Raw genomic sequence first — 72,089 nt, 5'->3', positions numbered from 1 at the left:
TTTTAAAAAGTTAGGAGTCTGGCAAGTAGCAGAACAATTTCTGTTCTGATAGGAAACTGGCTCAGCTTACTCTAAATGAAGATGAATCCTTTGGAGGGCTCTGTCTATTTCACTGCCTTAGCAGCTAATAAATTAACTATACAAGGATTTTTAAGCACCTGTCAGGTGCCTAGCAGTGTCCTAGATACCACTGACAGTCTAACTAGGAATATAACATTAATGCATGCGAAATTATTAGAGAACACAATAATTAAAACAATAAAACACCAAAAAAATACAAGCCATCCTCATGCTTGAAACGTACTTCTCCTGCCTCTGTCATTCAAATGAATGCCCTCATTAAAGTAGCAGGTGGACCTGTTGAACCATCCTGGCCTGGATTATTTGCAAAGGTCTTGTCCAATGTAAACATTGGAAGTCTAATCTACAGTGGAGGAGTTGGTGGACCTGGCCCAACAGCTGGTGATGCTGCCCCTGCTTCTGCTAGCACATCTGCTCCAGATGAGCAGAAGGAGAAAGTAGAAACAAAAAAAGAATTTGACGAGCCCGATGATGGCATGGACTTTGGTCTGTTTGCTAAAATATTTTTTTGTAACATTGAATAAAAAGCTTAATTCAACTAAAAAAAAAAGAGTCAACTCAGATGCCACCTCCTCCCAGAAGCCTTTCCCAATCCCCCTTCCTCTGCCTCATTTGGAAGTATCCCTGCTCAGATTTTCCTAGTGCATTTTGTCCAGGTCTCTCCTTTGCCTTGTCACATTCTAACATGCACTAGATTTATGTGTGAACATGGTGTATGTCCCCAATAGAAGGTAAGTTCCTTGAGGGCAAGAATTATTTCTTTTTTTGTCTTTGTATTCCCACCACCTAGGATAGTGTCTTGAATATTATAGGTCTATAATAAATGTTCATTGGATTGATGACAATATACAACTGTATGATTTCGATGAAGTCACAGATCACAAGTTTTATCAACTTTGCAAATGAAACAAAACAAGGAAAGATAACTTAACACATCAGATGGGTCGACTTCCAACAATATATTGATAGACTAGAATGTTCAGAAAAATCTATTACAATGAATAGAGATAAATGGAAAATCCTACATTTGGCTTAAAAAAATCTTCACATATCCTAAAAGGGAGAGGCATGACAATTGTTCTTGTGAAAAAAGATTGAATGTAACATGGCAAAAAAGGCAACATGGTACAGTGGGGCTTTGAATGTAGGTTCTCTGACTTCACATTTAGTGCTCTGCTACTCCACTATTAAAATAATGAACAAGAGTAATGTTTTTTGTTGCTGTCGTTTAGTCATTTCCAGTTGTGTCCACCTCTTTGTGACCACATTTGGGTATTTCTTGGCAAAGATAGTAGAGTGGTTTGCCATTTCCTTCTCCAGATCATTTTACAAACAAGGAAACTGAGGCAAACAGGGTTAAGTGACTTGCCCAGGGTTACACACCTAGTGTCTGAGGTGGAATTTGAATTAAGGTCTTCCTGACTCCAGCTGCCCGAGACAAATGTTACTTGTTTATAAAAAACATTGTAACCACCTTTTGATGAATCAGAAGAATTTAAATTATTTAAGCAGAATGATAAAAATATCATGCCCTAGAAAATTGGGGAATATTATGTTGAAATATTGTTCCAAGCTTACTATACATTTCTCCCTTCATTTACTGTATGGTTCAGCCAAACCGGCCTTCTTTTCCCAATATTATACAACCTATATATAGGTTTGGCATCCTTGGGGATGGATGGGCCCTTTTCTACTTCAGAGCAGGGGCAGATGTTCTCATTGCTTTCTGTGGGCCATGACTCTTAATTGACTGCTGAGTCAGAACTCTGAAGACATATTAAAGGGATGATCTCTATTCCTTAGGCCTCTTCTCCCTGCTGGCTTCAAAATGTTAGGACAGTTCTCACAGCTCTAGAAGGTCATAGGGGTATCCCTTCTCCCCAGTGGGCCACAAGCCACGAGCTCATGGATTCCTAGATAAGCTTGTTTCTGGGATGGAGCTGCCCCTCTTTGTATCTTTCTCCCTTTGTTATAGGGCCTTGTGAGATTTCAAAAAGTAGCTGACATCCTCCCCTTTTCTGGCCCTCAAGCAACGGGGGGTATAAGCTACCAGGGCAGTTGCCACAGAAACAGTAGAGGAAGGCCAGTGGAAAGAGGAATCACCTACAGAGAAAGAGAGACAACAGAAAGAAATAGCCCACTTGGTAATAAGCAGACTACACTAATAGAGGTAAAATGTAAAACAGATTATTAGCAGCTCTCACAGTGAAGCTGCTTGCAAATATCCAGATTAGGCTTGAGTACTCTCTCAATTGATTGCAATCATGGTTACAATTGTGATTCTTTAATGCTTAGCCATTGCCTTTCAGTGTGGACATAAAATTTCCTCTTCCATACCTGATCCACGTTTATATGTTGTACACCTCCTTACTTCTTCTCCCCTCTGGCCCCTGTTAAGGAGTACCCCTTACATTGGAGCCAACAAGAGAATTGTTTCTCAGAAATCTGAGATGGAAATGGAATTAAGGCACTTGGAACCTAGTTTCCCCCATTGAAGAGACAGGCAACCCCGGAACAACAACCCCAGGACTTACCATAAGGGCAGGTGAAAGACAGAGATTAACAAAGGTCATGAGAGTCACCATTCCTTGTCTCCTTAGGTCAGTAGTACCTTGTTAGCTGCTATGCTGGAGACACACACATATATGTACCTAATACATATGTACACTGTTTGTATATAATGTATATATGTATGTGTAACAATGGGGCAGTGGATAAAGTGGATAAAGACCTGGAGTCAAGAAGACTCATCTCTATGAGTAGAAATTCAGCCTCAGACACTTACTAACTATGGGACTCTGGGCAAGTCACTTAACCCTGTTTGCCTCAGTTTCCTCACCTGTAAAAACAAGCCAGAGAAGGAAATGGCAAACCACTCCAATACCTTTGCCAAAAAAAAAAAATCCCAAATGTGGTCACAAAGAGTCGGACACAATTTCTCTAAACATTAAGTTTATAAGTTACAGAGAAGGTGTCAACATGCATTGGTAGAGGGAGTTTTCTGCACCAGTGAAATTATAGATAGATCCAGTGTATGTATGTGTGTCTGTGCCTGTTATCTCCCTCCGATAGAATATAAGATATAAGTTCTTTGAGGAAGAGACTGTCCATCTTTGTCTTTGTATCTCCCATAACGAATGCCTGGCACAGATTAAGTGCTAAAGAAATTCTTGCTAACTGATCAATTGCATTTCCATCATGTTTGGGTTTTTTGGTCCTTTTTTTTTTTTGTAGTAGACCTATGCTCCAAAAAGGAAGCTCTCTTCCTTTGTAAAGAAAGTGAGGTAAAGTGCTGAGAAGCACCTGTTTCACAGCTTACAATGTTCAAGAGTTGCCTAGTGAGCTTGGACATTTGCTGAGGAGTCCAGGGTCATTCAATCAGGATGTGTCCAGAGTTCAGACTTAAACCTAGGTCTTTCTAAGTCCAAGGCCAATTCTTCTTATCCACTATGCCCTGATCTTTCTCACAGATAACACGCTATAAAATTTTATTAATAAAAGAATGTCTGTAAGAAATGATGAATAAGGGGCTATAAAAATGTGCATACCCTTTGACCCAGCAATAGCACTTCTAGGGCTATATCCCAAAGAGATCATACAAATGGGAAAAGGACCCACACGTACAAAAATATTCATAGCAGGTCTTTTTGTGGTGGCAAAGAATTGGAAATTGAGAGGATGCCCATCAATTGAGGAATGGCTGAGCAAGTTGTGGTATATGAATGTAATGGAATACTACTGTGCTATAAGAAATGATGAACAGACTGACTTCAGAAAAACCTGGAAAGACTTGTATGGTCTGATGCTTAGTGAAGTGAGCAGAACCAAGAGGACTTTGTACACAATAACAGCCACACTGTACAATGAATAATATTGATAAGCTTTCTTTCCCAGCAATACTAGGATCTAAGACATCTCCAAAGTCCTCATGATGGAAAATCCATCCACGTCCAAAGAAAGAACTATGGAAGTTGAATTACTATTATTTTTTTTTCTTCTGTTGAGTTTTGTTTCCTCTTTCCAGTGGTTCCTCCTATTGGTTCTAATTTTTACTTACAACATCACTAATGTGAAAATATGTTTAATAGGAATGTATATGTATAGCCTATATGAGATTGTGCGCCATCTTGGGAAGGGTGGTGGGGAGGAAGGGGGAGAAAAATTTTAAACTCAAAAGCATATGGAAGTGATTGTTGATAAATCAAAATAAATTAATAAAAAAAATTTTTAAATGATGAATATGGTGAATACATTGTGCATATGGTGGATGACGTGAACTGATGCTAGTGCAGCAGAAAGAGGAAAAGAATATACACAAAACTGCAACAATGTAAATGGAAGAAGGACAACAACAAAACTAAACACTGAGAAATCCTAATGACCAAGTTCAGGTACCTCCCCCTGCTTCTTTGCAAAGATAGGGGGCAACAGATGTGGAATACCATATATAAAGTCAAGTTTTTCCCCCAGTATCTTCTATTAGTTTTGTTGAACTGCTTTTCTTCCTTTTTTTTAATTCTTTCTTATAAACAATGGCTCTTTAGGAAAGGAAAAGAGAACCCATTGGGAAATGCAGATGATTTAAAAATAAAAGATATTAATAAAATCTTATTTTCCTTTAAAAGAGTGTATCCTATCCACCTCCTGCTGGATAGATGATGGACTTAAAAATACAAAATGAGACATACATTTTTGGATGTGACCAATGTGTGAATTTGTTTTTGCTGTACTATGCATATTTGTTATGAGGCTTTTGTTTTTATTTTATTTTCCAATTGGGTGGGAGATTGGGAGGGAGAGATAATAAATTCGTGAAAATAAATAATACAAGTTTAAAAGTTAAAAAAGATAGTGTGTATTTTTGTAAAAAGAAAGGTCCTTTTATAAAAAGACTTCTTGTTTCATAATAATACATACACTCTAGGCAATTTATGCCTACTGATCTAGGAGGGAAAGACAAATCATTCAGTTCATAATATTAAAAGTGATTATAAAATTAATTCTTTGGAAACTGGAACTAATTGATACACTGATAGGCTTATTCAGAACATATCTACAGGGTAGAAGGGACCTTCACAAAAAGGGAAGTGATTGAGCTAGAATTTGAGTTCTCTTACAGATTCCAGTCCTCTCCACAGCCTGCTGGGTTATGTTGCTTAACATAATGAGAAAATGAGGATGGAAATTAAAGGGTAGAAGCCACAAGAATCTGTAAACTAGGAAGAAAATAAAGTAAGATTTCACAGAGTGGAACGAGCAGGCTAAGGCTAAGAATTTAAATCTCAGATTAAAGAGTCAGTTCAATTTTAAAGTACAACTGACCTTTCCAAGGACATCTAATCTCTTCTGCATCCTGGATGTGAGAGGCAGAAGGGTATAGTGGAAAGAATATAATTCTGGGAGTCAGAACACCTGAATTCTAGTTTCTACTTTGCTACTAATCACTGTGTGACTTTGGCCAAATCATTTCCCCTCTCTAACCCTTAGTTCCCTCATCTATAAATGAGAAGATTGGCTTGGCACAACTTTTTTGTGTGTGTCATGGACCTCTCTGGCATTCTGATGAAGCCCATTGGCCCCTGTCTCCAAATAATGTTTTTAAATGCATAAAACGAAACAAAAACAAAAAATCCTCAATTATGTTGAAATACAATCATCAAAATATTTGAAAACCAAGCTCACAGACTCCAGGTTCAGCCTAGATGACTGCTAAAGTACCTTTCTATTTTCAATCCTACACTAAGACTCCTTCTAGCTAAAATGGTCTTTGAAGAGATACTCCACAAAAGCAATGACTTTGGCCCCATCTGCTGGACAGACTTAAACATTAAACACGATAAAATATTTGTAAAAATTTTTTTGTTATCAATTACATGTAAAAAATAATTTAACAATCATTTTTTTAAAAACTTTTGAGTTCCCTTGCTTCTACTCCACCCCTGTCCTTGAGAAGTAAAGCACTTTGATTTTGATTATGCATATGAGGTGATGCAAAACAGATTTCCATATTAGCCATGTTGCAAAAGAAAACATGCACAAAAACCATAATAAAAATAAAGTTTTTCAAAGTGTGCTTCCATCTTCATTCAGAGTTTATCAATTGTCTCTCTGGAGATAGAAGGCGTCTTTCACGATGGTTCGTTTGGATCACTGTCTTGGTCAGAGTGGCTAAATCTTTTGCACTTGATCATTATACAATATCGCTGTTGCTGTGTACAATGCTCTTCCAGTTCTGCTCACTTCACTTTGCATGAGTTCATAGAAGTCTTTCCAGGTTCTTCTGAAATCATCCTGTTCGTTATTTCTTATAGCACAATAGTATTCTGTCACAATCAGATATCAGAGTTTGTTCAGCTATTCCCCAATTGATGAGCATCCCCTTCATTGCTAATTTCTTGCCAAAACAAAAAGAGTTGCCATACATTTTTTTGTACAAATAGGCTCTCCCCCCCTCCACTTTTAGGTCTTTAGGATACAGGGCCTAGTAATGGTACTGCTGAGTCAAAGGGTATGCATAGTTTTATAGCCATTTGGATACAGTTCCAAATTGTTCTCCAGGATGGTTGGATTAGTTCCAACAGCACATTATTGTCCCAATTTCTCCACGCCCCTTCCAGCATTTGTCATTTTCCTTTTCTGTCATTTGAGCCAATCTGATAGGTGTGTGGTGGTACCTCAGAGCTGTTTTAATTTGCATTTCTCTAATCAGTAGTGACTTCGTAGCATTGTTTTTTCCTGTGACTATAAATAGCTTTGATTTCTTCTTCTGAAAAATGCCTGTTCATATCCTTTAACCATTTATCAACTGGGGAATGGCTCTTATTTTATAAATTTGGCTCAGTTCCCTATATAGTTGAGAAATGAGGCCTTTATCAGAGAAACTTGTGGCAAAACATGTTTCCCAGTTTCCTGTTTTCTTTTGAATTCTGGCTACATGCATTTTGTTTTCGCGAAAGCTTTTTAATTTCATGTAGTCAAAATTATCTATTTTATTTCCCATAATGTCCTCTATCCGTTGTTTGGTCATAAGCGCTCCCCTTTTCCATAGATCTGACAGGTACATTTTTCCATGCTCCCCTAATTTACTTAAGATATCACCCTTTATGTCTAAATCATTTATCCATTTACCTTATCTTGGTATACAGTGTGAGATATAGTACTTTTCATTTTCAGAAAGACTTCATTGATTCTTCTGCTTTCATGTGTTTTTAATAGGAATGGGTGTTGTAGTTTATCAAAGGCTTTTTTCTGCATCTATTGATATGATCATATGATTTGGGTTTTTACTTACACTGATACAGTCAATTATGGTGAGAGTTTCCTAATATTGAACCAGCTCTGCATTCCTGGCATATATCCCACCTGGTCATAGTGTGTGATCTTTGTGCTATATTGCAGTAATCTCCTGACTAGTATTTTATTTAAAATTTTTGTATCAATATTCATTAAGGAAACTTCTTTCTCTGTTTTTGTGCTTCCTGGTTTAGAAAGTGTATTTGTGTCATAAAAGGAATTCAGTAGGATTCCTTCTTTTACCTACTTTTTCAAATAGTTTATATAGTACTGGGATTAATTGTTCCTTAAATGTTTGGTAGAATTCACTTGTGAAGCCATCTGCTCCTGGGGATTTTTTTTTAGGAAGCTTATTTATGGCTTGTTCAACTTCTTTTTTTAAGATACAGTTGTTTAAGTATTCTATTTTCTGTTAATTCAGGCAGTTTATTTTTTGTAAATACTTATCCATTTCACTTTGTCAGTTTTACTGACATATAATTGGGCAAATAACTCCTAATAATTGCTTTAATTTCATCTTCACTGGTGGTACATTCACCCTTTTCATTTTTGATATTTGTAATTTGGTTTTCTTCTTTTTAAAAAAATCAAATTAACAAATGGTTTATCTAGTTTACTGGGTTTTTTTCCCCATAAAACCAGCTCCTAATTTTGTCTATTAGTTCATTTTTTTAAACTTTCAATTTTATTAATCTCTCCTCTGATTTTCAGGGTTTTATTTTGGTGTTCAAGAATTTTTAATTTGTTCTTTTTCTAGTTTTTTTTTTTTAAGTTGCAGGTCCATTTAATTGATTTGCTCTTTCTTTTACTGATTATGTATTTAGCTATAAATTTTCCCACTGCTTTGGTTGCATCCTACAAATTCTGAGATGTTATCTCATTGTTGTCATTCTCTTTAATAAAATTATTGGGGGGTTTTTTTGGGGGGGTTGGCAATTAGGGTTAAGTGACTTGCCTAGGGTCACACAGCTAGTAAGTGTCAAGTGTTTGGTCTGAGGCTGGATTTGAACTCAGGTCCTCCTAACTTCAGGGCCAGTGCTCTATCCACTGCGCCACCTACCTGCCCCCAAAATTATTGTTTCTAAGATTTGTTTTTTGACCCACTCATTCTTTAGGATTATTTAGTTTCCAATTAGCTTTTAACCTGTACTTCCACAGCCTTTTATTAAATATAATTTTTATTGCATTCCAGTATGATCTGCAAAGGATGCATTAATATTTATACTTTTCCGCATTTGGATATGAGGTTTTTACGCCTTAATACAAAATTAATTTTAATGAAGGTGCCATGTACAATTGATAAAAAGGTATATTCCTTTCTATCCCCATTCAGTTTTTTACAGAGGTCTATGATAGCTAACTTTTCTAAGATTCTATTCATCTTGACTTCTTTCTTATCTATTTTATGGCTAGATTTATTTTGCTCTGAGAGGGGAAGGTTGAGGTCCCCCACTAATATTGTTTTTGACATTGTCTATTTCCTCATTCAACTCATTTAATTTCATTTAACTTTTCCTTTAAGAATTTGGATGCTATGCCTTTTGGTATGTTTAGTATTGATATTACTTCGTCTATGGTAATTTTAGCAAAATGTAACTTCTCTGCTTATCCCTTTTAATTAGGTCTATTTTTGTTTTGTTTTGCTTTTTTCATCTGAGATCATGACAGTAAGCCCTGCCTTTTTTTTAATTTTAGCTGAAGCAAAATAGATTCTGCACCAGCCCTTATTTCAATTCTGTGTCTCTCTGCTTAAAGTATGTTTCTTGTAAACAACATATTGTAGGATTCTAGTTTCTAATGCATTCTGCTATCTGCTTCTGTTTTATGGTTGAGTCCATCCAATTCACATTCACAGTTATGATTACTAATTGTGCATTTCCCTCCAACCTATTTTCTTCTGTTCATCCTTCTCTCTCTTTATCCAGTCCCTCCTCAAAAATCTATTTTGCTTCTATTGCCTTCTTTTATCTGCCCTCTCACTTTTGTTGTTCCCCTTTCCCTTATCCCCTTCCCCTCCTGCTTCCTTGTTGGGTAAGATAGATTTCTATTGCCAATAAAGTAAGCATATATATTTCCCTTTTTTGAAACAATTTATATGTGAAGTTCAAGTGTTGCCTGCCCCCAAACCATTTTCCCCTCCACTATAAGAGCTCTTCCTTATGCATCTCTTCTATGTGAGATAATTTTCCCCACTCTTCCTCTCTCTTCCCCTTTCTTAAAAGGCATCCCTTTTTCTTGCCCACCTTTTTTTTTTACATTTCAACATAATTGACTCACTCCTGCACCCTCTTTTTACGTATAATTATTCTAACTGCCCTAACAATGATAAAGTTTTAGAAGATCCATGTATCATCTTCCCATATAGAAAGGTAATCCAATTTTCTATTCAGGTCTGCTCTTTTTTTTTTTTTTAAATCAGGAATGCTTAAAAGTCTTCTATTTCATTAAATATCCATTTTTCCCTTGAGGTATTATACTCAGTTTTGCTGGCTAGGTTATTCTTGGTTGCAATGCCTTCTACAATATCATAGTCTAAGCCCTCTGCTGCTTTAATGTCATAGCTGCTAAATCTTGTGTGATCCTGATGGTGGCTCCAGTATTTGAATTGTTCTTGTTGCTTGAAGTATCTTCTCTTTGCCCTGGATGGTCAGAAATTTAAATATAATATTCCTGAGAGTTTTCAGTTTGGATTTCCCTCAGGAAATGATCAGTGGATTTTTTCAATTTCTATTTTACCTCCTGGTTCTAAGATATCAGGGAAGTTTTCCTTGATAATTTTGGGGGGGGGGGCTAGGCAATGGGGTTAAGTGACTTGCCCAGGGTCACACTGCTAGTAAGTGTTAAGTGTCTGAGGCTGGATTTGAACTCAGGTACTCCTGACTCCAGGGCCGGCGCTCTATCCAACTGTGCCACCTAGCTGCCCCCATAACTTCTTAAAATAAAATATTTAGGCTCTTTCTTTGATCATGGCTTTCAGGTATTCCAATAATTCTTAAATTATCTTCCCTTAATCTATTTTCCAGTCAGTTGTTTTTCCAATAAGATATTTCACATTTTCTCCTATTTTTTCATTCTTTTTGACTGTTTTATTGTTTCTTGATGTCTCATGGAGTCATTAGCTTTCACTTGCCCAATTCTAATTTTTAAGGATTCATTTTCATCAGTAAATTTTTGTACCTCTTTTTCCATTTGGTTGATTCTGTTTTTAAGGTGTTATTTTCTTCAGTATTATTTGTGCCTCTTTTACCAAGCTGTTAATTATCTTTTCATTATGTTCTTCCTTTGTTTTCATTTCTTTGCCTAATTTTTCCTCTCTCACTCTTGAGTTTAAAAATCATTTCTTAGCTCTTCCGGCAATTCTTATTGGGCTTGTGTCCCTTTGAGTCTTTGCTCGTAGCCGTTTTGACTTTATTGTCTTCTTCTAAGTTTGTGTCTTGATCTTCCCTGTCATCATAGTAGCTTTTCATAGTCAGGTTCTTTGTTGTTGTTTGCTCATTTTTTCCACTCTATTTCTTGATTTGGAACTTTATGTTAATGTTGAGCTTTGTCCCCAGGTTGGGGGTGGGGGTGAGGTGGGAAGAGGCTCTGTCTTAAGCTTCAGGCTTTTTTACACTGCTATTTTCAGAGCTAGTTCTGGGGGTTTGAGAGTTTTGGGTGTTTCCAAGGTGGTGTGATCTGTGAAGAGGTGTGGTCACTGCTCTCTTGGTCTGCATTCTGGTCCTTACCCAGGAAGGGCCTCTGATACCTTGGAATTGCAATTGATACTGCTCCTACAATCCCACAACCTTTGGGACTAGAAATGATACTGCCCCTCAGGGTTTCCACTCCCTCTGGACCGAAAGTGCTCCTTTCTGCCCTTGAACTATAACCCAGAAGTGGGTATAGGCAATGGAGATGCCAAACAGCATATGATCCTGCAGTCTGTGCTAGTACAGGGGTATCCTGTAATTTCTTTCTGACCAGTTGCCAGGTCCCATCTTAGCTTAACCCTCTTGTATATGTATATATATGTATATATATATATATATATATGTGTGTGTGTGTGTGTGTGTGTGTGTGTGTATATACACACATACGCATATATATAACTCATATATATGTATATATTTAAATATATATATGTATATATATATTTAAATCCTTTGACTTTGTCAGGAGATCATAGGATCACACATATAAAGATGGAAGAGGCCTTAAAAGTCATGTAATCCAATCTCTTAATTTTATAAATGAGGAAACTGAGGTCCAGAGAAGTTACATGATTTGCCCAAGGCTGCATAGGTAATAAGTAGCAGAGCTAGATTTCATACTCAAATTCTATGACTTCAAGGATAGTATTCTTTTTACTAGGTCCCAAATGATTGCTACAAACAATTTAAATGGAAGATTATTTTAAAAACACAAACTTGTAAACCAAGTACTACTTAAGTCTACAAGGGTAGGAACATTTACTTGTAAATAGAGCCGATGGGCACAGAAGTCCATCCTCATATAAAAATTATGTTCCTTTTTCAATTTTATACATAATTAGTAAATTTAGGAAACTTTGAATTTGTCAGGTTTAGAAGATCATTTCAACTACAAATATTTTTGGCAGCATTGATTATGATACTGGTCCACAAAGCAAAGTAAATATTTGTTCAATGAATGAATGAGCGAATAAACAAATTGGACCTCATTCCCAGGGACATCATCCTCCTGCTTCTTGTCCATCACTCCACCTCCTTCCTCTGCCCTTCAAGCCATTCTTCTGCCCACCCCGCTACAAATGGTGGCAGGATTCCTTCAAGGAGAGGAAAAAAAGAGGTAAAAAAATAAGACTAAAAAAAAAGTTAGGCACCATGGGAGCTAATGGTGACCTCAGAGCACATTTAATCTAACTTCCTCATTTTACAAGTGAGGAAACCAAAATTCACAGCAACACGGTTGGTGGTCACAAAGTCTCAGTTTAATTGTTACCTATGGTAAGTATCCATGGGCTGTGCTGATTGTTTCTCATAACAGTACTGCTGAGCATCTACTATATGCCTACTATTGAGGGAGAAAGAATGAAACATGGCCCTGCCCTTTAGCAGTTTACTGCTTAGTTAGGTAGACATACCTAATATACATAATGCAGAGACTAAGGTAAAAGAGCATAAAGGTGAATGCCAGGTGATATACCATAGAAAGACTGGGAATTCAACTCAGGGAAAGGTAAATGTGTCTTGGAGTAGCCAAGGAAGACTTCATGGAGCACATGAGTCTTGGGTTGGGCCTTGAAGAATAGGTAGGATTTAGATAGGTAGAGAGGAGATTAGACATTCTAGGCAAGTAGAAAAGGCACAGGTAGAAATGAACTTTAATCAGTTAATCAAATCATTACTCAATTAATGGTTCAAATTAATTAAATTTAAAATTATTTTAAAGCATTAATCAGTAAACAAGCATTTATTAAGTGGTTACCATGCACCTGGTACTGTGAGAAGCACTAGAGATATAAAGTCAAATGAGAAATGCTCCCTGTTGTCAAAGAGTTTGCATCCCAAAGAAGAAGACAATTCATAAATGTAGAGGTATAGACAGGGTAATAGGACTTGAGAACTGATGGGCATTCTGAGATTTTCAGTGTAGAGGGTACAAGAATTCCTTCTTTGCCGTAAGAATTACTTGGACAATCTCAGTCTGTGAACTGGAATGCAAATTTATGTTGCACCCTGGAATTTTTTTAGAAGAAAAACACAATCTGAAAGAAAGCAGATTAATGAAAAGGAACAGGGAGATGACATCATTAGTCTTCACCAGGGACTTAACCAGTTCAGCTAGAAAGTATGAGCAACACAGAGGGCAACAACCGACAGAAGAAATCTAACGGACCAACCAGAAAGAGAAACTGAAAGGGGAGCAGAGCTGCAGCAGAGAAGGCAAAGACATATAGGACCATAAGACCTCTGCATGCATCTTGGAGAAGGGAACACTGATTGATTCTACCAGTCTTACCTCTTCAGGGACTGGAATTCCCAAAAAAAGGACTTCTTTTCCCCAATTTTATCACTATATACCTGTACAGCAATAAATACTGTAATATGCTGTTTTTTTCCCTGTATTCTAATCTTGCCTCAAGTATAGAGAAGCTAGTTGTTAGCTGAAGATACCAAAAACTTAGAGTTACATTTATGGACACACATAATCTGGAAATTTACTTTGCTTCACTAGGTATATTTGTTACAAGGGCTTTTTTTTAAAATTGGGGCAGATGGGAGGGGAAGAAAAACGCTTCGTAGCTGAAAAAACAAAATTAAAAGTGTATTAGAGCAAAGGACTGTAATCATATATAAATAATTCAGAGAGCTGGATGTTGGTGTAACTCACAAGCCCATTGACACAGCCATCTCTCCTTATTGGTGGAGATCAATGCCCTGCAGCCACCTAAGCAGCAGGATAGAGTTGGTGAGAGGGAGAAAGGAGAGCTCCAGTCTCTTCAAATCTCTTGGAGTTCTCCTGGCTCTTTGGGTTTGGGTGCTTCAGGTTTCCAAATGAAGAGACTCTGGGAAGAAGCTGACAGGAGCGGAGCTGGTGGTCTCTGTCATGTCCCTGTCCCCAGTTTGCTACACTAGAAACTTCAGGAAACTTACCCTTGGGTGAGATCTAGGATTCCTCTCTTGGTTGGGCTTTGTATATTCTCCTATGTATACTTCCTCTGATTTGTTTGCTTTCAACTTCAATACAATGGGTTTCTTTGCTACTTCCTATATGTGTCATTGTGGAAGACATTTAGTGGGAAAATGGTCGAGTCTTGAATATAAAAGCTTAGGTCCTCCTCTTCCACCAATAATAGCAATGAGAAGTTAAGCTTAAACCTGAAAACCTCATCCCCTAGACTAACAATATTTAAAGGAGCAGACAGATCGAATTCTAGCCAATTTCTTCTCTTTGAGGAGAGAAGAGTGGCCAGGCTTCCGGTCCCAATCTCGGGCTTCCCCTCCTGGCAGGAAATGGTCTCCCTTGGAGAAGAGTAGGGAGAGAAGAGGCTAGAGATGTCTATTTCAATTCCCTTTGAGCTATACAATACCCCCAAGGTAGATGTGAGGGACAGCCTCCATTACATTAGGAATTTTCCTGATGGGGCGGGGGGGGGGGGGGGGGGGGGTCTGAATCAAAGACACAGTACCTACTGTGTATCAGGCACTGTGTTAAGCACTAGGTATACAGGAAGAGGCAAAAAACAGTCCTGCCCTCAAAGATCTCACAACCTAATACAGGGAAGGCAAGCAAACAAATATGCACAAAGTACATACAGGATAAATATGAAATAATTAAGAAAGGGAAGGCACTAGAATTAAGTAGGCTTGGGAAAGGCTTCATGTAGAAGATGGGATTTTAGTTAGGACTTAAAGGAAGACAGTAGGTGGACATGAAGAGTACATTCCAAATATAGGGGTCAGCAAGAAAAAATACCTGGGAGAAGAATGTCTTGGAGAGATGGAATGTCTTGTTCATATGACAGCAAAGAGGTCTGCGACACCAGATTGAAGAATATGAGGAAGGGAATAAAGCGTAAGATTAGCAAGATAGCAGGGGGCCAAGTTATGAAGGGTTTGAATGCCAGAGGATTTTGTATTCTATCCTGGAGGTAATAGGGAGCCCTGGAGTTTATTAAGTAGGGGGTATGTAAGTGCACATGATCATAGAACCTGTGCTTTAGGAAAATAACTTTGAAGGAGAGAACAGATGTCATCCAAATTATCAGACACGTATGTCCATCATCTACTGGTTAGGTGTCTCACTCTGAGTAAATAAACTGCAGATTTCCTGTGTCTGTAACCTGTGCTGTTTACTGGCAGTGAATAGTGAGGGCCGTAGGAGAATTTGCACAAGAAGTTGGACCCAGAAATTAAACAAGAGAGAGGGCTGGAATGCTTATGAAAAACAACAGAGCTCCTTTAATGAACCCAAATTTTTACCTCAAGGTCCTATTTTTTTTAAAATGAGGCAATTGGGGTTAAGTGACCTGCCCAGAGTCACACAGCTAGTGAGTGCTATGTGTCTGAGGCTGGATTTGAACTCAGGTCCTCCTGACTCCAGGGCCAGCACTCTATCCACTGCGCCACCTAGCTGCCCCCGAAAGTCCCATTTTTTTTACACCAATATTTTATAGGTGTTGTATTGTCTGTGAGACATGCACCATTAAAATCGACTATCATTTAGAAAACAGTTGAGAGGTACATGGTAGGTGTGAGCAATTCATTACAAATTGATTTAACTTCACTCCGGCAGCCTCTTGGTTCTTTGCAAACAGCAACTCCTGCATAGCCTAAAGCATTCTAAAAGAAGTGTGACCTTTGTCCCAAATCCATCTGGCCATATGACCCTATGTAACATACTGGTCTCTCTCTGACTTTTCTAGACCCCATAAACAAGGCCATTAAGGTTGGTCCTGGGACCAAGGGAATATCATACTTAATGGATTGTTCCCTTACCACCCTCTAGCATTTTCATCTGGCTAAAATGAGTATCAAGCAGCTCTTAGGTATATTTGGAGGAGTCATGGAGGTGCAAAAAAAACCCCATACAACTTGGTACAGAGCAGGCGAATACATGGGAAAGAGGAAGGTGGAGCTTCATAACAAGGCAACAACCCCAGCCCCTCTTACCTTGTTTCTAAACTGAGTTTTATATACAAAACTTGGTGGTGTTTGTGGTTGTCTTAGCACTAGACACTCCTGTTCCCCTGTGCCCCTCTCCAATCAGATCCTGCTGCACTGGGGCCAGTTATCTGAGATTCCTTACAAACTGTAAATTCCTTGATTACCAAGTGAGGCTTTCCAATGCTCAGTTTCTGGAGAAGTCATCCTAATCTGACTTTGACCCAGGAACAGCTCTGCCCCAAGACACCTTATATTAATAGACTTTTAATTAATTAATAGATTTGTTTGTTGAATTGTATGTGACAAATGAAATTATAAAGCAGGTACCATTATACCTTTTTATAGCATGAAAATCTGCTATATATTTTAGAACACAGTCCACTAGTGCCTTGAGGAACTCAAAGTACTTTTCTGTTTTGTTTTCATCCTCATTGTAAGGAATGATACTAACAAGAAAATTGAGGTACCGATAGGTTATGTATTTCTGATGGAACCTTGGTGTGACTAACACCTTAATACACTAATGGTTTACTGACTTCTTACAAGAGATGACAAACCTGTTCCTTACTCTACTCTTGATATGTTTGCAAGAAGCAGATAATTCAGAATTTCAGAAATTATTTTATTAAAAATCAGAACAAACATTAAGGCACAGTAATACATCAAATTTTCAAGTAATGAAAATTCTTTGTTCTCAAATCAAACTTTCAATGAAGACATCATTCACTCTTTAATTACAAAAATATCATATTATTAAATGTTATCCCCAGCTTAACTTCATTCTCAAATGCATTTCCCCTAATTTTAGAGGCAGTTTTGCCCTCACATGTTTAAAAACATTCCCTTAAAAAAAACCTCGTTTTACTATACATGTGCATTTAATATTTTTAGAACTTTAATTAAGTGGATAAATTAACTCTTTAATTTAAGGCTTACTGTGTTTTCTATTGCTACTTGGTTGGTCTTGATTACAGAAAGGAACCAGAAGCATTAATTTAATAATCTAGTATAACATTCTCCAACTATACAGTTAACTGTAATCTAGTACAACAGACCAAAATTCCTTCAAGATAAAAGGTATAAAATTATGAACCTCATATGCATATTTATATACAAGGTCTTGACATTACAGTGGTACAAAAATACAGCAAATACTATACATCAATCAGCAACAACTTTCTGTATTACAGAGGAAATATTCTGGGTCCCTATAAGGCTATATTCTTGAAAGCTATTTGCACTAACAGTTAAGTCTTAGCAGATTCTGTCCACCAATCTGTTTAATAATAACGTCATGTTTCTTAGAGTTTTTGATCAACTAAGTGAACATGCTGCCCTTTAGATAAAACATACATTACTCTAACTCAAAGCAACAGATTATCACTTTAAAGATAAAAGAAAAAGGTGTACATTTAATAAAATCCAAGATGGTTCTAAATGCTTTGTATGGAAAGAGGCAGTCAGATAGGACAGAATACAAGGTTCCATATTACTCTTCTTCATATTCTCTTCAACAGGCAGTTATATAAATCAACAGACTGGTTGAATAGTAAGTTATTCTCCTTTTACCTGATCAAAAAGTGCTATCTTGGGAGTTTAAAAGAAGGTTCTATCCTATCTCATAAGGCACAGACTGAAACAGCCATAGGCAACAGCAACTAAAACAGTTATCAACAGCCCTAACATTTATGACAACCCTACGCAGAGACTCTCCTTAAACTGCTTCATTATAAGCTATAACCTATAATCCTCACTCCAACTAACTTTCAGTGTGAGAGCTATGAAGCCCCCTAAGTATGAAGCTACTTGGGAGCCCCTAAAGAAATCCTCAGCCCCATTACACTGAGGATGATGAATGCAGGAGTCTATGTCACAAATCTTACAGCACACCAATGCCAATAATTATGTGTATTTGCTACTGCACCACTAACCAGCAACATCTCCTTAAAAATATAAACTCTTATATTACATATCTAAAATTACATCCCAATGGAGGGGAGGGGAAAGAGAGAGATATTGCTTTCTCTGAGGGTGGGGAAAAAAAGTTTTTGAGTCAGAAAATTTCTTAAATGATTTTGATTACAGAAGGAAACATATGTATTCTTACAAACTTTAAGGTAGGAAAGAGGTCAGGTTGATTCAGAGGTAGTTTTCCCTATTATTCACAATCACCATCATCATTACCACCACCTTGTAGCTATCACAGCCAGATAACCCAGAACACTACATTTCTAAATTCCACTAGGATACTACAACAGAGTTATTTCCATTCCACCCCCACCTCCCCCAGGGCTGAAAGGTGTTAAATGTAAAGTGCTAGGAACCAGAAAGTAGAAACTCATCTCAGTTCTTTGAATAAGGGTAATTTCTGCGACAAGCATTTTTGTCCTATGCACATCTAATTGTGCTTAATACAAACACTTGAATCTAACACATTTACATATGGATCATTTTTGTGCTGGACAATTTTGTCCTATGCATGGTGGAAAGTAAAGTAAGCAAAGTTTACATCCCTGTTTATTATTTTTCTAAGACCTATGTCCCAACATAATGGCATGCCTCCACCAATGCTTTTAAGGGTATTTAAAATATCTGGCCTATATTCATGTGAAGACCTTTCATTTTCAAAAGGCTTGTTTAAAAAAAAAAAAGATTTGTTGAATATAAGAGGTCAACATTTTTGAAATATGTTACTAAATAGACATAGATTACAAACATAACAGAATTAATTCTCCTTATAAACATGCTTGAAAGTAGTAAGTAAAAGGATTTAAGTGAATTAGTGAAAGGAAAGGTAAATTCTTCATCTTCCCACAAAATTCCAGAAATATTTGCTAGTTAAGATTCTTAAAGCTAATTTTACCTATATTTTCTTAAATAACTTCTAACCTCACCAGGTCAATGCAGCTCCTTCAAAAGATAAACAGATCAGGTCACAATACTTTCAATCTAAATGTCAATTAAAGCCTTCTCCTTCTTTGGTTATAAAAGCAGCATTAATAACATTTGCAGATGATTCACATTTTCATCACACTATAAACTCACTTCATCTTAATGTTTAGAACATTTGATATTTTATAAAGATATTAAAACAAAGTGTGAAGTTATGCATTAGAATGTAAAGTTATAAATATATGATATAAAAACTGACATATAAAAATGTTGAGGATGGAATAAGAAGGCTTTAACACTTAGAAAGTTAACAATGATAAATTCAGTAGAGTGTCACAAAACATGTCAAGGTTATGGACAAAATGAGGTTGCTCTTTCCTTGGAAACTCAAGCATATTCGACTAACTGGCTGTTAGAAAGTCACAGCAGTACGCTACATTCCTTCCTCACACACATAAGAAGGTATTTCAAGTGGCCAACGTGGCTAACTAGGGCTCTCCACATACTAATTTACATAATGACAACAACAGCTGAGTGATCTTCTAGGGATGGCATGACTAACTTTGGAAATCCAAATGTAAGCAGAGACAGAATTTTCACCTCTTCACACCAGAGAGATGGCATAATGCTTGTACCATCCCCAGACTTAAAAAACAAAACTGAGATAAGCATTTTTATGCTAGTAGAAATGCTTATAAAGATTATCTTTTGTTTTAAACAAAAGAGCAAAATCAAGAAATGTATAAACATACTTGCACTTCAAATTTACCCATTCTTAATATAGAATCATTTTTATACATAAAAAAAGAAAAATATCAAATAATAAAGCATAAACCCAAGAGAACAAAATATGGTTGTGCAATACCACAGAAGACTCGCATTCCTTCTCAAAGTATAGAGAATGAGTATTTGTATTAAAGTTAAAAAAAATAAATAGCTATCTTGAAATCCCAAACTTTTACTCCCAAGAAAAGAGTTTCAAAAGAGTGCATACGTAATATCCACTAGGCAAGGACCTATTTTATGCACTTTTTATATGTAATACTTTAAATTGCTCCCAGAACTAGAGCAAACTAATTGACACTTAAGACAACATTCAAGAGTCACCTTTAAAAAAATTACAAATTCCTTCCCAATACCAGAGAATTTCATATTAATATGTATTTCTTCCATGATAACATAACAAAAAAAAATAATCAGACAACAAGCATTTATTAAGCGCCTTATGTGTGCCAGGCACTTTGTTAGGCGCTATGGATTTAAGGACCAAAAAAGCTAACAGTCCCTGCCCTCAAAGAGTTTACATTCTATCAGAGGAAACATCCCCCCCAATATATATAAATACATACATATATATGTACATATATATATACATATATACACACACACACACATATAGACATGCACACACACACACATATACACATACACACACACACACACACACACACACACACACACACACACACACACACACACACACACACACACACAGAGAAGAGATACCCGGTTATTTAGGGGGAAGGCACTAGATGCTGGGTGGGACAGATGACCAGGAAAGGCCTTCTGTAGCAGGTGCTGCTTGAGCTCAGTCTTGAAGAAAACCAGGTACTGTACGAGGTGGAGATGACTGGAGGTAGACATGCATTCCAGATATGGGGGACAGATCAATGGTACAGCACAGAAGCAGGAGATGGGAGTATCATGTACTCAAGACAAAAAGACCAGACGGCTGGACACTAATAATACATATAAATATATATGCACAGCTGGTGAAGATTTCTTAGAGCTTGGGTAAGAATGATTAACCAGGCTTCATTTATGCAGGCTCTAATTACATTATCTTTTCTGAAGATAACATTCTTTCTGACATTTCATATTTGGTCATCATTATTTCCTGAATGAAAGAAGGAATATTTCAATATTTACTATTTCTAATAGAATCCTATCCAAATTGTAACTTAGTTTCAACCTCTGAAATTCCATTATAAAGCATCCAGGTGGCTAATATACATACTGCTTCGTGAGACCATACAGTTCTTGCACGCCAACAATTTATAACACATCATCAGAAAAATTCAGAGAACTTAAGGGATTTTTTTCCTCACTGAAGAGATGGAGTGGTATATTCACTAAGAAACTATAGTAACCATGCAACCATGATCAAATCCTTGAAATAAGTATATTAAACTCCTTTTATTTTTACCAGAATTTATCTTCTAGGGGTTTTGGCTGCCATTCCATCTGCAATCATTTTCAAACTTTCTCTAATTTTCCTTTCTACAGTTCAGATTGTGTGTGCACATGGCAGCTCTAGATATAGAAAAAATAGATCTAACTCTATGTAAAAATATAATTTACCTCATCTGAGTCCACTAACACTGGAAGAGCCCTGAAACAGAGAAAAAGATTAGAATCACAATGCGATCATAAATCAAGACTCTCCTAGAGTCCAACTACAGGAGGGAGATGAGATTCCTTCTGCTTCATCCCAGAGGCCTAAGAGGCTTATTTCAGTTAAACAAAAGGGTTAAAGTGGAATGTTCTATGTTTTGATGTAGTGGTTTCCTGGGTATGAGTGGTCTTCAAACAGAGGACATGGAGATATCATAGAGAGGATTCATGCTTCAGGTACGTGCTGGACTATCTGAAGCCTAAGGCTCAATTTGAGATCAATCTCTAAGATGTCTGAAGTAAAAATTAACCTACATGACCATTTAGTTAATGCTGAAATTATTATGTCACCACATCACTCTATTCTGATGTTTTTACTCTGGTAAGGGAGTAGAAAAGACTAATAATAGTAGCTCCCATATTTCTAATATGCTTCAAGTAATTTGATCATAATAAACCTAATAGTAAACAGGGTGTGCATGAAGTTGTGTTTAGGGAGACAGTAGGAGAATTGGATGGTGGTATATCACCACTCTTGACTTAAAATGAAAAAAGTTTTTTTCCAGGAAAAATCTGTACGTAGAAGTAGAAATGCTGGCATGACTATTTCTGTAAGTCAGAATGGAATGAGAACTAAGTGATGTGCAAAGTGATAAATTTAGAGGAAGAAAAAGACCAGGTACCTTCTTTTTGCCACAGCACCACCATACTCACTAGCACAATGTAAGGAGTGTTGTGCTAGTGTTATAAAGAGATATCATGAATTGCTTGGCCCTGGGATTAATGGAAAACTGTAAAGTCTGGAGAGTTCCCACAAACACTACCTCTGCTGCCCCACTCTTTTTTATCATCAGCACAAAATCCAGTAATGCCTACATCTCAACAGCTTCATTACAATTCTCCACCATTCATTCTCCTATGACTCTCTCTTACAACTGGCCAAAACAAGACCCCAGGCATCTCAAGAATCATTCTGGCTTTCGTGTTCCTTTCCTTCTGGCCTCATAAATAAATTCAGATAACCTAGAAACAGCAGAAATTGCTGAGATCCTACTCCACCTTTAAGTTTTCATAAAATCACTGAATGGCTAGGAAGGACTGGACCATAAAGACCTCGGCATTCCAGACTGCCTGGAATCAGTTTAATCCATGGATGGGGGCTCCTACCAAAAATTTAAGTGTTGTCATCAAGAAGGGACTATTATTATGTAAACAGGGCATATGAGAAAAGAATTACATAATGAAAATCTGAGGCCCAGCCCTTTAAGCCATCCTAAGTGAAGCAAGAGAGGATATTTACATGTCTGTGAATGAAGAAGGAATATTTTCTTCTACCCACTTCAAATCTTCATCCTGAAAAAAGGAGAAATATTACTAAATACTATTTATCAGTAGCAGGTCAAACACTTTATCTTCACAGAGTTTATCGTACACAATATCTTTACCTAAACCTTTTTGGTAAGGTATTCCTTTAAACTTCATGATTTAATCCTAGATCATATTTAGCAACTGTTTGGTTTAAAAAACCTTTAATATGATGCCCAAAATGCATGGCAAAGCCAGCACAGATGCAAGATTCATGATAATGAGAGGTTTTAACTGTGTGGCTATCTACTAGGTATGTCTCTGATAAATGTATAGGATCTGATAAATTCTTGACCTGCCTTCATGACAATTTCATCATTCAGAAAGTAGAGGAAAAAAACAAAGGGAGGAATTTATTGGAGAAATTAAGCAATGGGAACCTTAAGAGGAGCTGTCTATGCCGAAGATCAAAAGAGATTAGCAAAGGAATGCTGGCCATAGTCTGACAGATACTTATAAAATGATAGATTTCAAAGACAGATTCAATAGGATCCCATGGACCAAATCTCTAAAAGAGAAATGCTTTCAAAGGGAATGTGTCTTTTAGGAATTCATTTTGATTTCACATTCATAAATTTTTCTGTTGGGGAAGAAAGAACAAAGTATCTGAACTAAAAAGAGGCTAAGAGTTGCACAGGGACCACAATGACAGGCTCAGATTTAAAAACAACATGCAGAAGAGATGAAAGAAATAGCAGGTAATTGAAGACCAATCTAAGAGCGGCACAGTCTTGCAAGAGTAACATCAACAATATTAAAGCTTAGTATGAACTGTGGCTGATAATAAATAGCAAAACTACAAAAAAAGACATCTTAGATTTGTTTGGGCAACAAGTTAACCAAGAGCAGGATATTTCCATGGCTTCAGATAACTGTAATGGACAGTGAAGAATGAACTACTTAACTACTTTGCTTCTACTTTCTCTACTAAGAAAATGATTTTCAGATTTGGAAAGACAAGTGATTAACAGGGAACTGAACCCAAGTTAAGTAAAAGAACAAGGAGACAGAACCTAACTGCCCTAGATGAGTTCAAGCAACTAGCCAGGATGAATTCCATTGTAGGGTGCTGACAACTTATGGATCTGATTGATGACGAGCCACTGTCTTATCACTTCTGATCAATCACAGAAAACAACAGATGTGTCACAAGAGCAGCATGACACAGGAAGAACCCCACACTATGATTAGAATTAAGAGGGTGTAAAGATAAATCCTGGCTCTGCATTTACTACCTGTGTGACCCAGGTCAAGTCACTGAAGCTCACTGGAGCTGTTGCCCATCTGCATGAAAAGTGGTGGTTAGTCTAGATAATTTCCAAAGTCTAAAATGCTATAAGCAGAAATGTGATGATTATTGAGCCATAAGAATAAGCTGAACCAAACTGACCTTATTTCTTTATTTGACAGTTACTACACACTGGTCATAAGTGGCATGTCCTATATGGTATATAGGTCCTATACACCATTACCTGGATTTTAACAAAGCATTCAACAACATCTCTTAAGACAATATATCAAGAATAAGACTGAGAGTTGTGAATTAGATGACAGTAAAGTTAGGTAAAGTTGGGTCAACAGGCAGATCCAAAGAATGATAATTCTTTAGGATCAACATCAAGGGGGAGGGACAATTCTAGTGTAGTGCTATAGGTCACTTTATCTTTGACTCTGTTCCATTCAACATGTGCATCAATGACACAGTTAGAGATATAAATGGAATGCTCATCAAATTTGCTAAGACATGCAGCTGGGAGGGACCTTTAATATACTGGTTGAAAGAACTAGACCCCAAAAAATCTCAACAAGCTGGAATAATAAACTAAATCTAGGAATAGGAAATTAATATAAATAAGTATGAAGTCTTACACTTAAGTTTAAAAAACTGCACAAGTAGACACAGCTAGGTAGTTTGTCTGAAAAAAATATAGAGGTTCAAAGAGATCAAATAAAGCGGAAAATGACCCACAGATACAAAAATATTTAAAGCAGCACTTTTGGTGGTAGCAAAGAATTGGAAACTAAGGAAGTACCCATCAACTGGGGTACAGCTGAATAAGTTATGGTACATGAATGCTGGACCATGATTGTGTTTTAAGAAATGATGAAGGGGACATTTTCAGAGAAATCCGGGAAGACCTGTATGAACTGCTGCAAAGTAAGTTGAGCAAAACCAGGAGAACAATTTATACAACAATAACAATACTGTAATTAATTATAATACTGTAACAATATTATAGCTGGTTACAATATTGTAACAATATTGTATTTGAAAGACTTAGGAACTTTGATCAATGCAATGCCCAACAAACTTGAGAAGACTCAATGCTGAAACATGCTGCCTGCATCCTGATGGAGAGGTGATGGGCTCAGAGTACGGAGTAAGATGTGTTCTTCTGGACACGGCCAATTCAGCAATTTGTTTTCTTGATGATACATGTTTATAATAGTGGTTTTACTTGTCTTGCTTTCTCAATAGGAGAAGTAAGAGGGGAGGTGAAAAAAAGAGAAGGTAGATCATTTTTAAAAAATAAAACTTAATTTTTTAAAAATATGGAGGCTTAGTAGATTGCAGGTTAAATACGAGTTAAGATAACAAAAAATGCTAACGAATTTCGTGCTAGATTAAGAATATCTAAAATCCTGGACTAAGGAAGTGACAACACTCTGACCTGCCGGTCACACCATATATCAAGTACTGTGTTCAGTTCTAGATGCCACATTTTAGGAAGAAAACTGACCAACCAGAAAATAGCCAGAAGATGGTGAAGGAACTTGAGGTCATACCACACAAGGAAGAGAACAAGAGGTGCTTAGCCTCAAGAGAAGATTTAGGGGGAACTAGATAGCTATCAACAAGTACCATGTGAAAGAGAGATTAGACTTTTTGCTTGGCCCTAGAGGGTAGAACTGGGAGCAAGGGGTAGAAGTGACAATGAGGTAGATACAAGCCTGGTGCAAGGAAAAACTTCCTAATAATTAGATCTATTTAAAAGTAGTATGTGCTGTCTCAAGAGGTAATGGGCTCCATCCCACTAGACTGGTTAGACTAGCTACCCTCTGATACTCCTTTAAAGACATTTATATTGCAATAATGATATTGACACACAGCTGATAACATCTTGCCTAATATAAGAAATCATCTTAGCTGACTTCAAAAATCTTAGGTAATGACACATTTTTAAATGCTTAGAATTTTTCAATCTTTGCTTAAAAATCTCAAATGATTACATATTATATGAGATATCTTCCATATCCTAAACCAAAATATCCTGGCTACTTTCTCTTCTTTTTTCTGTAAACACACACCCACATACACCCATACTCCTACCCCCACCCCCACAAAACTTAAATAACTGCTATTGAATGAAAGGGACATACATTTGCATCCTAACAAATACTAGAATGCTCCCACCTATTTTTATTTTTAAAAATTATACTTACAACACTATTAGAAGAAGCAGGTACAGGTGTTCCGTTGGAAACAGTTTTTGAAGCTCTTAGCTTTATGCCTTCAGCTGTAAAAGAAGAAAAACTATATATAAATTTTTACAAAGAGATAGCCTTTTTTGAAGCCACATACCTAATAGCTCAAAAAGAAAATGTAAAGAATTTCACGTGTGTGTTACACACACACACACACACACACACACACACACACACACACACACACGCACACATGGCTGTTTCAAAGAACCATATTCTATCCCTAAACTATTACATTTAGCCTATGGTTACACTAAATAAATCCCTGAGGTCTTAGATCTCCATGACAGGGCTAAACACTACATAAGGTAGCAAAAGTGTTCAGTTGACCAATGTGAACTAGTTTTAGATGTTTTTCTAATACTGTGTCACTGGCAGAGGAAAATGGATTGGTTTCACTTAGTAATCTTCTTTGCATCTTTTAGTAAAATCAAGTTTCCCAAGTTGCTAGTTTGAATCATAGGCTGGAGAAAAAAGTTTAACTGCCTTTTTCATGATTCCTTCTCTCTAACCACCAATCTCCAATAATTTAAAATTTGGCTAGAACTATATACTTCTATTTTAAAAAACCAAAAAGAAACAATAATGCCCACAGCATTCTGAGCATGATATTCAAGAATCAAAACAAATTTCCATAGATGCATAACTTTTTCGTTAGATAAAATGTAGATACTTGGGCCTAGTGCATGTGGGAGGTAGAAAACCAGCATGAATTATTAAAACTTTCTTCAGAATATTATTGTTTTTGGTCTTCCTAGCACCAGAATCTAGCACAAGGCCTTGTACCTAATAGAGACACCAAGTTACACATAATAAATGTATGTTGACCTGAAATGACTTGTACAGGTATCTTATATTTATGAACAGGTACTGATCTACACAGTGATTATAAACTAATATGCTACAAATGGGATTGGCTTCACACATAGGTTAAGCTATGCTGTATTTCAGTCTAGTGATTCCTGAAACCCTGTTACTCATGGTTTCATTCTATTGAGTTAAACAATTTATTTCTAAGAATGCACTTAAAATACAAATATCTTACATGCAACAATAAATGATGAGATACTCTTCTTGGTAGAGAGGCAGAATGTTGTGGAAACTATTAAATGTAATGGCTATGATTATTCTTGTGTAATTCTTTTTTCTTTGTTACAAGATGGGGGTAGGTATTGGGAGGTTTAAACAAGAAGCATCAGTAAAACATCAAAACAAATACATGTAGCTCCAAGCAGGTAGCACATTAAGACCCTAACATGTTATTGTGAATTATTTCATACAATCAATTTCATTCCTGAGTTACAGGAAACACACGGAGGGAAGCAGAGGAGTGTTTTTGTTTTGGGCGTTTGGGGGGGAAGATGTGAGGTGAAAGGAATAAAGAATATCAGAACACCACTGACAAACTTTGTTCTTACTTCAATATTGCCCACATTTCCCCTGACTATAAGACATAACTACAAGATGTTGAGACGTACCATTTTAAGTTGGTTAAACTACATTTTCCACAATATTTTTAGACATCTATGGAACAAAGTGAAGATAGGACAATATATAGATAAATGAATATCTACCAGGAAAAAAAACTAAGCATTATTAAACAAGAGAAACCAAAATAAGGTAGTAGGACAAAAATGAAAAAAGGAGAAAATTATATTGCTTTTCCAATTGTACTTCCTTTAAACTACTGAAGTTAGTGCTTTAATAAGAGCTGGAACAGAAAAGGCTAAAGTGTAAACATTAAAAGATGTTAACAGGAAAAACTTTCAAACAATGACTGGCAAAAGTAACAAAATCCATAAATACAAGGAAGTAGAAATTAACTTTATTTTGGTGGTTACTAGAACTTAAATAGCATAGAGAAGGAAAATGCCCAAGAAATCACAATGAAAAGTTTTAAGGAATAAGACCTACAAAGAAAAAGACTCAAGTCATTGTGAGTGATTTTTACAATACAATGGCTAGTCCAGAGGTTAATAAATGCTGCTGATAGCCTCTGAAAAAGTTCTATTAATCTAGAAAAACACTCTGAACAAATTTTGAATCCTAGAATATAAGGGCAAACATGTAAAAGTTTCAATTGCAATAAGACTGATCTCATATATTCTACCTACATTAAAACTATTCCCCCTCTGCCCCTCCCCCTTGCCATAAAGCATATCTAAGACAACTGTGTGGTGTTTGATATTTTTTTTAATACATAGGAATACTTTGCTTAGACTACCTTTTTAAAAATAAGATACAGCAATTGATCTGATTAAATAAGTATCATAAAAGACCACAAAACAAATAAACTTACCTAAATTTTCAGATACCACTGTGAATTCTTCAATTTCATCATCTGAATCATCTATTAAGGGTGTAAAAGCATATCTACACAAAAAGAGCAAAGAACAATGTGAATACTGTGCTTTTACTAGTTTATATCTATTCAAAACATTTTCTTGTTCAAAATGTTCTCAATATAAAAAACACTAGTCCTTTAAGAAAAGTTTCTTTTTTTAAAAAATAACTAACCTAAAAAATTAGAATAACCTAATAAGGTGTTAGAAAGTATAATCTTGTCCAGATTTATCCAGACACTGCTCTTTTTTAAAAAAGCACAGATGACTGAAGAGGAATTGGAAATTAATTTGCTGATTTAAGAAATCAGGTGCTGGACTACTAGGTTTCTGGTACTTTTCCCAGGAAATGATAGTGAAAAAGCATCACTTTTCAACTAGGAAAAAAAAGTTTTATGAGCCCTGTCATATTAAGCTGGTATAATAACTCCTTCTTCATCAACCTGTTTCTCTCATGTAGGAAAAGTAGAAAATTTGTGAACTCTGGTGCTAAAGTTAATAGTATTAATCTTTTTAGACAATCAGAAATACCAGAAAAGCAAACTGAGGTCTTCCACGAAAGGGAAAAAAAATGTTAGAGCTGTAAGGGACATCAGAGATCACCCAATCTAACTGCCCTACTTTATAAATAAGAGAACTTGAACTCAAATTGGTGAGGACTTACCAAACATAACCCAGTAAGTTAGCAGGGCAAAGATTAGAACCGAGGCCTCCTGCAACTCAAGGGTCTAGTGGTCTCTTTCCTACACAATACTACCTCCTTTTAATTAGCCTGAGTAGCCCAGGCACGATAACTAGATCCTCTAAGGCTGAAACAACAGTTACAGCTAAGCGCTAAGCAACTCAGGGACGCTTCAAAAACAGCTCAAAGTACCTCAAAATAGGAGACACTGAACTGAATCAAACCTAGAAGTAAAGGACAAAGCTAACCATTATAGTTTGACATATAAATCAACATTTCTAAGTTTCAATATTACAAAATCAAGATAACATTCAGTGAGAAAAATGAAGTTAGTAAATACAGTTAAAAAATCAGTGGAAAGATATTAAACCTTATCTTAGGCATTCATTTCTTTTCAAAGTTCCTCTAAATTAATCCAAATGTATGGAAATAAGAGCTATTCCCCAATTGATAAATGATTCATGAATATGAACACGTAGTTTGCAAAAGAAAAAATCCAAACTATCTATAGCCATATTAAAAAAAATGTTCCAAATCACTAAATGCAATTTCATTCTGAGGTCTACTTATAAGATTGGAAAAGCTGACAAAAACGGAAAATGACAAATGTTAGGGGGGAGGGCCTATAGGATCACAGATACTTTTAATGCATTGTAAGTGGAGCTGTAAATTGGTCTAACCATTCTGGAAAGCAATTTGGAACTATGTTCCAAAAGTCCAAAAGTTCCAAAGTCACTAAAGATGATTACCAGTTACTAGGCCTATGCCCCAAAAAAGATCAAAGAAAGGACTCATATGTACAAAAATAATTAGAGCGGCTCTTTTTGTTGTGTTAGAGAACTGGAAACTATGGAGTTACTATCAACTGAGGAACAGTTGAACAAATTATGGCATATGAATATGACTCTACAGTGCTGTGGAAAACTGAAGAGGTGGTTTTAGATAAAATTGAGAAAACTGTATTAATTGAAGCAGAATGAAGTGAATAGAACCAGCAGAACAATATATACAGTAACAACATTCTAAAAGCAAACAAACTTTGAAAGACTTAACAACTATGATCAACATAATGACTACTATTCCAGAGGCTGGATAATGAAGAATGCCATCCACCTCCTGACAAAGTGGTAAACTGATCCAAATACTGAATGAGGCATGCCTTTTTGGACATCACCAATTTACAAATTTGTTTTCACTTGACTATGCATATTACTTTCAAGGGTTTCATTTTTATTTTTTTTCAATGGGGTAGGAAGGGAGAGGTAGTGGGAGAGAAAGAAAATAAAAGCTTGTTAATAAAAATAAAATTTAATTAAAAAGTGAAAAAGCAGGATGCAGAATAGTTTTGGACAAGGGCATTGTGGCAGTTTGCTTTGTTGGACTATGAATATTGGTTATAAAGGTTTGTTTTTATTTTTTTTCTTTTAAATTAAAGGTTCATGGAAGGGAAAGAAAATAAATGCTCATTAAATGAAAAAATCAAATAAAAAAACAAATGTGATGCAAAAACAAAAGATATCAATACAAATAAGATTAAAAAAATTTAAAGACAAAAAAGGTCTTCTAAAATGCTTACTGCTTTGTATAGTTTTAGTTAATTTCTTTTCCACATAAAAAGAAAGAACAGTATGCTTTTCTCAGATGCTCTGCAGTGTTGATACACAGAAACTTTATCAGACTACTGCCAGTGGCCTTAGGTTTTTGGTAGATGAATAAACCCTTTCTGGTAGCAGAGAATGGAAATGATGAAGCAACAAGTGACAGTAAAAGTTATTTTTCTGAAGGCAAATACATACTTTTTTCCTCCTAGATATAGAATATGATTTTGTAAAACATCTGGCCACAAAACACTACTACTGCATATTCCAAATACCTTTGATTATTTGCTGATGGTCTCCATAAAAACATTATTACTAGAAGAATGAGAGAGAAAAGGAATCTCCAAAATGCATCATCAACCCACAGTTCCATCCAGTCCTGTAACAAGGAAGATTCAAAAACACATGCAACTTAATTCATCAAGAAATTAATTCACTTATGAAAGAAACTGCTTAGTATTTTACTATTATCAGTGGATGCTACATGAACAAAAAAACCAGAGCTCTCTCTTTACAGTACACATTAGCCCAGAGCGATTTGCCCAAGGTGAAATAGAGAAAGTTAATAGATGAACTGGGTTTATATCAATCAATAAACACTTATTAAGCATGTACAATCTGCCAGGAACTATGCTAAGCACCAAGAATACAAAAAAGAGGCAAAAGACAGTCTCTGCCCTCAATGAGCTCACAATCTAACGAAGACAACAATAGGCAAATACATACAAAAAAAGCTACATTCTGAATAACTAGAAAATAATTAACAGAGGGAAGGTACTAGAATTAAGAGGGACTAGGACAGGCTTGACTTTAGTTGGAAGACAGAGAAGTCAATGGGCAGAGCTGAAAACAGAGTGCATTCCAGGCATGAGGGAAAACCTGAAAAAATGCCTGCAGTGACTTTTTCATGGAACAATCAACAGGCCAGAGTCACTAGATCAAAGAACATGTGGTAGAGAGTAAGATCTAAAAAAACTGGAAAGGTAGGAGGAGGCTAGGTTATGAAGGGCCTTGGCAAAAGACTGGATATAGGAAATGAGAGATAATAAGGAGTCAAAGATGACTCCTACATAGTGAGCCTGAAGGACTGTGAGGATGGTGCTGCCCTTTATAATAATGGGGAAGGATTTAGGAGGAAAACATAATTCTGATTTGGACATACTGAGTTTAAGATGTCTAGTGGACATTTAATTCAAGATGTATGAAAGGCAGCTGGAGATGCAAGATTGGAGGCTGGCAGAGAAATTGGGGCAGGACAGGTAAATTTGAGAAACATCAGCATAAAAATGGTAATTACATCCACAGGAGCTGATGAGATCACCAAGTGAAGTAGTATAGAAGAGGAAGAAAAGAGGGCCCAGGACAGAACTCTGAAAGATCTAAATTATAGGAGCATGATCTTCTAAAGTACATTTAATTTATATCTAAGTTAGCACTGTCATTTATCAAGATTCAATCCTTGATACAAAATTCCTAATGCAAACCTTTTTTTCCAGGCATTCTAGCTTCACTGTTTAAGAGTCTTTAAGCAAGAAGCTGTGTGGGACAGCAGAGCAACTGTAGTACTAGCTCTGCTACTTGCTGGCAGCTGTGTGACACTGGGCAAGTCACTTACTCTAACTGAGCTTCAGTTTCTTCAACTATAAATTGAAAATAACAAAACTAGCAATACCAACTGCACAGGGTTGTTGTCAGGATCAAAGGAGAAAAAGGATGTAAAGCACAATGCAACTTTACATTTCATTTCTACAGTTGTAAAAGCCTCTGGTTTGGGAGAAGTGGGTAGAACTCTGGACTTGAAGTCAAGAAGACATGAGTTAAATCTAACTTTATACACTTACTGTGTGACCCATGGCATGTTGCTTATATAGATAATAGCACCGACTTCCCAGCATTGTAGTAAATTAAAATGCAATTCTCCAAAGGCATTATTGCTATGCATGCATTTAAATAAATCTGATTCTTAAAATTCTTTCTCTACTGATGGTAGGATAATCAAATGAGATAATATTTATAAAGTACTTAGCATAGTTTTTGGCCGTGGTGGGTGCTTTATAAAACTTTCCCTCTCTCCCTTCTTCTCTCTTCCCCTCCCTTCCTCCTTCCTTTGCTTCCCTCCCTTCCTCCCTTTTCCTTCTTCCCTTTCTCTACCCTTCCTTCCCTCCCTCCCTCCTTCCTATTTATTTCTTCTCTCCCTCCCTCCCTTCCTCCCTTCATTCCACAAGGAGAATGCAACATTTATTTAATTTATAATTTAACAATTAAACATTGTACTTAAATAGAATTATACTTACAGACTGACATTCTGCTAATCTAAACTTTTTAGTTGTCCATATCATAAATACTATAGAAGCTGAAACAAAGAAAAGTTATCTTTAAAAGAATGATCAATGCTAAAAAAAATCAACATAATAAATATAATTAAATAGCTTACCCAATATAGCAAAAATCAGAGTGTTTGTGAAGTGTCTGTAGAGTGAAAATTTCACTGTGTTCTTTCTTAGTTTTAGGGTCTTCATAGTTTGTGCCAAACTTACAAATATGTACACATACGTACTAAGGAAAGTAATTTTTTTAATAACAGAGAAAAAGAATAAATAAGCCAAAACTCAAATTTCTACTTTCATTCCATTCTAAAATAATTCCAAATTAAAATACCTATGTTAAACTGTTTTTTAAAATAGTAAAACGTAGGAAATGCTATTAAAGCTAGTAATTCTATCTCAATTCCACTTTTCTCATGTTAATGTACAACTCAGTGCTGTCTTTAAATGAACATTCTTAAAGATATGAAATGAATAAAGTTTATGACCACATTTCTGAATGTTTTTGTGCTTTGTCTTAGGAAAATAAAGCACTATGTAAATGCAAGTTTATTTTGTTATCCAGAATTCGGCCCTTTTTGTACAAGTCATTGGGTGCAAGTGCCACACTCCCTGGAAGGAGCTACACTCATATGAGTAGAGCATGTGTTCAGAATCACAGGAGTTAAGAGACAGAAGGGATCTCCTCGACCTTCTAACCCAAGCCACACACAAAAGGAATCTCCACTGGAACAAACACTTGTCCAGATCCTACTTGAAGAACTCCAAAAATGGGGAAAACACCACCCCCAGAGGAAGCCACTTTTGGAAAGCTTGAAAAGTGAAATGTCCTTCCTTCAGGAGATGAGATCCCCCTGCATGTAGGTCTTCCAGTAGAGCCCGGAGGACTATTTGTCAGGTATGTCATGTGTGGGGATTCCTACTATGCTATGTGAAATATGGGTTAAACCAGAATGCCACCGAGGATCCTGTGATTCTGAACACAAGTTGTACTGACAGATATGCAACAGTCTACAGGAAGCATGCCATATGCACTATAGTGTGGTGTCCAAAACAGATCTAATTCTATTTACATGTCACCTAGCATTTAGAAAGGATTTTTTTCAAAGTCTCATTAGTCTAGTTGCACATTACCCACCTGTCCTAAATAGGTCAAATATTATCTCTGCTTATACATAAAAAACTAAGTCCAACAAAATAAAGTGACTCTCCAGATATCAAAAATACAGTTGAGCCTAGATAGGTTCTATCTAGGCTTTTCAACCCATGCCTTTTTATAACAGGTTACATTAGGTAGTTTCATATATGAACTGCTCACTTGCCATATAAAAACAGGATGTCCCAAATTAAGTTGGTGAAGCTTAAAACTGTACTAAGACTTTGAGGATACACTATATTTACCTTTATTAAAATGTTTCCTATAAAGACAGTTTTAGGGGATAAAAGCACAAAGCAGATAATTTACACTCAAAAACAAACAAAAAAACTCATATTCTACTCTACACTTAAAACTAATGTTTAACATTTTAAAGGATCAACATATTTCAAAGGCAAGACTAAAAATCAATTAAGCTTTGCTTCTATGTGTCAACCAACTTATATTAAAGTCACACAACATAACATCCTCCAACATAACTTAGACTTTCTAAACACCTGTAGCAGAAGAGCTGACTAAAAACATCTCAAATTTTTCTATCAGGAATTAAAAGGCCATATGATAGGCCAAAGAATACAAGAAAAGAAGTAATTTAATTCAAATTTGAAACTGGCAGAAAAGGCATTTATCATTAGGCAGTTATAATATTTGGGCAACATTTAAGACACTATTCAAAAGTCAAGTGAAAGGAGGAAAATAAGCTGGTGCAATAAACGGAAACAAAGCAATAACTCCTATTAACATGCTTGCTGTAGTTAGAAAAAGGATATCCACCAGCATAAGCCAGAATCAAGCAAAGCCAAAGGGATGCTGGCCAGAGGAACAAGATCAGATTCTTTTGCCTGCATCAAAAAAGCCAAAAGTCTGAGTCACAAATATATATGTGCTAAAATCATTAACTTGACTTTTTCAGAATTTTTTCTTCCCGCCAAACTACTAGCTAACCTGGATTTGTTAAAATTAACTCAAACTCACATATGCTGTTACAATTTTTTACCCAATAAGCCTTATCTCTTTGTTGCTGTCTTGACGCCACTTGGAGTTTTCTTGGCAAAGGTACTGATGTGTTTTGCCATTTCCTTCTCCAGTTCATTTTACAGATGAGGAACTGAGGTAAACAGGGTTAAGTGACTTGCCCAAGGTCATACAGCTAGTAAATGTCTAAGGCCACATTTGAACTCAGGAAAATGAGTCTTCTTGACTTCAGGCCTGGCACTCTATTCGCTGCACCACCTAGATGCCCTAATCTTAACTCTAGATATAAACTATTCAATATTCACTTTGTAGTTCATAGCCAGGTAGAAAATTCATTAGTTCTCTACAATGATACAATAAAATATTCATTTCCATGAGGTGAAGGTATAACTTTAATATTTGACAATGAAAACAGAATTATCTATCCAATCAGAAAATATGTATTTTCAAAATCCAGGCTCATAATTTGGATTTCTCCACTATTTATTTAATAATTCAAGATAATTTTAACTTCCAGATGTTTCTCATAACTATTTCTTCATTTTTTATAACCATCTGTATGATATAAATCTGCACATTAGGTTTTTTATCTTTGAATTTGAGCCATTAAGTTTAATACCTTGCTTTTCAGAAATGGGGGAATTTCTATGCTTTACATGAAGGCCATATGTAATCCTGTCTAAAACATCAGAATGCAATTATAGTTATCAGAATCTGTGATTCAAGTTTCCTGAAAAATGTATTAAAGTCACTTTCCCTGTTGGTACTACCCTGTGGGTAGTTTTTTTTTTAAATTTCTGTAGTTCAGCCCTATAAAATTCTCCTTAAGAAAAAGCCATGCAGATTTAGGTCTACTGCCTACTGTTCCCCTAAAGACCTAGCTCAACTTTTACAGCCCCTAAATATTTATGTATGTATTACTTTAAGACTAGGCAGATTCCAGAAAAGGATGAGAAGTTTTAGTACAAAATTATGTTGAGGAAAGATGAAAAGCTTCAAGATTTAATGAGAAAAGCCAAAGCAGCAACAAAATTTATCTGCAAAAGATTTTTGTCTTTTAAGACTCTACAAATGTTGACATTTTTTATCTTTTATATGTAAATCTGGCTAGCTTTTCTAATTAATGAAGTTATGCCAGCTTATGATTCCACAGCATCCTGGGATCAAATGACATGTCTGAAATATATTTTTGCTAAAGGGAAATGCCACAAATATCTAGCATTTTTAGATAAAATAAATAGTAAAATTAAAATAGGGTACTGAATCATACCAGCATCTGAAAAGATTCCCTTTAGATATGAAAATAAGATCCACTAACAGTAGGCATTAATAAAAAATAGCAACATATTCACAATCTTTCACTTAGGAAAATTTCACTCCAGCTTCATCTTTATACAAGCAGCTCTGAATGCTACACAAGTAGGCCCATCCACCTCTTTACTTCAATCATTAAATGATGTATAACTCTGCCAATGAAAGTATATCCTTTACCAATAGCTTGCTACCTTTAAGATTTAGCAGACATTGATATGGCTCAAAAAGTCATCATCCTTCAGACAATCTGGTAATGAGTCTCTCTTTACTATGCCTGAGCAATCCTTGGATGATACACACAGGATAGTGGAACCATATTCAAAGTCCTTCTAGTCTGGTAGACCCTGCTAGAAAATGGTATCTGCTGGCATAGATTTTAATAACCTAAGGTCACTTTCATTACATAATGAGGCATCATAGAAAGAATACAGTAATTTAGATAAAAGAAAATAATAGCCCATATCTACCATAAATTTTATAATTTACAAAGCACTAAAAGCTCAGTGAAAAGTCATAAGTCTTATGTTTTTCTGAGATAGGGAAGAGTGGTTTGAGAGACATCTGTGATTTTTCCAACAAAATTTTTAGCTAGAAAAAAATTCTTAATTATCCTAATCCCTTAAAACTCAAGAACCATTTATGAAATCCAGAAATACAACATTAATGATTCACAGATTAGAAATTTTTAAAAAGAGCCAAAAGAGGCAATGATTACTGAAATAAAAAGATAGTAAACATAAGTTTGGGTCCATATCAGGTACTTGGAAACAGAACACGAGTATATGTAAATTTCATATTGACAGAAAACACTAAAGAAAATCAAATGAGAAGAAATAAACATATGTTCAGAAGTGGTTATTTATTCTAGGAATCCTGTTATATCACAGAATTTTTAGAAATAGAAAGACCTTTAGATATGTATTAACCTAACCCTCTAATTTTATAATGAAATTTGAAGCCCAGAGAGGCTCACTAGCTTGTCCAAGGTCACACAACTCTTTGTGGCAGAGGGGGAGACAGAAGCCAACTCTCCTTTCCATGGCTGTTTTCACTGTTCAGTCACTGATTTGAGCTCAAGAAGTAGCTCTCAAAGGATAAACTAGTAATACAACCTTCCATCTCCAAGTAGGTCTATATTAGTTCTTTTTGTTTGATAATTCTACATCTACAATTTTTCAGGTAAGGAATTTAGTTTCTCTTGTTAACCTCTTTGTCAGAAACCTTTTCTTACTTTTAAAACTACATCTTTCTACCCACTGACTCCCTTCTCAGAGTGAAACATTTTCATTCTACCTTCCTCTACATTCAGCTGCTAAAAATGGCTACGCTCTGTTAAAACTCCTTCCAAGTTCTAAAATGGCATTATAGTCTCATTTTCATGACCATTAGATATCACATTATCCTCTCTCTTTGATTTTTACAAAAAGAGAACACACGGTAAAGGATATGAACCACGCAAAAATGGAGTCAATGACTGCTAAAATAATGTCACAAATGAGAACAGCTACATGGCTAGAACCCTAAAAAACAAAATGGAAAAATCACTTGTAACAAGGTTTCATAACAACACAGAATGACATAAATGACGGTTTTTAACTGGGGGGGGGCAGGAGGAGGAGTAAAGGAGTAAAACTAGTTCTACATCTGACCCTAGAAAGCTTGAAAAGTTCAACGTCCTTCCTTCAGAGGGGATAAGACCCCTCTGCTTGTGGGTCATCCAGCAGAGCCCAGATGACCATTTGTCATATATGTTATCATGGGGATTCCTACTATGCTATGTGAAGTATAGGTCAAACCAGAATGCCACCGAGGATCCTGTGATTTGAACATGGATGTCATACTGACAGATATGTAATAGTCTACAGGAAGCATGCCATAAACACTATGGTGTGGTGTCCAAAACAGATCTAACTCCATGTAACAGTGTCACCAAGCGTTTACTTCATGAATAATATCTTTTATGCCATTTCTTCCTTGCAAGTCATCACTGTAAAGCAGTGGGGTCAAACTCAAGAAGAAAATAATCCCTCCCAGGTATACTGACTTAGAAAACCACAAATTAATATTTCCTATGTTGTATTCTATTTTATTTATTTTGTTAAATATTCCCCAATTACATTTAAATTGGGACTTGGGAGTTCTGGGGCCCCACTTAAGAGAGTTTGATAACCCTACTGTAAAGGACCTGAGTTCAAACCTTGCCACAATAATTTACTGCTATATGACTACAGGCCAATCATAACTTTTCTAGGCCTTAGCTTCCTCATCTAAATAATGGGGATATCTGTAAGGCCAACTTTATAGAGCTGCTGTGAGAATCAAAGAAGATACATAGTATGTCTGCAAATCTTAAAACCTCTATGATTTGTTCAGTATTTTTACTCATATCCAATTCTTCGTGATCCCATTTGGGATTTTCTTGGCAAAGATACTGGAATGGTTTGCCATTTTCTTCTCCAGCTCATTTTACAGATGAGTAAAATGAGGCAAACAGAATTAAGTGACCTGCCTAGGGTCACAGCTAAGAAGTGTCTGAGGCCAGATTTGAACTTGGGAAGATATCTTCCTGCCTCCAGGCCTGCACTCTACCCACTGTGCTACCTAGCTGTTCTAAAATCTATATACAAGTTAGCTATTAATATGTGGCACACACACCACACACACACACACACACACCCACACACCACACACACACCCACCCCTGATTTCTCCCTAACTAGAAAAAAATTTAAATGACTACACTGAAAGGTGAAAACACCAACTGGGTTTAATTCAGAATGCTACTTATAACAAGACTAACATGAAGATGAATAATGTCATCAGAACCTTGGGATTCTATTTTCCTATTCTGATTCCTAAAATTCCTATTCCTAAAGAGCTATAAACAAGAACAAAGAACTGAGGAGCTTGTTTCTAAACAGTACAGAGGACAGGGAAAACTCTTTAGTGACCTACACTGAATGTATGATCTATTCTGTGATCTTTCTACCACAGCCCAGTATCTTATCTATGTTCAAGACATAGGTCAACGAGCTCAAAGAACACTTTTACTCTCAGGAAGAATACGATATTTATTTTTAAAAAATGAAAGAAGGGTTTGAAAGTAAAAAGAATCCGAAGAAGCAAATTAGAATACCAATCTGTGGCAGGAAGTCCAAGGGTAGAATAATAAGATACCAAATTGAAAAATACAAGTGTTCTGTGGTCCTTCTTCCCCAAGTAGTCAATTTGAAGCGATACCTGCAGGACCTAAACCCTCTAATGAAAATCCTACTTAGCCTTCATGTCTATCCATCCACCAAAGATCAGAGGAGGCCAGCCACCGGGTGAATGACTGCCTCCTATGGGCTGAAGGGGCAACTATTTGTGCACTTAATCACAGGAAAGAGATCTATCAACTTCCTTGGGTGCAGCAAACCTGATGGCTAATCCCAGCTTCTGGTGTCTCAGAAGGGCACAAGTGACTCTGCTAACAGGAATCCAGAAAGGATCACTTAGAATCAGACTTTAGGCAAGAAAACCTTAGGGACACAGGCGGTATTTTCATCACTGCTACCAACTGAATGCAAAGCTTCAGAGAGAAAATGAAGTTTGGGAAGCAAATACCAACTTAATAAGACGCCATGTGAGAATATAAATTTTGGATTTCTGGATAATGGCTTAAATGACAGGAATGACAGGTTCCTGGCCAAAGATTCTGTCCAGAAAGGCCCAGGGTAAGCACCTAGAGACTCTTGCACAGTTAATTAAAAGTGTTTTAAACAGACAAGGAAGCAGGGATGAGAAAAAATGCCTATGTATATCTACCAAGACAGATATCAGAAAGAATAGGTACAAGACAGGAAGAAGCAATAAAGTTCACAGGACACAAAGTCCAAGAAAAAAGCCACAATAAAACTAATGACTTCATATGGCTATGCATATGAGGCAGGTAGGTGGCACAGTGGGCAGTGTACTGAACCTGGAGTCAGCAAGACCCAAGTCCAGCCTCACACACTTCCTACCTGTGTGATCTTGGACATATTACTTACCCCTGTCTGCTTTAGTTTCCTCATCTGTAAAATGAAGTTAATGGTAAAACCTACCTACCAGGGTTGTTGTGAGGACCAAATGAGATAATATTTGTAAAGCACTTTACAAACCTCAAAGTGATATAAATGCTAGCTATTAATATTTTAATGTATGGGTAGGTAAGGTAAACTAGAGGTAAACAAGGTGAACTAGGGAGCTTAGCACAAAGAAGAAAATTTGACAACACAGGTATCACTGAGTCATGGTAAAAGACATGGGAATATGGCTCAGGAAATATGTACTATATTCAAAGGAAAAAGATAGGAAAAGGGGAAATAGAAGAGGTGCAGAGTAGCACCATCTGTTTAAACTTGTGTTCAATTAAGGAAATCTAAGGGACCAAAAGGGAAGAGAGTATGGTAAGAGAGCATCTGGCTGAAGATGAAAAGCAGAAACAATGCTATCCACAGACATTAGTGAGCACCAAGAGAGAAAAAGGAAGTAGATGAGTTCAAAGAAACAAAAAAGATAACAACTCTAGGGTATGATTTAATGATAACTAGAAACTAGAGCTCCATCTCTGCCAGAACTCTCTCAGTGATAACTTCATCCTTTAAAACAGGAAAGAGGCAATGAAGGAAACATCTATATTTTGCACCAGATTCTCACCAACAAGGAGGAACTCATTTCTGGTTGGGAACTATGGAGAAAATATGGTCACTTCATCTTAATGTTTGTGACAGAAAAGACAGAGAGGCTCTGCTAAGAATTGGTCCAAGAAGGGCAAATCATTAAAGAATTTATTAATAGTAAATACTACAGATACAAATACAAAATCAAAGCAATTCCTATACTCAAGGGGCTCACATTCTACAACGAGGTAAGGAAACTAAAGAATAAAACATTAAAGAAATAAAGGGAGAAAAAGCAAGTCTGATCAAGAGAAAAGAGGGTAAATTATATAGAGGCCAATGCAGATGCAGAAGGAACTAACCACCAACTAACAATTCTTTTTTAAACTATACAGATGATGGAAGTCAGGGCAGGTAATTGAGGATAAACACAAAAAGTATGACAGTCTTGTGAGAATGTCAGGAAAATTGGAATTCAGAATAAACTGAGACTATTAACAAAAAAAAAAGTACAACTAAAATGGATGTTTTTCCCCCACTGGGAAAAGAGAAAAATCAAAGAAAAGGGAGAAGGGGAAGGAAAAAAGTATTTATTAAGCACCTCATATGCACCAGGGACTGGGCTAAGTGCATTACAAATATCTCATTTGATCATCATAACTACCTTAAGAGGTAGTTATGGGTAGACCCATCTTAGGGTCAAGGCAGACAGAGGTGAAATGTCTTGTCCAGGGATCACCCAGCTAGTAAGTGCCTGAGGCTGCATGTGAACTCAGATGTTCCTGGCTCTACACTCAGTGCTCTCTCTACTACACCACCTAGAAGAAGCGATAGCATCACTGCCACTCAACTCTCACTCTGTTTTCTCTGCCAAGAAAATCACAGGAGATCCAGTCCTTCTGCCTATCTTTTCTCTACTAAGCAGAATGTTCTTTGCAGTATAAAGTGCAGAAAAAGAACAGTAAGCATTTCCTGATACTTGCTTTCCTCCCAAAATGATTACATATGTACTTACATATTTATATGTTGTATTCTCAGTAGAGTATAAGTGCCTTCAGGACAGACTGTTTCTCAATTTACTTTTGTAACCCTAATGACTTCCAAATGAATGGATGAATGAACATTGCACAGAGGAGTCACTTATATACTTGCTGTATTGAAAGACTAAGTAAAGGAAGGGTCAAAGGAGCCCTACCTGCATGTGATGCATTCAGTTCACCAGGCCTGGATGAGCTACATCCCCAGGAACTAAATAATTAGCAAATGTGACTGAAGCTTGTCAGTGATCTCTGCAGGAAGGGCAGAGTCACCACAGGACTAATGAAGTGCAAATACTGTCCTGATTTTTTTAAGAGACTTCAATCTTAAAACTACAGACCCCTGAGATGACTTCTATTCCTGGCCAGATTCTAGACCATATGAAAGACATGGCTAGTGAACACATAGAAAATGAAGTGATGGACCCATAAAAAAAAACAAACAAAAAGGCTTCACCAAGAACATGCTATAACATTCCTTTTGCAGAAAGCTTACTACACTGGCATATTGGGAAATTCTAGAGATATATTCACTGATTTTTTTCAAAGTCTATCATGTTATTCTTGCGGATAAATGTAGGCAAGGTGATAACACAGTGAGGTAGTTACAGAAGTAGCTATACTCAAAAGTAGTTATTAACGGTTCCAGTTCAATGTCAACTTGGAAGGAGATGGCTAGTGGAGTGGCTGGTTGTCCCTGTACTATTCAACACTCTGATCAACGATGTGAATAAAGGAATTAATTGCATGCTTATCAGATGTGGAGAGTACACAAAGATCTTGATAGGCTAGAATACTGGGCCGTATCTAAAAAGATGAAATTTAACAAGGATAAATATATAATTCAGCTAAAAATCTAATAGGTAGGGCCACATACTACCAGTTAAAACTACTTTAAAAAGTATATTTTAATGTTCAAAAATGCTCAAATGCATGAAATTAATATTTAGGTTGTCCATCTGATTAATAATTTTCAAGGTTTATATGGGAAAATTAAGAACCCAGACTATACAATGTCAAAGGCAAAATGTTCTCTGAAGTGAATATCATAATTCTTAAATTTTGTTTTGAATAGCAAACATTCAATATTCTTTGTTTTTACATACCACTATATGTGAATCTACAAATACATATCTTTGAAAACAATAAAAATCAGCTGAACACTATTGTACAAGCTTTCAATTCCGATGCAGTTTTTTTTTAAATACAAGTCAGATCAGATTTCCATTGCTTTTGGTCAAAAAACAGTAAAAATTTCAGAGCAAGGAGTAACGTTGTGTAGTCTTTAAAATATCAAATTTGAACAAAAGAATATGGGGTGTTTCAGATACACATCAAATGTGTACAGACAATTTGTACCTACAAAAACTTTCAAACTCAACCATGTTCTACATTAGTAAGTGCTTTATCCTGTTCTTTGTATGCTCAGGAAAAACAGTAGCAATTTTCTAAAATGAAAATATTACATAAGCAGAAATGTCTAATCCAGATGAAACTTTTTGCAAATTTGTACAATTAAAAATACATAAAAGAATATTAAACTATGTAAATTCATTTCTGGAGAAACTCACCAAAAGATATGACAAAGTAAAACATGTCTTAAAAACAATTTTTTAAAAAGTTACCACTTTTTACCCCAATAACTCTCATAATGCCTTCAATAGCCGCAAAAATGAAGTAAAGAGCACCCAGTCCGATCACTCGATGCATAACTGTTCCTAAACGGGGTCTGAATCAATGAAACGAGAAAAACAAAGCATGAGTAAGATAAAATACAACTGAAGAAAATACAGTGGGTACAATTTTTTAGTAACAAGTCATCATCTAACTACACATAAGCAATTCCCAATTTTCTTCTTCCTGCAGTTGCCTTTTTCAGCAATAGACGGCAATCAGGTCTTTGAAATGGAGACCCAAAGAGTTAAGGAAGCAAAAGAAAATAGTTTATGCAGATTAGGTCTACAGATTAAGGAAGAAGATCCTAAAACAGAAGAATAGATAGATTGCAGTGAAATGTCTGTGCTTTTTTTAAAAGCACTGTTCAGAGGAGACTAAATGAAAATTAAAAGAATGCAAAGCAACGGCTATCTGGATATGATGGATTACAATTCTGCTGTTAAGTAGAAGTAGGCCTGGTACTTCTCTGAAGACCATCAGTAGGATTCATGATGTGGCCTGGGCCTGACATAATTTTACAGACAAAAACTTAAGGTTAAGATGAGGCCCATGGTTACACAGGTTAGTAAGTGGGTACAGTCAGAATTCAAATCAAAGTCCTCCAACTTCAAACCCAGCTTTCTTTCCTCTGAACAACCCTCTTTTCTTAACTCAAGGCTAGAAACGATCTTAGAGATCAGCTAAGTCCAATAGCTTCATTTTATAAATGAGGAAATTGAGGCCTATCCCTATGAGAATGCTCCAGGTCCTGGCACACAGAAGGTACTTAATGCTCGTTAACTAACTTGCATAGGTAGTAAAGCAGCAAAGGCAGCATTTGAACCCAGATCCAGCCCTCTTTCCACTGTACCATGCCACCTATTTTTAGGAGAATCAAGGCAAAAGGAAAAGAGGGAAAAACATTTAATCCATTCCTCACATTCACATTTAAGACAACGAGACAACTGGAGAAACAACATACCATCCCAAAGGCCACAGTTTCTACATTCCTATGGCAGACACAATTCCGACTGAGCATAATCTACAAGGCCTCACAATCTAGAGAACCTCACTGCCCTCATCAGGATACAGCACTCAACAAAAAGGAAGGAAGAGGCAGGGGGGAAAAAACAGGAAATGTTGAAGTGCCATATTAAAAATATACACAGAAAGTACCTTGTTATTATATATGGTTACATATAGCTATAGAAACTCTTTCCCCTTAGCAAACTGCAGAGATTATGGACAAGAAAAATGACTGATTTTTATTAGTTATTTCCCAAGATATATGAGTTGGCAACAGAATAAATTTAAAACATTAAGTCCATCACTGGAATAGTGGCATCTTAAAAAAAATTCAAATAAATTGTAAAAACAGAATTAAATTCAATTACCCTGAGCCAACAAATTTAATGGCACTGATATTTTTTCAGGACACTCAACACCCACCCATCAGAGCTATTTTATATGAAATAAAATTATGTTTTGCAAACTACCAAAAAGCATTTTAAGAAAAATAGTGAAAAATGAAATCCAAAATAGCATAATACTCACACTTAGAACTCTGAAGCCATAATTTCAAGTTACTTAATAGAGGTTTTGATATCCTGGATCCAAACTAATGTGGAACCAAAATTCCTCTCCTACTCTGACTTCATATCGCACAATGGATAGAGCCAGACTCAGTCAAGAATCAATCAATAAGCAATGAGTAAGAGCCTACTGTATGCCAGGTACTGTATGAGGCCCTGAGGACACAAAGAAAATAAATGGAACCCTTCTCAACTTGTAAAGAGCTTACATTCTAAAGGAAGACCTGAGTTCAAATACTACCTCTTCACACCTACTAACTGTGTGACCCTGGACAATTCACTTAACCTCTCAGTGCCCCAGTGAATTCCCTAAGACTATAAACTGCTATTACAGAAGGAGATTCCTCACTGAAATCTTCCTACACCGATAAAATCACAGATCCAGCTAAACAACAACCAAAAATACCACCAACTTCAAAACACGTGAATACAAAACTGACAGAAGAAATTTATTCAAAAATGTATCTTTTAGTATATAAGGTATCTAATATCTTTATTAGAATCAATAAAATTCAAATACTTATTTCCCTGGAAGAAGTAGAATCCCTTTCTCCCAAGTGTAACTTGGGGCTGTACTGCCTAGGTTCTGAGGGCAACGCAAACAAAAAAGAAAAACGATCCTTGCCCTAGTATAGGAATTAACATGGAATAAAACATGCAAGCAAATACACAAAAAGGCTAGATGAAATAAAAGCACTAACATAAACGGAAGATTTTGGAACAGGGAGTTACCCTCGCACGGCTGTATCTATGAAGATTACATTAGCAATGTGGAAGCAGGAAGACTGGTTAAGAAACTATTGCAATAGACCAAGCCAGAGGTAAAGAAATCATTAACTAAGGAAGTGGTAATGAGAATGAAAAGGAAAGGCAGATACAAACAAATAGCAGATACAACAGGATTGGGAATGAATTAGAGGATGAGGCAGACTAAGTCAAAAGCGATTCTAAGGATTTAAGTCTGATAGAAAAAGTGTTGGCACTATTAAATGGAAAATTCAGGGGCAGGATGGCTGTAATAACACCTAATACTTACTTCACAATGCCATAGCCCAAGCTCACAATAATAACCAGGAGGCGTGCTAGTGTCCTCTTAATTGCAGAAATCAACTCAGCAAACATTAATAAACCTTGGGCTGAAAAGGAAACAAATCACTTCTGATACAAATAGTGAACGAGAAGAAATTCTCCATATTCAAGATTTTCCATTTCTTCAAATACATTTGGCCAACCCATTCTCAGATTTGTAATCCATGAGCCCTCTTGGGCACAGTAACCTTTACAGAAGTGAAAAAATGGCTGCGTGTCAATAGTATACAGTTGCAATGCTACTAAAATAAAGTAGATTCCTTGTTACATTGAAAAGAGAAAGGGAAAAGTAAGCAAGTAGAAATAGAGGGTCACTAACTCAAGAAATCTCTAAGTTTCACCAACAAAAAATTCTTTTAGCTAATAAGCTACTCTTTGGGAATATAAATACACATAGAAAATTAAGTCAGCTGGGATCCACAACAGTGAATTGGAATTTTATTTAATTAAGGGATGGGAATAATAAAGGAATCATAAGATTCTAGAATTTTAGAATCAGAAGGAACTTAAGTGCCATCTAATCCAGCTCATACTTAAAGTATTTCCACTATGACATACCCAACAAGTCATTAATCAAGCTCTGCATGAAAAGCTACAATGGTGGGGAAAGTATGCCAACACAGATCCAACTCCTACTCAAAGGACCATGTGGTTCCCCTTCAACTCCTTCCCTTCTCATATTTACTATGATGACTAACAGAAATCAAAGTCTCTACAACCCACCCAGCCAAATGCTTCATATATCATTTATATAATAGATCAGCAACTTACAAGACAGTCCTGTGGTACTGACATTTTGATATTCTGCATAAAATACTGCTTTTTCCAGCATTCCCAGGAAAATAACAGCAGCAATCCAGAACTGGATTCTTAATAAATCTTTCCAATAACAGGCAGACCACATTAGCCAGAGCACACCATATAAAATGTAAATAATGCACATCACCATGTAAAACTGTAGAAAGAAAAGGAGTTTTAGATCACAGAAGCCTTAATTCTCTTAAGCCTGGCATTCCTCTGTCCAAATGTCATTCTAAGTTATTTACTATTTTTTGGTACTTTAGAAACAAAGATGGATAAGTACTGACAAAATAAGACACCTGATGAGAGATTCTAGGAAAGCTATTTCAACTCTCAAGGCCTCAACTAACTCATCTGTAAAATGTGAGGGTTAGAGGAGATTATCTCTCTATTGCTAACATTAACATTCCACCATTTGTTGGTTTCCATTTATTCTCCTACTTACAATCATTAAAGGCCATTCTGATGCAGAGATATATCCATGAAGGCCCACCATCGAAAGAGAAACTGGTGGGAAAAAAACAAACAGGTTTTCTATCAATTTCTTTTGTTAAGCTATTTAAAACACACCTATTTTCCTGATGACATAGGTACCTGCTCATCCTCCTCCTGTAGTTCTAGTCTTTTATGTGTACTGCAATCCCCAAGGAGAGGAAGGATTATCTTGCCTTTCTAACCTTATAACCAGTACATCGTTTCCCACATGATAAATACTTAATACTTTTTCATTCATTCAAACGAACAAAAACCTATACTATATTTCATCTAACACAACGGTAGATATAAGAATACAGTATTCAATAACTACTTATTTGACAGATTAATTCAATAATCTGACCCTTGCTAAGTCAAATGATTTGAGCCAAATTTGTTTATTACCAAATAGCTATATCATTTACAACAGGAGGCATAATCTGGGCATTCTGGAGGCCTAAACCTAAGAAAAGTAGACTTTAGAGTTATCTAGTTCATGTCTATGCCTCATCTTCAAATGATGAGACTAAGCTTTCAGTCTTCTCCTTTTGGAACCCTCACAGCAGCTAATATAATGTTGCCAATGCTTTCCTATTCTTAGAATATTCAATAGCTGAGGATAGGTAAGAGAGAATAAATATTTGAAAAACTAGCTGAAGTAGACGAGCTAGGATTAGCAGAAAGCCTCCTAATCTTCAAAAACCTCAATTTTCACCCATTTCTTAATACTCTATTCTTCCTATCCCAGAGTGAGAAGTGGCAATGAGAAGAACCAAGGTTAAACTATTTACTTATTCTCCTTAATTCTTTCAGTCTTTTTATTCATTCATCTCATCTCTCGCCTTCCTTTCACTACAAAAGATTAGTTTATACTTGCTGCTTTTAATTTCTTACTACCTACTGACTCTTCAGACTCATGATCTGGCTTTTATCCATACCAGCTCTGATTGCTTCTTTTATCTCTATTTCTGGTTGCCTTTTCCCCCTTCCATCCCTAAATGTTGGTGTCACTGAAAAAAACTGTCCTCAGTATTCTTCTCTACACCTCAAGAGGTCTGACTTCCAAACCTTCCTGTTCGGTCACAAGTTCTCCCTTGCACTCCAGACCAGAAGCTCTAATTGCCTCCTAGGTATCTTGACTTTGATATCTTGCCTGGACCTAATTCAAACTGAGCATGTCCAAAACCAAATGATCTTTTCCCAAAACCTATCCTTGCTCTGAATTTGAGTAGTACTTCCACTAATGGCACCAGATTCTCAATCATCCAGACTTAAAACTTAATTCTTTTCCCTCTCCATAAGCAGTCAGTCACCAAGTCCTGTTGGTTCTATCTACTAGATTTCTCACATCTGTTCCTTCCTTTCCATTCCCACTGTCATTACATTAACCCATCAACTCTTACCTAGAACACTGCTTTTGGTTCTGAACTAGTTTTCACAGCCCTAGCTTCTTCCTGGGCCAATCTAACTTACCTACTCCTCATAATACTCTTCTTAGGGGATAGCTCTAATCATGTCACAGTAGTGCTTGAAGATTTTCAATAGTGTAACCCTCCCTGCCTACCAAATAAGGTCCCAAATCCTTAACCAAACACAAAAGGCCCTGACATACTTTTTGGCCTTATCTCCACTGTTTTCCTTCTCATGCTGCATGCTAGAACCAAAAGACTTAACCACATTTCCTCTGACCACCTGTCCAACACTTTGCTGCTGTCATGCTTCTACCCTTTGCTCCCACCTACACACCCCAATATTCCCCCACTGAAAGTCTTCTCATGCTTGAAAGTCCAAATCAAATTAAAGTCCATTCATCCATTAAAGTTGTCATTCATTCATTGTTCCTCCAAGTCAAAAGTGATCTCTCCTTCTTTGGCTCTCTCAGAATCATAGGATCAAGAGTTGGAAGAAACCTCAGAGCCCTGTTAGTCTTATCTATTCCTGAAAAAGAATGCAACTAAAACATTCACCCTTGGTTTGAAAGCATCTGCAAGGAAGAACCCACTATTTCCAGGGGTAGCACATTCCACTTTTCAGCAATTCTGTAGCTTCTATTCATTTTTCTTGTTTCATTAAAGCATTCTAAGAAATCATTAGCTACTCTGTTGTAAGGCAGGGAGACCTCCAACAAGTATCTAGATAACTTTAGTTCTGAATCATAAAAATATCATGCCTCCCACACAAGCCTGATTATCTACTCCCAAAATGCTTCAGCTATTTTTCTTTTTTTCTTCTTCAGGTATTCTGCAATTTGGACATTGACAATATTCTTTGTATTTCTGCCTCTTTTCAAATTCATCCAAATGCCCTCCTTGCTTCCCTCTCTCTGGTCACTAAATTTCCCTCACTTTAGTATACCTTCTATACAATTCTACTCTGTGTTCTCTGCCCCCTACCCAATTTCTTTTACACTTCCATATATTCTGAGGTATACACTTCCATAATCATATCCCTTCCATGGGTCTCATCTCACCAAATCTCAGAAATAACCAAGATGTCCTATTTCCCTTCTCATTTTATAATTTCTACCTTTCCTTGTTCCCATACTTCATACAAAATACTTATCTAAAACTATGGCTTTATTTCTGGCTCCTTTCTTGGGTTGTCGTCTATGAAGTTCTGCGTATCTCTACTACTTTTCTTTTTACATTATAGACATGATCAAAGCATAAGACTGTTGGTTATGAAGGTAATTCTCTCTCATCCTACTCCATTTCAGTTTAAAGCCCTTATGATTAGATTTTTAAGACTATAGGAGATCCATTTTTACCAGGCATTACTAGGTACAATCCATCCCTGGCCAGGAATCAGTTATTCCTGTATTTTGAACCAGTGAGCAGAAATCCAATCCTATTCCCAAATCCATATTTTTAACCAGATCTTCACTTCCCAAATCTGCAACTTTCCTAAAGCTTTTGATTAGCAGCACTAACAAAAATCCCATCTACGGTGCTAAGGTCTTCAGTTTCTTGGCAAAGTTTCACAATCCTGAGCAATTCCTTCTACATTCCTAATGGCATTATGGTGTGGTCTACATGCGTCACCAGAAGCAGGAGTAGCTCCTCTCTCTGAACTCAGCTTCTATAACCCCTCTTATAAATTTCTGTTCTAATTTGTGCAACTCTTGTCCATAAACATATTACTGATGTCTCACTGTAACATAGAGGTAACTGTGGGTTGCAGAAGGTTTACGCCAAAGGGATGTAAAAGCTACGGCAAACATTATTAAACTGAACATAAATTTATAAAATGGAATGAAGGATGACTTATGGATAGCCCAATGCTCTACTAGTACTCATAAAGTATTAAGAGGACCAAATGAAGGCCCCTAGACAATCTGGTATATCTGATACGCAATGTTTCTAGAAAGATATGGACAAAAATCACTAAGGATAAAAAGATGAAAGGTATTCTAGCTGTGCTGGAAGTAGTAAGATCCAGTAAAGTTATCTGCAGAACCATTATATCTCCCCAACTAGCTTAGAAATCTCCTGAAGGCAGAGATATTATGTCTCATTCATGTTCACACTTATTAAGCATCTGCCACATGAAAGTAACCACATCTACATGTGTGGGTTTTTAGTAAATGTTTTGTCGTCGTTGCTGCTGTTTCAGTCGTGTCCAACTCTTTGCGACCCTATGTGGGGTTTTCTTGGCAAAGATACTGGAGGGGTTTGCCATTTCCTTCTCCAGTGGATTAAGGCAAAGAGGTTAAGTAAGCAGCCCAGGGTCACACAGCTAGTCAGTGTCTGAGGCCAGATTTGAACTTAGGTCTTCCTGACTCCAGGCCCAGTGCTCTGTCCACTGAGCCACCTAGCTGCCTCCAGTAAATGTTTACTGAAATGAAATAAAATCTCACATAAAAGTCAATATATTTATTTACCAAATAAATTTCTATAAAATCAAAACCATCCAAGGGGCCAATGATGCCCACTAGAAACATTCAACATAATAAAATTCTGAAAATCCTGAAGACCTCATAATATTTGATAATCTTCTCCAAAACACTATTTTAATTATAAATTCTGAAATTTGCAAGTGCAGAGTGAACTTTATCGCTGATTATAAGGTTTTAAATTGTATACAATTTTTTTAACTGAAAAATTAAGTTTCTTAGAGAATTCAAAAAGAAATTAAAAATACTTCTTTAAAATATAATACAAATTTGCTCTTAGGAAAAGCATAAGACTTTCATCTTAGAAATTTAAGGCCACTCCAAAAACAGTAATCACTTCCTAAAGCATAATTAGTAATAATTAACTTTTAAATGGCATGTTACTAACAGCGTAGTTACACTCAGAATAAAAGACAGAGTACTCTGAACACAAAGAAACATGCTTTTAGTTAAATAACTGTACCATTCAAATTCCAGTTTGTGTCTTCCTTTTCTGTTTTAAAAGAAATAATAAAGAGATATGGTCCATCCCTCCATGTTGTGGCTACATCATCATCCTACAAAACAGAAAAAATCCTTTTATGGCAAACAGAAATGACAATTTAAAATTGCAACTATTTGCTCCTTAACTTTTGAAACAAGTATTAGCTGTTGGACTTGCTTTCAATTTGTAGCAAACATAAAGGGTAGGCGCCAGACTGATGATGAAAATATCCAGTATCTGTTGTATTCAAATAAACCTTTGCTCTATCTCTTTACTACCATACTGAGCAAACAAGGGGGCAGATTTCTCTCAAATTTCTCTCCAAAAGCCATCTTTCTATACATCCCTCCTTTTGAGGGTAGCTATTGTCAATGTCTAGTTTTTCTAAAACATAACTTTTTAAAAAATAGTTCAGAGAATTTCTGAAGAACCTATCTAGATTAAAGGCAAAGGACAAAATACATTTCACTCTAAGAAAAAGAATGGGGTAGAAAAGACTTACTTAGCATTTGGAACCACAACAAACTGGGTTCAGATTTCAAGTTTACCACTTGTTATCTTAACAATTTGTTATCTTATGCATTAGGGGAAATGACTTCTCTTCTCTGGGTCTCATTTATAAAATGAAGGATTTGGACTAGATTGATCTCTAAGGTCCTGTTTTTAGCTCTAAATTCCATGATTAGGAGATTCTCCTAAATTTACCCTTCTCTAAATTATCAATCTGCTGTAATTATCCATGAATACCATCTTTCCTTGCCCCCTTATATCTGAACTTTCCACCTCTGTTTCTTTGCTCTCTTTAAAACCCTCCTTGATGCATTCCTATGAGCTTAAATAATCTCCATCAGTTGGTTTATATTTTTTCCTCCTTTCTTCATGGACAAAAGGTAAAAGGCAGAGGAATAACAGTATGGAAAGAAGAGAGAAATGTTATACTGAGATCATTAGATGAAACCTTAATGACAGTTTTAAGACAATATACGGAAGCTAGGTGATGCAGTGGATAGAGCTCCAGCCTTGGAGTCAGGAGGACCTGAGCTGAAACTTGGCCTCAGGAACTTGACACTTACTAGCTGTGTGACCCTGGGCAAGTCACTTAACCCTGATTGCCTCACCAAAACAAAACAAACAAAAAAAACCCAATATACAGAAGAATGTGGGATTGATGTAGATAGAATACAAACAATACATATCACCATTTAAATAAACCCAATTCCAGTAACTCTATTTTCAAGCCACTTATTCTGCTTCCTCTCCCCCAAACACATACCAAGTGCAATGCAGCATGATGAAACTGACTATCCATCAGTATTAGATTTTTCTAAAAGTCCTGTTACACTGTATTTTTGGTTTAAGAACAAATGAAAATTAAAATTTACCATTGACCCTTGCATGTCTGGAAGTTTTTTCATATTTACTACTGTTTGTTCTTTACTCTAAAAAAAAGAGAACAGATGATTGAGATCAACAAGGCCAACTCGAAATAAAAATTTTTCAGTACTTTCTGAAAGAAAAAAAAATCAAAAGTTGTCAAAGATAATACATACCAAATGGGGAATCTCTCTCTCTATAAAATATCTAAGAATCTCAAAGGATAAGTTGAATAAAAGAGGACAAAATAAAGTGCTGCTATTAATTTTTTAAGCCTACGATGAAATGTGTTAACTGACATGTTTTCCCTAACAACAGGTAGCACAACTTTTAGCTGCCTTATAGAAACCTCATAGTTTAATAGGACAAAAGAATAAAATGACATTTAAAATAATTAAGAAGTTTGAACTGGTAGAATTTATGAGGAAATCTTAAAGGAACAGGGATTTAACATTTAAGAGAAGACTAGAGGTTTAGTATGTCACAGACCACCAGACTTGACAATTACTCCCATTACTAAAAAAAAAGAATGGAAAACAATCTCTACTTATAAGACTTTAGAATGAGATGGCAGGGATCATATATATTCTCTTGCAGTTCTTTTGCAATCTTTGTAATTTTGGGATCATTTAGAACAGACAATACACAATAATCGAGAATACAGACTAATAGTTGATTAAAAGTAATAACATACACATATTTTGTGTGAAAAATAAGTATTGAACATAAGGAAATAAATAAGCTCTGAACATAAAGAAAAAAATTACTTATTTTTGCAATAAAAGCTTCAGAGCTCTGTGTGTGTGTGTGTGTGTGTGTGTGTATGTACATGTTTTCCCCCAAAAAACAAGCTAATTTATAAACTGATGATGGATCTCCCTTTTAGGAAGAAAAGGAAAAGACCCAGTTATAATGAAGACAAAGAGATGACCATGGCCTCTCCCTGTCACCCTCTATTTGGTTGCGAGTGCAGGAATTAAAGTGAGATAAAATAAGTGGCATGTAGGGAGCAAAGAATTTTCCCAATGGGTCCTACAAAGCTGCTGATGTAAGTGCCTGGATAGGCATTAGGTTACAACTAACCTTTGGGGCCAACAGCTGTGGCAGAAGAAAAGGTCTGATTGTGTTGAAAACAAATTCCATGATTGGCTATCACAAAGAAGATAGGATTCTACCCATCTTCCCATCTTTCAACTGACCACAGAATTCTATGATTCATGGAATTCACATGATCCATAATGCCATGACCCCCCCAAGAGAGACCCAATCCCTATTTTGCAGACTGACGCCCTGATGCACAAATCTTTTGTGAATACATTTTTGGGAGGGAAAGTACCAAAAAAAAAATTAATAGAGGCTGCTGTCTGAAGCACTGGAATATGAAAAATGTTTCAATTTTTTTTCTTTTTTCTAATAGTTAAAGAGTCTTCTAGTGCAGCTAGGTGGCACAGTAAATAGTGCATGCGGTCTGGAGTCAGGAAGATCTTAAGGAAATGGCAAACCGCTTCAGTATCTTTGTCAAGAAAACCCTAAATAGGGGGCAGTTAGGTGGCACAGTGAATAGAGCACCAGCCCTGAATTCAGTAGGACCTGAGTTCAAATCTGGCCTCAGACACATAACGCTTACTAGCTGTGTGACCCTGGGCAAGTCACTTAACCCCACTGCCTAGCCAAAAAAAAAAAACCCAAATGGATCATGAAAAGTTAGACATGACTGAAATAACTGAACAAAAATAACAACAAGGGTCTTTTAAGATCCCATCCAAGAATTAGCTTAGCTGAAGGGGAAAATTCAGGAGGTAATGGGTAAAGGAGGCTGTGGTAAGCAAGAATGTAGAAATAAAAAAGCACTCAACTGAATAGCCGATGAAAATTAAAACCTTTTCTTATTCAGTGACTAATACAAATTTGTTGACATTTGCATTAACTGGGAAGAAAAAACTGTCAATGTTATAATATTCAGGAAATTCACAACATACTCACACTCAACATAGGAAACATCTGCAAATCAGTGTCACAATTTAAGCGTTCACTTTTTTGCTTGAGACATTGTTTTCCTTGGAAATAATCTTCACAGAAGTCTTCATCACCACTAAGTATGTGTTTGTCTAACAGTTCCTACCAAATAAAGTTTAGGATTGTTTCAAAACATATGTAAATTGAACCAAGTTTTAAAACAGTTTAAAATGATCCTGCACCCAAATTTAACAACAATGAAAAGTAGTTCAATTTTGACTTGGAAATGCAGTATTTATGAAAGTTCACATTAAAAAAAGAAGAAAAACAGATCAAGAACCTTTTTTTAAAATTATTCAATTTTATTTTATTTTCAACTCCAAATTCTCTCCCTCTTCTTCCCAACCCAATAATGTTTTAATTCAATTTTACTTTATTTTCAGTTCCAAATTCTCTCCCTTCCTCCTCAATTTCCCCATCCAACAGCTACCTTTGCAACTACAGGTAGAAGAAGAATTCTTAACCAAACAAGGGGCAAAGAAGATCACAAAAGACAAAGAAATAATTTTGATTACAGGAAATTAAAAAGCTTTTCTAGAAACAAAAATGAATCCAGCAAGAATAACAAAGGAGATTGCTGACCAGGGAAAAAAACAACTGTCAAATAATGGCCTGCTGGCCATGACATATAAGACCAAAAACCATTCCCCAGTAGATACACGTCATACGATACAAACAGTTCTCAAAAGAATTGCCAGATATTAACAACAATATGACAGACTTCTCCAAAACACTAAAAAAACAGATACAAATCAAAACAATGCCAAGGTTTCACCTCACACCCAGAAAACTGGTAAAGATGACCTATGATACAACACTGCAGGAGCTACAGAAATATAGACACTAATGTGCTGTTGGTGGAACTATGAATTAGTCCAACCACTCTGGAAAGCAATTTAGAACTATGTGAAGGTTACAAAAATATTCATATACTTTGACCCAGAGATCTCACTGCTGAGAAAATATCCCATTTAGAAAGACAAGCAGGTACCACATACACCAAAATGTTCAAAGCAGCACATTTTGTAGTAGCAAATAATTAGAAACAAAGTCAATGCCACTGACTTGAGAATGGCTAAACCAATTGTGGTATATGAATGTAATAGGATAAGACTGCAGCATAAGAAACAATAGATATGAAGAATACTGAAAAGCATAAGAAAATTGATAAATTCTTGCAAAGAGAAATATACAGAGAAAACAAAAAACAATGACAACATCAATGAAAAGAACAAAAAAATGAAACTAAATGAAGTATAATCACAATCATCAAACTGGGCCATAAATAAAGGATGAGAAAAGGCACCTCCTTCTCCTGAACTGCATTTGTTTCCTTCTCTTTATTCTCTATTAAAGGGACAACTCTCTGGGAACTAGAGATGGGTAGAAATTTAGAAATTGAGCTGTTAGAAAAATAAAAAATATCAGCAACTTTTTTTTTAAGAAAGGCAAGCTACAGTCATCTGGAAACTTTACTTATGAGGAATGTTTTGCTCTTTGTAAATTCTAAATTAGAGAGATGTTTCTAGGGACATTCACTGGGTAGAAACCACATCCAGCTCTATAATTCTACAAAAAAATTAGCTGACATTTATATAGCAAGCTAAGTTTTGCAAAGTGGTTTACATACATCGTCACATTTAATCTTTCCCTGCTATTATTCTGACTTTTCAGACCTAATTGCTACAATGATGCCTTTTCATCCAGGAATTTCCCTCAACACCTAGGGCTTTCTCATTCAGGAACAATCCTCCACTGCGCCAACCCCCTCCTCCCACTGGGGATTTCCTTCTAGAAATGACCCTATGGTCAAGCTTTACTCCCCTCCCAGATGTGTTTCTGACTCTTTGGACTTTGCCATCATACCCTCATATCTATACCTTCCACTACATACATTTCCCACTTCAGCTCTCTTTTTATGTCTTTCCACATTAGAATATAAATCCCATAAAGGGAAGAACTTTTTAAAAAATTGTATTTGTAACTCTAACATTTAGTACAGTGCTTGGCACATAGCCCCTGATTAATAACTGCTGGTTGTCTTGCCTGGCCTACAAGATAAGTCCTGTAGATATCATCTCCATGCTATAAATAAGGAAACTGAGGCATAAGGAGATTATCTAATTTTCCTAAGGTCACACTGCCAATGTCAGAGGAAGAATTTGAGTCCACATCATTAAGACCATCATTCTTTGCATTATCATGCACATTAAAACATCAGGGTGCATAATGTAAGATAGATAATGCCACATACCATATAAATATAAAACACAGAAATCACTAATAAATATAATACTTAACCACAATTAGTACCTATTGGAAATGTAGAATCCTCAGACTAATGGGTGAATATGCTTTCAGGTTAATTTACTGATTATCTTTCTCTGCACAAAAGCACTTAAAAAATAGTTGAGTGGGGGCAGCTAGGTGGCGCAGTGGATAGAGCACTGGTTCTGGAGTCAGGAGGACCTGAGTTCAAATCCAGCCTCAGACACATAAAAACTCATTAGCTGTGTGACTGTGGGCAAGTCACTTAACCCCAATTGCCTCTCTAAAAAAAAAAAAACAAAAAAAAGGCTGAGTGGAATACAGCTTTTAAAAAAATTTTCCAAAGTCACATGTCTACTAGATCACTTTTCTCTACTCAAAAACCATTTTAGTTGTGAAAATGCAACATGGTTTTAAGTTATTAGTAATACTATCCCCAAAAGCCACAGAATAGGAGAATGCTAAAACAGAAAAGGGATCTTTTTTTCTCTGTAAGACACTATATATACTACAGTGGTCACAATACAATTTAATTCACTATCCTTATGCAAATTTTAAAAATTATTCCATCACACAGTTATTCAATTTTAGAGAAATGGAGCAAAATACATGAATTACTTGGGAAAAAATTAAAAACACTGAACTTAAAAATATCAATACCACAGAGGAAGCTGGAGGAAGAGGGGGCAACATAAATTTGGAAAAGAAAGTAATATTAAAAACAAAATATATCAACAAAAATAATATTTTTTAAAGGAATAGAAGGGGGAAAACTTACTAAGAACTCTAAAGTCAGTAATAAGAAATTATTTAAATATAGCAATAGGTAGAAACTGGTTTAAGAATCAATGTAAGCACCTGAAGACTAGATTCAAAGGATACAATCAAAGATGGAAAAGTTATAGTATTCTTCACCAGGAGTCTGATTTGAGGTCTGATAAGAATTTGAGATTATCTAGGGTCAGGCAGGTTAAGAAATGTTAATCTTTCTTCTTTCTCAACCCTTTTTCATTCTTCCTCTAGCTTTCTCTCTCCCCTTTCTACTAAAACATTTGCTCTCTTCTTTCTTCTGAATTTCTTCTTTCTTAACTGGGTCCTGTTACAGAACTGAAACACTTACTAAAGTCTTAATCATCTTCATTCTTAATTTTTAAAGTCTGTCTGGAGAAAAAATGGCTCTCTTAAACTTGTATTAATTTAACTTACTTATATTTGTGAGGAAGTTAGGGGACTGGCATTCATAAAAGAGAGTTTAATTGACTTACCTGAAATCGCAAATTGAATCAGTGGCAAAATTAAGAAAGTAATATAAATTAGACTCTATGCTAGGTGCCAAAGAAACAAAGACAAAAAAAATCTGTTGTTCTCAAGCAGCTTATACTCTACTGTGGAATTCAACACATACATAGATAAGTATACCTAAGGCAATTTGAGGGGGGAAAGAACATTAACAACTGGGAACCAGAGAAATCAGGGAAACTTCAAAGAAATTACAGCAGGTAAGTTCAGTCTTGAAGGACAATTAAGATTCAGAAAGGCAGCGATGACAAGAAAACATTTGGGTTAGCCTGATTAAATGAAATATGTAAAGGACTTATCTCCTAACCTCATACTCTAATAATCCATCATACTTCAGGTCCCCAACAACCCTAATTAGCAATACAATCCTTAAGACATTTGTGTTTTACTTACTTCCAACTTAGTATATTCGTTGTGACATGCATGATATTTCAAATGCCACTCTATGGTAAAATTCACAGGTTCAGGACAGCTGAATGCCTTAACTGTTCAGAAAGAAAGAATCTCATTTTAAATTAAAAATATAAATTACAAACTCAAACTTAGTATTTTTTCAGAAATTTTGAAGTGTTTAATGTTTTGCCTTAATAAAATCAATTTATTCAGTCAAAAAAAAGTAAATAGCTTCAAGAAAACATTACAAAAACTTACACGCTGCTAACGCATACTGTTAAGTCCAATGTGATAGTCAGGTACCACTTGTTATAAGGATACCTATTTGATCCAACAAGTCTTATATCATCCCATAATAATTTTCTATGTTCTCTTCTATACAGACACAGGTAGTGTGGCAGAAAACACAAAGCTCCTTCATTTATTGCTTCTTTTCCACTGAGGGAAAAAAAATGACTAAGTCTTTATAGATAAATACATAATAGAAGATTACAATCCAAGCATCCTGGCTGAAAGGAACCTTAGAGATTATCTAGTTCTTCATTTTACAGGTGAAAAAACAGAGATAAGTGACCTATCCAACATCCCACAGCTAGCTAATGTCAAGGCTGAGACTAGAATCCAGTTTTCCTTATTCTCAGTCTGGACAAATGTCCAGATTGGGGCTTTGCCTTGCTGCCTCTCCTAACAATAAGTAATTGAAAGGAGAACACAAGTTGAAAAAAAAAAAGTCATCTCTGATTTTTTTCAGATGATGAGATTATGACTGGGGGAACTATGTGATTCTGGGAAAAATTCAGCCATGCAAATAAGATTTCCAACAAAATTAAAACATTATAAAGTTACTGGAAAAAAAACGGTTTTAGTAAAAAGGTCATTCCCCTCACTGTTATACTTACTTTTAAGCTTGATCTCAGTAGAATTAAACATGGTTTTCCTAAATATTAATGGTCTTGATCCCTACATGGAAAAAACAAAAGTTACATCCTAAAGATATTTAAAGAGTTTATTATTTAAACTTTTCCTTCACTACTTAAAATTAAAGCATCTTTATGTTGCTACAGAACATATACAAAGCTGTAATTAGTAAACAGGCAAATAAGTGATCAGGAAATAAATACAGAAAAGATGGCTGCCTTGGTAGCTGTTCAGAGACAAAATTCAATTAATCAACAATCATTAAGAGCCTAGACACTGTGCAAAGATGCTGCAAATTCAATTGTTTACCAGTTAACAGTAAGTCACAGCCCTAAGCACAAATGAGGAGAGACCCATTTGTGAAGAAGCATAGTTTATCAATCCAATTCTCCAACCCTCAGGGCATGTTCTAAAAAACTTTCTAGAGTAAAAGCCCATCTCCTTAACTAATCTGATTCTTAATAAATGTTGATAACAAACTGAATTTTCCTTCTTTTTCAATAGGCAAGGGTGGCACAGTGGAGCCACATGAACCTGTGCAAGTTAATCAATGTGTCAATCCTAGCTTCATCATTTGTGACATGTGACCTGCAGTACCCCCTTCAAAGGATCCTTGTACAAGGCTTTGCATGTAAAAGGCTTTGCAAATTTTAAAGCATCAAATGTTATTTTTTCCATGAAGCCTTAAGAGAAATCATACAGAGTACACTTTAATTGTATACCACCCAATACATATATATATATACACACACACACACACACACACACACACACACATTATCTAATACCCTGACAATGTGCAAATTTTCTGCTCATCATTTTATGTGCTTGCCTTATTGAGCATTAGCATATAAATTGAAAGGAAGGGTATGGGTTATCTTTTTCATCATAAAGCCTAGCACGACAATCTTGGTTTTTTACAAGTCTACGCCAACAAACAACAACCTGTGTGCCAGGTCTTGCAAAGTTGGAAAGGCCTTCAAGTGTGACCTGGTAAAAAGTTAATGTAGCTCAATCTAAAGAAGCCATTCACCTACCAAAATCAGAACTAAAATCTTTTTTGTAAATTGTGAAGCTAAGGATAGGCAAGGAGCTTTACTGCTGCACACTTCCATCCCTCTTCAAGAAGGAGTTACCATATTACAATCCTTTATTTTAGCTTCCATTAGTTTAGCAGCATAAGAATATTTTATTATCCAGTCTGCTCACAAAATTGTGTTTATTTAAAAAGGAAAGGTGGTGAGGATTTGAAAGGGAGCAGCATGTGGGGGACAAAATACTAAGAAAAATCTTTTCTTCAAACACACTCCCCCATTTCAATCTCTAATTTTAACAGGGAATAACGTTTCATCAATCACAATCCTAAAACCACTGGAGATTTGGAGTCAGCGGGTCCAAGTTCTGACTTGGTCCTGTCATGTTCTGACGTTACTTACCCAGTCTGGGCCTCAGTTTCCTAATCCATAAAAGGAGGGGGTTACACTGGATCTCTACTATCACAGCTCTAAATCTTTGATTAGAAGGTTATCTGACAAATGATGAAATATGTGTCCAGAGCAATTCAAGAAGTCATTTATTAAGGGGCAGCTAGGTGGTGCAGTGGATAGAGCACCAGCCCTGCATTCAGGAGGACCTGAATTCAAATGCGGCCCCAGACACATAATACTTACTAGCTGTGTGACCCTGGGCAAGTCACTTAACCCCACTGCCTAAAACCAAAAAACAAACCAAAAAAACCCCTCCTAGATTCCTCAAAATCTGGCAATACGGCAGATCTTTAATAAACCATGTTTTGGCTGAAAGAAGGCTTTGGTCAAATTCTTTCGGGGAGGACCTGAGTGTCCTGATTTCAGGGTCCCAGCACCCCTAAACCTCTAGACCTCATCAGGGGGATGTAAAAATTCACTTAAGAATCTCAAGTGCTACTTCCGCTTCCGGGAACCAAGATGGCAGAGTAAAAAGGTAGTCACTCTCACCCTCCCCTACCAACCTCTGAAAACCCACAAAATATCACCTCAGGAAAAAAAACCCTGAACAGCTGAACTGGAAGAAAGACAGCGAACAGCAGTGCAGCAGCAAACAAGTCTCCCAGTGCCTCAGCAAAAATAAGGGAAGCAGCACTACAAAGGGCCCCAGGCAGATAAGCACCCTGCAGCATTCACCTGAAAGGAGCTGAAGAAAGCAACCTAGAGTCTTCCTGAAGTCCCAGCCTTGCTGATTCCAACCCAACACCAGGTAAGCTGTCAGAACCCTACAGCCTCCAAATGTCAACCAGGAAGAGATCCTGAAGCCCAGGTGGTTGAGCAGGCAAACACCAACACCTGGACCTCCTAGTGCCTCAGTGAGGGCAGGGGAACCAGTGGAAACCAGCTCAGAAAACCACCAGCTGCCTCAGCACTCTACCGCAAAGGAATCTCCCAGTGCATTAGCAAAAATGAGGGAGGCAGCATTGCAAGGGGCCCCAGGCAGATAAACACCCTGCAATACCAATCTAAAAGAAGCTGAAGAAAGCTAAAGGAAAGGAAAAGCAGGCAGCCTAGCATTGCCTCAAAGTTCCAGCCTTGCTGATTCCAGCCCAACAGGAAGTAAGCTGCCAAAACCCTGCAGCCTCCAATTGCCATAAGAGGCCCCAGCACACAAAGCCAGTGACCAAGACCTAGGTTCCCAACACCAAAAGCTTGGGTCAGTGCCCTCTGTTCCCCAGCAGGAGAGCTCAATCTCTTTAAAGGCCAGGGAATAAAGAAACACCATGAGTAAAAAGAAATGTACCATAGATTCATATTATGAGAAGAGTGAAGATCAAGACAGAAATTCTGAAGAGGACAACATTGTCAACAAACCCACATCTGCAACATCAAAAAATATGAACTGGTCTGAAGCCCAAAAAGCCTTCTTAGAAGAGCTCAAGAAGGATTTTAAAAGTCAAATGAGAGAGGTAGAAGAGTCCTTAAAAAATACAATTGGCCAATTGGAAAAAAAGTACACTGAAGAAAACAAATCCCTTAAAAAAATTGGCCAACTGAAGAAGGAAGTACAAAAACTAACAGAAAAAACAATCTGTTAAAAACTAGAATTGGACAAATGGAAACTAATGACTCTATGAGAGAGCAAGAATCAGTCAAACAGAAACAAAAAAAGTGAAAATGTAAAATACCTCACTGGTAAAACAACCGACCTGGAAAATCAATCCAGGAGAGACAATTTAAAAATCACTGGACTACCTGAAAATCATGATGAAAAAAAGAGCCTGGACAGTATCTTTCAGGAAATCATAAAGGAAAACTGCCCTGAAGTCCTAGAACCAGAAGGTAAAATAACCATAGAAAGAATATACAGCTCACCACCTGAAAGAGATCCCAAATTGACAACGCCAAGGAATATAATAGCAAAATTCCAAAATTACCAGATGAAAGAGAAGGTGCTGCAAGCAGCCAGAAAGAAACAATTTAAATATCATGGAACCACAGTCAGGATTACACAGGACCTTGCAGCTTCTACATTAAAAGACCACAGGGCATGGAACATGATATTCCATAAGGCAAAGGAGCTTGGACTGCAGCCAAGGATCAACTACCCTGCAAAAATGAGCATGATTTTTCAAGGGAGATGGATATTCAATGAAATAGGGGACTTCCAAACCTTCCTGATAAAAAGACCAGAGCTCAACAAAAAATTTGATCTTCAAGTACAAGATTCAAGAAAGACATAAAAAGGTAAATGGGACAGAAAGATACAAAATGTTGTTAATAAGGGCAGACTGTTTACATCCCTACAAGGGAAGATGACACTTGCAACTCTTGAGAACTGTATTGTTATTACACCATGTTAAAGGAGTATATATAAAGGGGTGGATATTAGTTGACTTTGATGTAATGATAAAAAAAATCTAATCAAGTGGGTTAAATGGATCCAAGTAAGTGGATTAATCTGATCTTAGAAAATGTACTGAGAAAGGAGGAGGCAGACAAGGGTAAATTACATTACAGGAAAAGACAGAAAATCCTATTACAGCAGAGGGAAAGAAGGGAGGGGGGTGAGCATTGTTTGAACCTTACTCTCATCAGATTTGGCTCAAGAAGGGAATAACATAATCAGTTAGGTATAGAAATCTAACTTGCCCTATAGGCAGTAGGAGGGAAAAGGGGAAAGAAAGAAAAGGGAGGGGGGATAGAAGGGAGGGAAGAATCAGTAAGGGCAAAGGGGAAGAAAACGGAAAAGGATAATAGAAGGGAGGAGAGACTGAAGGAGGCGGTGGTCAAAAGCAAAAGACTAATGAGGGGAGGAAAGGAGAAAGAAAAGCATAAACGGGGGAAAAAGGATGGAGAAAAAGATACAAATAGTAATCATAACTGTGAATGTGAATTTTTTTTTCTCTTCTATTGAGTTTTGTTTCCTCTTTCTGATGGTTCCTCCTACTGGTTTTAATTTTTACTTACAACTTCCCTAATGTGAAAATATGTATTATTAAAGCCCTACATTAGCTATTACTGTTTTGGGCAGAGATACACCTCCAAACAGATGTCTAGACAGTTAAAATCCTCCATCCCTATTTATCTGATGGCTCCATTTGTTGTTTGAATTCCAAACATGCACTTGCCTAAAAGACTATTTTATGGGCAAGGTTTATAGGGCAAGTATTCACATGGTGGTCAGAAGAAGTGATACAAGGTCACTTTCAAGGTCTCTCTGAAGAACTTCGGAATAAGAGAAACACTGGGACAGGACTGTGCAGCATGGTGTGCCTTCATCAGAGAAGGTGCTGTGCTCTATGAGCCAAGCAGAATTGAAGTAGCTCAAAGGAAATGAGAGATGCACAAATTTAGAGAATCCACTCCAAATGTTCACATGGACTATTTGTGCCCAACCTGTGGTAGAGCATTCTGACCTCGTATTGGTCTGATCAGCCACAGTCGGACACACTGTAACTTGACTCTAGCACAGTGATGTCATCTGGTCTTCTTCAAGAATGAAGGACAACCACCAATCTGTTTCCCAAACTAATCTATATTCTCCTGTTCTTGCCTCCACTGATCTTCACCCAAACGTCCTGTACCATACATTACCCTTCTAGCTCCTAGATTTACTTAAATATGTCCTCTTAATATATGTGTTGTACCTACTCTCCCACCCAAATTCCTGCCTATCCTGTTTCAGTTGAATAGGAAATATTGTAATACCTTTTCAAATCCATATTCTAGTCAAAGGTTCTATCCCATACATCAGTGATACCTTTGATATCAAATGTTTCTCCTTATGTTAGGATCTCTAATTTGCCTTTTTTGTTATCACTACTTTGGGCATATGTATATGTACACGTAAGGCATCAGTTTTATAGGGGCTTTCATTTTTTTTTAAGTATTATGCATGAGTTTTATTGCTGCTTCTTTTGCAGATTTTGCTTCTTGTGAGCTTCTGGACATCTCTACGGCTATTATTCTTCCTATAAATGTAGCTTTCATCTGTGGTATAGCTGTTTTAGAGTGAGGAGAGCTGGTAGATAAAAGAACTGGACTAAGGGCCAAGGATTTCTTGATTGCTCTGTAATGGCAGTCTCTGTATCTTCTATCAAGGAGTCATTAATCACTGCTACAAATTGTTTTCTTCCCAGACTGAATGAGCTCACATCTATTTCAATCTTTGAACCCACAGCACCATCCCTTGGAGGCCAAATAGCTGTTTTAACCTTAAAAGAGCCTCCCTATTCAGGAGGCACCTCATATCTAATGTTCAGCCACAAATGATCCTTCAGCTCCTTCAGTGATCCTTCTTCCTTTTTTTTGTGACTGTATACTTCATTAGTATTAAATTACTTCTGACCCTATTTCTAATTTGTTATATAAATGACAAAACTTAGCACAATGAAGAACAGGAATTTATTTTTCCCTCAAAGTTCAATGGCAAATTAATACCCTACTTTAAGAATTCATTACTTAGGTTTATAAGAAGTAATTAACTAGGAAGTAAGTGGTGCTCTATACTTAACAAAGTTTATGATTCTATAGAAACACTGCAGAGGCAGATGAAAAATAGAAATAGAGTACTCATGAGCCATTTTCCTTCCTCCTCTCTAATGCAATGATAACTCTATTTTTCTCTGATAGCTTTAAGCAGTAAGAAAGTCTTCTAACTTCTAGAAGTATATTCAAACTTTAGCTGAGGATATTGCTATCACTTTCAGAGCTTGGTGAGATCAAGTCAAAACATCACATTAATGCATCTCCCACAAAGAGAATACTACTGTCATCAAACCACTAAATCAGTCATTTGATTCAGGAAAATCGAGAGATAACTATCTTTTCTTCCTGCCCTGTCTGCTTCTCTTCTGAAATAATTTCCCATAATTCTACCCCTTCCTTTCTCAACTATTTTATAATCACTACCCTCCTACACATTTCCTATCCCTATGTATTTTTTCATGGTGTTCACTTGCAGAGAACATCTTCACCTACTCATCCTACAATTTAACCCTAACTTTCAAACTCTCCCCAAAACCTTTTCCCATACTTTTGTATATTCTGAAAGAGTGATATGGTCACAATCTATAAGTAAATTGTACATTGATTAAAAGTCAGTCAACAATCACATTTAACTGTGTGCCAGACACTAAACAAAATACACAAGTAAATTAATTCATAGTCCTACCAGTTCAAATCCCTCAGATTTATCATCTGTGTGGCCTGCAGCAAGTCATTTCACTGGACCTCAATGTCCTCATCTGTAAAATGACGAGGTTAGACTGGATGTCTTCCAAGAACCTTTCCAGCTTTAAATCTATGATCCTAAAACTCCCAGAGAACTCCCACCACTAACCTATGATTTAGTAAATAATTCCTAAGGAATCACTTAAAGAGGTCAAGTAAATGGGGCAGCTAAGTGGTGCAATGGATAGAGCACAGGCCCTGGAGTAAGGGGGACCTGAGTTCAAATTCGGCCCCAGACACATAACACTCACTACCTGTGTGACTCTGGGCAAAGTCACAACCCCAATTTCCTTACCAAAAAAAAAAAAAGAAAGAAAAAGAGGTCAAGTAACTTCCTATAGGCACTATAGTACAATGCTAGATTTGCATTGTACTATAGTACAATGAACCTAGGTTCAAATCCCAGTTCCACTACCTGTATGACCTTGGGAAAGTCACTTAAACTCTGTCTCAGTGAATCACCTGTAAGATTAAGGAACTGAATTAGATGGCCTTAGGATCCCTTCCAATTCTAAATCTATGACCCTATCATCTGTTTAGGGTCACAAAGTTATGCATTAGCAGCTTGACATGCCTAGCCTTCTAACTGGAGGTATCCCTGCATCAAGTCTCTCATCATTACAATTCATCTTCAGCTTCAAAAGTCATTTATCTAGAGTCTGCCCAGGTCACACTCTCTCTACTCTCCCATCGCCTGCTCCAGTGGCTCCCTATTACCTCCAGAATCAAATAAAAAATCCTCTGTCATTTAAAGATCTTCCTAACCTGGATCCATCCTACCCTTCCAGTGTTCTTACCCTTTAAAATAAATCACTGTTCAGTCATGTCCAACTCTTCATAACCCCTGTATGAGGTTTTCTTGGCAAAAATACTGTGGTTTGCCATTTCCTTCTCCAGTGGATTAAAGCAAATAAAGGTTAAGTGACTTGCCCAGGATCACAAAGTTAGTATCTGAGGCCAAATTGAACTCAGGTTTTCCTGACTCCAGGCCCACAGCTCTATTCACTGAATCACCTAGCTACCTTTTCCTACACTTTACTCCACTCCCTATACTCTAAAATCCAGCTCCCCTGGCCTAAGTACTGGCAGTGTGTCAAACAAGACATTTCATCCTCTATCTCTGTTCCTCTGTACTGGCTGCTCCCCATGCCTGGAACACTCTGCCCCCTCACCTCCATCTCCTTTGCCTTCCTTCAAGACTCCACCTTCTGCAGAAGGCCTTTCTGGGCTCCCCTAAGCTGCTAAAGCCTTCCCTTTTAAATTACCTTCTATCTAGTTGGTATACTTCTTATATACATATACAGGTACTATAAGGACTTAGTTATTTGCATGTTGTGTCCCCCATTCGAATTCGAGCTCCTTGATGGGCAAGGAGCTAGGGGCTGGGTTTGGTGTTTTGCTTTTCTTGATGTCTCCAGCACTTAGCACACAGTGACTGGGGCAAAGTAAGCTCTCTATAGGTAAATAAATGCTGGTTGGCTGCCAGAAGCTAGGTTTGAATACATCTTCCTGAATCCAAGCCCAGCATTCTGCAAAAAACCAAACAAAACCCCTCCTATTGCCTTGCTGTCCCTGACCGTGGCAGGCAAGGAGGCTTTAAAGCCCAGGCCAGGGGTGTGTCGTCCTCTTCGCCCAGTTTCGTAGCAAAAGCCGCTGCCCCCTCCAGACGCAGCTCAGAGACCCCGAGGTGCAGGTGGGCGATGGGGGAGTCCGGGGCACGTCGGCCCCTCTCACACCACACTCACCCGCCCGGGTCCGAGGGGGAGGGCTCCGGTCTATCCCCGCCCGTCGGTCCAAGGGCGAGCCCCCACTAGGAGGCCTTGGCCTTGACGTTAGAAGAAGGGGAAGGGAGGGACTGGGTTGAGCGCCGGCGGCCCGAAGGGTGCCGCATCCGGCCCCGGGCTTCGCCTCCCGGAGACGCCACTTACGTTGCTGACAGTCACTGCCCAGCTCCCTGGCTCCGGGGCGGCCCCCGCGCTCCCGCACAGCCAGCAGAGGACGAAGGGGAGCAGCGGAGGCGCGCTGCGGTGGCCGGGCGGCGGCCGGTGGGGCGAGCGGCGGCGGCGGCGGAGGGCTCGGGGGCCGCCGCTGGCCGGCTCAGGCTCGGGGAGCCGCTGGCCCCGGTGTCGGCAGGCGGCGGCCATGTTGATGCAGAGACCTCACCTGCTACCCGCGTGACGCCCGCTCCTCCCCCTGACCCCGCCCCCCTCGGGCCCTTACCTGCCACGCGGCGGCCCCGCCCCTTGACCCGCCCGCCCTCTTCTGGCGCCAGACTGGAGAGAAGGCGAAGTGGGCGGAGGGAGACGGAGGGGGCGAGGGGATGCCGGGGCGCGGGGGCGCGGGGGCGCGGGGGCGAAGGGGGCAAGGGGCGGAAGCTGCGGGCCGGAGAGCCAGCTGGGGACGGAGGCCGGGAGGAAAGCGTGGTCCGTGAGGGCCGGACTTGCACTAGGCCCCGGCCCGGCATGCGGACCCTCTAGGTGAGGTTTCTAAACTGGATGACGGACGGGGGTGAGATTCTAAGAAACTATCAAGATGGGAGTGAGTAGACACAGAAGACCCCAGATGGCCTCCCCAGAGTACGAAGAAGGCCCGGCCCGGAGGGACGCGATTTGTGTGGCCGGACAGCGGGAGCGGCGAGCCGAAAAGTCCGAGTGCGGGTTCAGGCGGTCAGAGCTTGGTTGTAAAAGCTCAGTAGTAAACTGTTAAAGCTTAAAACCAAGCTCAGACTTGTGCGACAAGCCGGTGGAGTGTTTATGTCTCTCTGCCTCTAGATTGAAAATGGGACAACAGTGGTGGTAGTAGTAGTATGGCTCAGTGTCTCTAGATAGATAAAATTGGGACGCCAATAGTAGTAGTAAAAGTAATGATAATAATAAAGTGGTTTTCCAGCTAGCACTCAGAATTTGCAAGAAGCAAAGAATTGGAATCAGGTCCGGTGTCTGGGACTCCTGCGTCACCACTTCTGTATTTGCTTAAAGAAAAAAAAAACCTGCTGCTTCCTAAACGGAGAGTCTTACCCCAACATTAAAACTTTGAATTTCAGTATGGATTTTGAGGAAACATGGCCAATGATTGAAAGTGGTACCGGGTGAAGAAGAGCAGACAGTAAAAATGGTGATTGCTGGGGGGCATGAATGACATGAATGGTGACCACAGTGGTACAAGAACTGAAAAGGGAAAGGTTAGAAAGCAGAACTTAAACTCAGCAAGCATTTTAAGTGCCATCTACTATGCCAAGGTACTGGTAGGAGCTGGGGAGAAAAAGATAAAAGGAAAAACCAGTCATTAATACCTCTATAAGATTGATTTTAGATTTTTTGGTAAAATTTGCTTTTTGTTGTTTTTGCAGGACTGAGTATTTGAATAAGTGCAAAAACATCATGTAAATGTGTGTTAGTAAGAAGGGTTAATTGCACCCTTATAAACAAATAGCTGAACTTAACATGTAGGCCCCCCCACCCTTCCTCCACCAGAAAACTGTAGCTTGACTTCCCATCTATCTACCTTTCTTGCTTCCTGTCTACCCTATTTTTCTTTCTTTCTTTAGTATATATTTATTTTTAGTTTTCAACATTTACTTCCATAAGATTTTGAATTCCAAATTTTCACCCCATCTCGCCCCTTCCCCCACCCCAAGATGGCATGCATTCTGAATACCTTTTCCCCTAGTCTGCCCTCCCTTCTATCTCTTCCCCCCCCTTCTCTTATCCCCTTCCCCTTCTATTTTCCCATAGGGCAGGACAGATTTCTGTACCCCATTTCCTGTACTTCTTATTTCCAAGTTGCATGTAAAAACATTTTTTTAAACATGTGTTTTTAAAACTTTGGGTTCAAATTTTCTCCCTTCCTCCCTCCTCACCCATCCTCATTGAAAAGGCAAGCAACTCAATGCAGTCCATATGCAGGAAGTTATGCAAAATACTTCCATAGTAGACATGTTGTGAAAAACTAACTCTATTTCCCTTAATCCTATCCTGCCCCCCCATTTATTGTATTCTTTCTTTTGACCCTGTCCCTCCTCAGAAGTATTTGTTTCTGATTACCCCTTTCCCAATCTGCCCTCCTCTCTATCATTCCCCTGCTCTCTTGTCCCCTTCCCCCCCTGTTTTCCTGTAGGGTAAGACAGATTTCCATACCCAATTGAGTGTGTATGTTATTCCCTCCTTAAGCCAAATCTATGAGAATAAGATTCATTCATTCCCTCTCACCTTCTCCCTTCCCCTCCACTGTAAGAGCCTTTTCTTATTTGTTTTGTGTGAGATAATTTACCCCATTCTACCTCTCCCTTTCTCCTCCTAGTATAATCCTCTCACCCTTTAATTTTATTCTCCAGATATGACCCCTTCATCTTCAACTCACCCTGTGCCCTCTATCTATCTATACACATGTATTTTTTTTCCCTCCAACTACCCTAATACTGACAAAGGTTTCGTGAGTTATAAATGTCATCTTTCCATGCAGGAATATAAACAGTTCAACCTTAATATGTCTCTTATGATTTCTCTTTCCTATTTACCTCTTCGTGTTCCACTTGAGTCTTGTGTTTGAAAGTCAAATTTTCTATTCAGCTCTGGTCTTTTCATCAAGAATACTTGAAAGTCCTCTATTTCACTGAATGACTATTTTTTCCCCTGAAGGATTATACTCAGTTTTTCTGGGTAGGTGATTCTTGATTGTAATTCTATCTCCTTTGCCCTCTGAATATTATATTCCATGCCCTGCGTCCTTTAATGTAGAAGCTGCTAAATCTTGTGTTATCCTGATTGTGTTTCCACAGTACTTGAATTGTTTCTTTCTGGCTGAGCTTGTATTTTCTCCTTGACCTGGGATCTCTGGAATTTGGCTACAATATTCCTAGGAGTTTTCCTTTGGGGATCCCTTTCAGGAGGAGATCAGTGGATTCTTTCAATTTCTCTTTTGCCC

The 72,089-nt window shown here is 37.2% G+C and overlaps 1 protein-coding gene across 1 annotated transcript; it reads right to left on the bottom strand.

Moving 5' to 3' along the window:
- Positions 1–16,609: 16,609 nt before the first annotated feature.
- Positions 16,610–69,310, bottom strand: TMEM87B (transmembrane protein 87B). Its single transcript, XM_020989438.2, has 19 exons — positions 69,095–69,310; positions 60,447–60,507; positions 59,548–59,639; positions 55,555–55,689; positions 53,580–53,636; positions 52,177–52,270; positions 47,793–47,854; positions 47,318–47,501; positions 46,494–46,593; positions 43,845–43,938; positions 35,011–35,082; positions 33,195–33,303; positions 33,055–33,113; positions 31,036–31,139; positions 28,438–28,511; positions 26,097–26,170; positions 22,588–22,640; positions 21,255–21,285; positions 16,610–20,790 (listed from the first exon to the last, which is right to left on the bottom strand). Exons 1-19 carry the CDS (start codon positions 69,308–69,310, stop codon positions 20,728–20,730), a joined length of 1,734 nt encoding a protein of 577 aa, XP_020845097.1. The 3' UTR covers positions 16,610–20,727.
- Between the last annotated feature and the right edge of the window lie 2,779 nt (positions 69,311–72,089).

Source organism: Phascolarctos cinereus, unplaced genomic scaffold (assembly GCF_003287225.1).
Source record: "Phascolarctos cinereus isolate Bilbo 61053 unplaced genomic scaffold, phaCin_HiC Scaffold_2;HRSCAF=192, whole genome shotgun sequence".
Classification (NCBI taxonomy): domain Eukaryota; kingdom Metazoa; phylum Chordata; class Mammalia; order Diprotodontia; family Phascolarctidae; genus Phascolarctos; species Phascolarctos cinereus.
This window is presented reverse-complemented; position numbering and strand designations above follow the sequence as displayed.

What these genes read in the sequence shown, in the direction of transcription:
- TMEM87B (XM_020989438.2), bottom strand. Translation starts at nt 69,310, where the DNA reads ATGGCCGCCGCCTGCCGACACCGGGGCCAGCGGCTCCCCGAGCCTGAG. An exon ending in ACGAATATACTAAGTTGGAA is followed by an intron (nt 55,690 to 59,547) that starts GTAAGTAAAACA and finishes TTTATTTGGTAG; the next exon opens with GAACTGTTAGACAAACACAT. An exon ending in GCATTATGAGAGTTATTGGG is followed by an intron (nt 35,083 to 43,844) that starts GTAAAAAGTGGT and finishes TTTTTGATGCAG; the next exon opens with GCAAAAGAATCTGATCTTGT.